This window comes from Lactuca saligna, chromosome 2 (genome assembly GCF_052625555.1).
Source record: "Lactuca saligna cultivar CGN05327 chromosome 2, ASM5262555v1, whole genome shotgun sequence".
In the NCBI taxonomy this organism is placed as follows: domain Eukaryota; kingdom Viridiplantae; phylum Streptophyta; class Magnoliopsida; order Asterales; family Asteraceae; genus Lactuca; species Lactuca saligna.
Genome location: NC_136418.1, coordinates 182,390,794 through 182,462,882, shown reverse-complemented (window position 1 = coordinate 182,462,882; position 72,089 = coordinate 182,390,794). Strand labels below are relative to the sequence as shown.

The following is a 72,089-nucleotide window of genomic DNA, read 5'->3' as shown; positions in this document are numbered from 1 at the left end:
TTCTCTATATCCTGCTCTCATGCTTTCAGCTGATGATATCCTGACCTTAGGTCGATCTTCGAGAAATAGCTCGAACCTTGTAGTTGATCGGATAGTTCATCAATCCTCGGCAACGGATATCTATTCTTTATTGTTGCCTTATTCAGCTTTTGGTATTCGATGCACATTCTCATGCTTCCATCTTTCTTCTTCACGAATAACACCGGAGCTCCCCAGGGTGATGAACTAGGTCTAATGAAACCTTTTTCCAATAACTCCTGAAGTTGCATCATCAGCTCCTTCATCTCCGTCGGTGCTAATCGATAAGGTGCTTTTGCAATTGGCGTTGTTCCTGGTAACAAGTCAATTCGGAATTCCACTTGTCGATCAAGCAGTAATCCAGGAATATCTTCGGGAAATACTTCCGGATAATCACACACCACAGGAATACTCTGCATCACCTTCTTCTCCTTCTTAGCATCAATCACGAATGCTAAATATGATGTACATCCCTTGGTCAAACACTTTCTGGCTTTCATTAGGGAAATGATTCCAGAATTCACTCGGCGTTTGTCCCCATACACCATAAGCGATTCCTTCCCAGGCGGGTTCACTTTAACTATCTTCTTCTTGCACAATATCTCGACATCATTGGCACTAAGCCAATCCATTCCCAAAACGATGTCGAAACCGTTAAGTTCGATAGGCAATAATTCTTCGTGAAACTTATTCCCATTTAAATCAATTATGATGTTTTTCATGCGATAGCAAACAGGTACAAACTTGCCACTAGCAACTTCGACTAATAAAGCATTATCTAGTCTATCAACGGGAAATGCTAGTTTTCTACCAAATTCATGCAATATAAAGGAGTAGTTGGCTCCAGAATCAAATAAAATTTGGGCAGGCAAATTGTTAACGAGAAAGGTACCTGAAGCGACATCAGCTTCATCTTTAGCAGCTTCCAGTGTCATCTGGAATGCTCTCGCCTTTGGCTTTGGCGGAATGTTGGGTCTAGCTGCCTCCTTCTTCTTCGGGCAGTCCCTCGACATGTGTCCCTCCTCACCACAACCATAACAAACTTTCTTAGTGAGGGTACATTCATTGGCATAGTGACCTGGCTTTCCACACTTGTAGCATGTGGTCACTACCTCACACTTTCCATGATGCTTCTTCTTACATTTGTCGCACCATTTCGCTTCGCCCCCACTTCCCCTCGAACCAGACTTTGAGAACTTTTTTTTCTTATTGGACCCTGAAGTTCCATCGAACTTCCTCTTTTCACCAACTTCTATCCTTTCCAGACCTTTTTCCTTCTGCTGGGCCTCCACATTCTTAGCTGCACGAACAACCGTTTTCAGAGTAGTTGCCATCTTGACTGTCGGGCCAAAGTCGGCAGGCAGTCCATTAGCAAACCTCTCAATCTTGGAGAGTTCCGTTGGCACTAGGTACGGAAATAATGTCATTTTCTCAGTGAATGCCATAGCATAGTCGTCTACGCTCATCCTCCCCTTCTTCAAGTTTTGGAACTCATTGTTCAGATCAATTAGATCTATCTCTGAACAATATTGCACCCTTAACTGTTCCAAGAGTTCTTCCCATGACATTTTCAGGGCTTTCCCTTGTGGCATAGTATCTGCCAACAACTTTCACCAACTTAATACGCCGGTCTTCAGTTGTCTGACTGCGAAGACAGTCTTCTGTTTGTTGCTACAGTCGCAACTTTCAAATACCATCTCCATTTCGGAGATCCAATCCATTATTTCAACTGGCTTTGGGCTCCCAGAAAGACTTGGAGGCTTGGCGCCCAAGAAATTCTTGTACATTCGCCCATCGTTGTTGTTTCTCCTTTCCGGATTGTTCCTTCGTTCTTATTGAGTCCCAACTTGACTCAAAATACGACTATTGTTCCCTTCCTCCGACTGCTCGGGAATCAATTCTGGTTCCTCAATAGGTATGACAGGTTCGTCCCTATTATTATGCAACATTTGTCGCATCTCCTCCCTTTGTTCGGCTAACATAGCCCGAATCATGGCTTGTACTCCAGCCATGGTGATTTGTTCTGGTGCTGCTGCTACAACAGGTATTTGCTCAATCACTAGCGGTTGATTCCTGTTTTCATCCGCGTTTCCAACGCCACTCCTCGTACTCACCATTTTTTTGATCTACACACCGAACAAGGTGAAATTTAGATCTTCATTCATGATAGATTTTCAAATCATCCTTATCACTCTGAAACGATTACATGCTAGTTCTATGATCGTATACATACGCTTAGAATCCTAAACACATAAACCTTCAGATCCGGTTGGCAACAAACCGTAGATCCGAACAAATAATATCATATATGGCAACATATAACATTTAGCACATAAAAGCATTTTAGGCAACGTTCCTAAAATAAACTAGTGCTTGTGTCTAAAATCCAACAGACACACATCTCAAATTCCACTTAGCATTCTAAGTTTAAGTTTAGAAATCCTACAAATTCCTAGTTCGCTTAAACTAATGCTCTGATACCAACTGTGACATCCCCAAAATCTAGGCCAGAAAAGACCGATTTTCATTTATGCTTTTAAAATAAATTCAGAGTAAATCCTTTAGATTTGAAAGAGTTGCGGAATTTGTTCCCAAAACAAAACATGATAAAATAATATTTATCAAAGCATTTCATCAAGAGATGCATTTTCATTAAATAATTAAAACTCGGGGTGTCATGTTCCGATACAGACCATTGAGCATAAACAATAACATTACAAGTCATTCAACAAATATATACATATACAGACTTGTAAACAAAACAACTTGATGGTTCGTCCATCTTACGCCCTTGCGCCACTTCCTGTAATACAAATAAAACTGAGTGGGTCAGGCTTGGGAGCCTGGTGAGCATATAGGGTTTTCAACCCACAATAAATAAATTATATTTAATTTCACCAACCAATCACTATCCCGATTACCCATTCCCGTTATCCTCACTTTACGTCCCTAAAACAACATCTATCTCAAGGGACCTAATCTAGGATTTTCATCGGGACGGACATTACAGCCAAGGGGTTTCCTCAACAATAGATATCCTAAGGCAACCATGAGGGGGATAGAGTACACCGGTGAACACATCATTCACAACACCTACATGTTATGAACCTGCTAGCGTTCCACGAGATTGTCTAGAAGGAGTCTGTGGTCGTTATCCATACTCCGCTGAATAACTAGGTTAACAACAACAACAACATTGAGGCCTCTCATCTGTTTATTACACACCAACTATCTACCCATGTTCTACCCAACATATTAGTAGATTAAATATACATTTTTATACATAGTTTAAAACCTGTATATCATTTTCATTCAATATATATTCCACATAACAGATGAGGCATACCCACATAACACGTATTTCATAGAAAACAAATCGGATCTATGAGATTAAAGAGAGTGAATATACATTCACGTACATAACAACAAAACTATACACATAACACGTATTTCGTAAAAAATACTTCATAATTATGCGTTAGAAGAAAGTAACTACACACTCACTTGATCAGAAGATGATCGGACAACACTACGGCTTGTAGAAGTAGTAATCCTCAGCAGATCTGGAAGATCTCTACAAAAATCGAACTTCTCGCGGGCAGAGCTTCGGCTCGGAAATCGCACTTCTCGGGATCTTCGGGATCTCGGGACTTGCTTCGGGACTCGGGAATATTACCGGGGCTTCGGGGTGGCTTCGGGGGTAAAAACGCAAAGCTTCGGCACAAAAACGAGAGGAAATTAGCAATTAAACCCGGACCCCTCGCATCCTATTTATAGGAGGCTGGAACCCCCTCGTACGCGGGGCGTACAGTCTCCGAAATGCGTCACTGCATGCGTCATCCGAAGTGTCGACACTCTGGCTGTACACGGGGCGTACTCGAGTATGCGGGGCGTACCTCAGATCAGATTTGTGACTTGCCTTCGGATAATACCGAAATTAAATAATTAAATTTAATTATTAATTATTTAATAAACTTCGAAAATTCATATCTTCTTCATAAGAACTCCGTTTTCGACGTTCTTTATATCCACGCGAAGGTGAGACTACGCTCTACAACTTTTATTTAGACTCCGTCAGCTAATTTTGACTTTATTTTTATTATTTATTTTTAATAGGTCAGGACAGAAAATTTCGTTATAAATTCATAAGTTCTTCGTTTGACGTCCGTTCTCGCCTAGCTTTTTATCGCTTTGATACTAACAACGAGATCTTCGATTCTCGTTTAGATCACTAAGGCTAAATATCGCTCTAACGTATATTTCACTTTTTACGTTAATCAGCGTTGCCGGTTCTGTCGTGAAACTTCGGCAGATCATAACTTCCTCGTTATAACTCGGATTTCGGCATTCTTTATATCTTCGGAAACCTTGTTTCAACTACTACAACATTATCTAAAGATATCAAGTTTATTTTACACTTATATTTTGACGCTTATTTTTATTCTTAATTAATCAAACCACATAATTAAGCAATTAAGCACAAAACACATAATACTCAAATAATACACTTCTATTATTTCAAAACGGGTTACAAAGGTTAACCTAGACTATCACATTGCTAAAAATGGCAAGCCCAGAAACACAGGCGTTACATACCGCTTGAAAGAGACCGAAGGGGTTGCGAGCATCCAGATATGCTTGGCTGTTATATATTGTATGATATGTGGTATTTTGGGGAAACTCACTAACCTTTATGCTTACGGTTTTTAGTTTATGTTTCAGGTACACCCAGCTCGAAAGAGAAGGGCTCAACCTGATCACACCGCATCCACCTATGATTTTTCATATCACGTGATTTTGGGATTTCGTACTGTGATAATATGTTATTATTATATTTTCTCGACTATTTTTATATGATTATAGTATGACTGAAATGAATTTAAAAGTAAAAAATTTTATTTGAATTTTTGGGATGTTACATATTCTGTTTGAGTCTTCGAACATGGAACACCCTAGGGATGAGTTTTGGAACCGAAAAACCGGACCGGAACCGGAACCCGACCGGAACCGGAACCGGTATAACCGGAAAATGCTTAAACGGTCCGGGTATTGGGTTTCAAAATTACTCTTATCCGGGTTCCGGGTATTTCGGGTATGGGTCTAACGGGTCCGGTTATTCCGGGTTTTTTAACCGGATTTGTTAAAAAAACCGGAACCGGGTTAAATGGACCGGGTCCGGGTTTAGTGGGCCAAAGAACCAATTAAAATGTAGACCCGGTATAGATTTGGAACCGGAATGTGATAAGTTTTTTCCCCCGTGCCCTCCAAGTTCGTAAACGTCAGAAGCAAATAAAAAAAAAAGTCATCGAGTTCACGATTTATCGCTCACAGAAGATCATTAGCTAAAGTCATCAATTTTCATCAAGTTCTTCAATCGATTTTCATCCAGTTCTTCATTCAATTTTCATCCAGTTCTTCAGTTCTTCAATTGATTGTTTATCGCCCAAGCCTCAGTCAAAAAAGCCGATACTATTCATCAGTTCATCATTCAAGTCGACAATCATCAAATCAATTTCCTACAATCATTCCCAATTGAACTTCAAATCAATCTCCTACAATCAATTAAAGGCCAATGGTGGACAATTGGGTAGATAACAATGAAGCTACACAAGTAAGTTGTCAAATTACAATGCATACTGGATTATATTTATTGCATCTGCCAATTGACTTTTACTATTGATTATATTTATTGCAGTTTCATCCATCATCGGTGACCTGATTTTTTTTTTCTTTTTTTCTTTTCTATGTGCGTGTGTGTAGATTATGCATATGGGTTACCAATCTAATGTTTCGTTTTAACCATCAATGTCGGGGTTAGGGTTGAAATTCTTAATCTTACTTTTCAACATATAAAAGATCTTTTATCTTTTTGGAGATGTTAAGGAGCGATGAAGAAACTGCTCTTTTATAAAATTTTATTTCGGCAACACGTGTCAAATAGCAATATACTATATGAAATGAGAAACTGTAAATTTTTAACTGTCGCTCAATAAGAAGATCATGACTTCTGCTCTTTATGCAAACAAGAATAACATAAAGACAAATGATCGATATTCATATTTTTTTTGTTGATTATAAATACATCTCGATATGACCATACATAGAAGTTGCATGCTTGGGAACTTTTGAGCACTGATTGTGATTTGTTTTCTTTTTATGACATATCATATGGTCAAATATTTAAACATGTTTACCTTTTTGTCATCTTTTGTTACATTACCTTTTAATAAGTTTCTTGCTAAATGCTAAGTTGTTAACCATTGCTTGTTAAGTTTAAAAACTTATTACAAAGCAGTAAATTACTTTTCTAAGATAATGATAGTGACTTTATATGGTTTTTGGTGCGTGAATCAAAGTCAGAGACTGCATAATAGACTTTGAATTGGTCGAAGACAGAATGCATCACGAATCACCATGGATGGATCACTCTTACTTTTTGTGTTATTGTAATTAAGTTGTGTTATTGTATTTTAATTGTGTTTTTATTGTTATTTATTGTAGTTTGATGATGACGAGGTGTTTGTTGACAACACTCAACAAGAAATCAATGAGGAACCAACACAAAAGAGAAAAAGAGTAGGCAAAACAAGGTCCGATTGTTGGAAATCATTTGAGAAGATTTTTATTGATGGAGTTCGGCATGGAAAGTGCAAATGGTGCGAGAGGGCTCTCAAAGCCGACGGGAATAATACCGGTACGTCTAGCTTAAATAAGCATGCAAAGAATTGTAAAAAAAACCCCGAGAATTTGAAAAACCAACAAACATTACAATTTAAAAAAGAACCAACCGGGGAGGGTAGTGTTAGCACTTGGAAACATGACGACAAACGAATTAAAAAGGCTATGTTGAATTTATTTGTAGTGGGTGGTCTACCTTTTAAATTTGTAGAAAATGAGGCCTTTATTGAATACACAAACGCACTAAACGGGAAGGTGATTGTACCTTGTCGAACAACAATTTCAAAAAAAGTGTCACTTTATTATCAAGAAGAAAGAAATAAGTTGGTAACATTCTTATGTAATCCACTTAACACGATTCATTTGACCACCGATTGTTGGACAAGTCCGAGTAAAAGGGTGCATTATATTGTCATTACCGCACACTTTATTGATGATAATTGGGAGATGCACAAAAGGATAATCAACTTTAAAGAATTAGATAGTCAACGGGGGGAAGATATCGGAAAAGAAGTGTTGAAATGTATTCAAGGGTGGGGTATTAAAAATGTCATGACTTGTAGGGTTGATAATGCAAGTTCTAATGACAAAGCAATAGAGTTTCTAAAAAACAAATTACCAAACTTGTACAATGAAGGAAAACACTTTCACATTAGGTGTATGGCACACATTATCAATCTAATTGTGAGAGACGGGATGAATAAAAATGACGAGAGTGTTAAATGTTTGCAAGACGCCGTAAGATATATTAGAAAGTCCACACAACGGATTGCTCTATTTAAAAAGTGCATGAAAGCCGTCGGGGTGGAATCAACCAAATTTTTGTGCAACGATTGTCCCACTCGTTGGAACTCAACTTACGACTTATTGAAGATCGCGGTGGATTTAGAAAAAGCTTTCTATGAGTATGAAATGGAAGGTAATTTTTTTTTCTGCATTCTTGCTGAATTTTTAGCTCTATTTAAATTGTCATATCTACTTCGTTATGAGTCCGTTTGGGCTGATTTTTTTTTAAATTATAGTTCATTGTTTGGCAATAGTTATAGACTTTGGAAACACCTAATTTGCATGTGTTTTGAGTAAGTTACAGCCCTCCAAAAATGATATATCAAAGCTGTTTTGAATATGTTAACAGCATTATTTTATAATTTTTCGTTAACTTTAAGCTATCATATCTACTTCGTTATGAGTCCGTTTGGGCTGATTTTTTTTTTAAAATTATAGTTCATTGTTTGGCAATAGTTATAGACTTTGGAAACACCTAATTTGCATGTGTTTTGAGTAAGTTACAGCCCTCCAAAAATGATATATCAAAGCTGTTTTGAATATGTTAACAGCATTATTTTAGAATTTTTCGTTAACTTTAAGCTGTCATATCTACTACGTTATGAGTCCGTTTGGGCTGATTTTTTTTTTAAATTATAGTTCATTGTTTGGCAATAATTATAGACTTTGGAAACACCTAATTTGCATGTGTTTTGAGTAAGTTACAGCCCTCCAAAATAATATATTAATTTTTCTTTTGTAACATTTTTTTGATAGATCGTTCCTTTGCACGAGATGTGGTAACCCCCGTGAGTGAAGATTTTGTAACTTTTCGAGCAATGGTCTCCTTTCTTGAGAAGTTCAAGGTGAAAACAGAATTGGTGTCGACGACTTCAAAACCATTGGTAAATCGGTTTTTTGGAGAAGTATGTGGCATTTACAAACATATACGGGTTTGGTCAAAAAACAAACGATTTTATTCAATTGGGAAGGATATGATAGACAAATATGAGAAGTATTGGGGAGATTTTGAAATTTTGAATGACTACATGTACTTTGCGACTATCTTGGATCCGCGAATGAAGACAGAATTTCTTAGACATGCTTTTGAAACATTGATCAAGTACAAGATGCCGGAAAATAAACCCCTTTCCGAATTAGATATTACTGCGAAGACTAAGTCTTTAATCAAGGATATTGAATCGAGATTTGAGAACTTTTTTAATTGTTACAATACCAACTCTAATGTACCATTTGAAACCGGTGGTAGTCAAGATGCTGTGCATATTGATGATGATGACGACTTTGTGGGTGACTATTTTGCTCAATCGGTGAATTCATCGGCTTCAAAGGAAACGAAATTAACACGATACTTGAACGAAGGACAAACCCAAGGCGTTAAGGACTTTGATATATTGGTTTGGTGGAAAAATAACGCATCTCGTTACCTAATTCTGTCGCGGATGGCAAAAGGTATAATTTTAATTACTTATATTTTTTTATTATAATGTAGTATAATTTAACATTATATGTTTATGTTATTAGATCTTTTGGGCATTCAAATATCTACCGTGGCTTCCGAGTCCGCTTTTAGTACAAGCGGTCGCATAATTGATAGTTACCGAGCAAACTTGTCCGCACCTATAATAGAGGCTTTGGTTTGCACCCAAGATTGGGTGAGGAAATCAAAGAAGCCAATTGTTGACAACATCGATGATATTCTTAAAGATGATGACATAGCTAAAGGTAGCAAACAAATTCATTTTATTATCTAATAACAAAACATTGGTTATATGCTAACTTTCATATTAATTTTTTTTATGATATGTATTAGAGTTGGAAGACGCCATACGCACCCAAAATGGAAATGGAAAAAGGCCGATAGATATTAACGAGTAGTTATACTATTTTTGTTTTTTTTTTTGTTTTTTTTTGTCGATAAATGATTATTGGTTTGTAAGTGTTTGTTTTGGTTGATTAATGTTTTTGAACTTTAGTCAATGTTTGTTTATGTTATAACAATCTATACTTCACTTTCAAAGTTATATCTATCCTTTAGTTTCACGATTTCAATCTTTCTGATTTGACAGAAAAAATTACCCATCTAGTATATTTCTCAATTTCTTCCCACTAAATAGATGTCTATTTATTTGTTTTATGTTGTTGCATGTATATTATTATGCTATTATCTAGCGTGGAAATCATTTATTCTTTCCAAATAATACATAGCTTTCATGTACAACCAACATGGCCTATTGGTGATGATTTAGAATTTAAGCACCTTAAATTGAAGTTGCTTTAGGCTTGAATCTTAAATGCTTCTGGCCGATGATCCACCGGTCAAAAAAAAAAAAACACTCGCACGGATGCTTAAATTAAAATTGTGCAACAGCTTATTAATTACTTCTCAAACATTGCGGCCAAGATATTATTAGTTGAAGATTTAAGAAGACATTTTCAAGACAATCTTTTAATATCATATGTGTCATAAAAATAATGGGTCAGCTACTCAACTTATCAAATAAGGCAGTAAGGCTGCATCAATAAACCACTGACATTAGGTACTATGAAAATTAAATTATACATAATCATATTATACGATTCGGCTATATGGTACAATTAAATTATACATAATCATGTTATACGATTTGTGGTCAATAATATTATACTATCTTGAGATTGTTTACTAAGGCACGTAGGTAAGTTACCTAAGGTAACTGTGATATGATCTAAATGTCAATTTTTTTTAAACCAATATTGTTATATCTATTTATTTATTTATTTTTAAATAAATCAATGTCGTCAATAACCTAATAATTTAAATGTAATTTTTTGTTTGTTCATTTTTTTATAACGGTTGAAAGATTATGGGTAATAAAAAAAAAATCCGGGTTTTCTGGTTCTAAACCCATTTGACCCGGTTCTATTTTACCCACTTTCCTATTTCCGGGTTTTTCGGTTCTAGACCCACTTTACCCGGAACCAAACCCGGAACCGAACCGGACCCGGTTCCTATATACCGGTCCGGTTTCCGGTTCTTAAAAATATCGTTAAACGGTTCCGGGTTTTCCGGGTCCGGGTCCATGGGGTCCGGGTTTGGACCCACTTTCATCCCTAGAACACCCATCAGTGGTGGTCGTCAGTCTTCATCTTCCCCACTGCCATGACTTTGGATTAAAATTGCAACCAAAATTCGTATGGAATCGCAAAGGGCCCGAAGATCTTAATCATTTTGTATGGAATCGCAAATGGTGTTTTGAGTTTTGGGTTTCAAGCATAGCATTTAGTGTTTATACAAGCATTGCAATGGGTGTTTCGAGTTTTGGATTTCAAGCAGATTTCAAGCATAGCATTTAGTGTGTGTTTTCTTGAGAGAGAGAGAGAGAGAGAGAGAGAGAGAGAGAGAGAGAGAGAGAGAGAGAGAGAGAGAGAGAGAGAGAGAGAGAGAGAGAGAGAGAGAGCTCTTTTGTTATTTAATTATTATTAAAATAAATTAAAATAAATAAATAAATATTTATTAATTTTGTCTAGTTTAAATTCCAAATCATTTGGCAAAAAGTACGAACTAAAAAATGGAATTGAAATCCTAACCAACAAAAATACTATAAACGTTTGAGGTAAAAGATTTATTTTCTAAGTTTATCTGTTATTCTGCCCTGAATGTTTTTTTTTCAGACCCTCTTGTGTAAAATTTTAATTACAAATTTACCCAATAAACCAGATTTTAACCGTCTCCTCCAATCGCAAATACCACTTCGATCACAATTCTCCCGCTGGAAACCAGAGAAAAGGTGATCAACCCAGTCTGAGATCGGAGAAACAAAATACTGTTTTTGCATTCAAAATCGAATGAACATTTATATATACACGATGATGGAATCGACACATTCTTCCAAGAACCGTCGTAACTTTATAATCCGACGACGCGCCTCCTCGAACCACCACCACAACCAAGTCCCTTGTCGTTTGCCGCCGTTTTACACCCTTTATATTTCCCCGAAGCGACGATCAATCTTCCATCAGATTATCAACTACTGGGTATCTGTTCATCTATAACCACATAACTTTTTTTCACCAAAATGGCGCCCAGGAAGAACAAGAACAAGATCCACGATGAAGGTGAACCCTCTGCCGCTGCAAACAAAAGGAGGAGGATTGAACTTCTGAATAGTACGACTGGTGTGCCGTTTACAAACCCTATCACTCAATTCCCATCAATTCATCTTCTCCATCAACACTCCCGCAATTCTCCACGAACCACCGCCGCAATCGACACCGATCTGCAACTGTCTCCTCCAGAACCAATTCCTCCGGACGAAAGTGCGACTGCTGATGATCATCTTCTGTCTTCTTTAGTAGGACAACAAAACTTCCTTATCGGTTACCATGTAAACACCTTTCTCTTTTACATATATCTAAGTTGATTTTTTTTGTCAATCTATCACTTATGGGATATTCGTATTCATGAAGATCAACCAGAGGATGCTAAGCGTGGAGGAATTCTGGCGGAGAAACTTTGCGGAAGAAGTGAAAAAGAGGAAGGAGATTGAAGAAAAGATAAAAGTGAAAGACGAACAGGCTGTTCGATTTAGACAAATGTACCATTTCTATGAGGAAAGGGCGTTTCTCTTGGAGGATATGCTTCAGCGGAAGGTCGCCGGTGAGGGGTGCAGCACTGCCGCCACCGCCGCCGTTGCAGAGGAGCAAGTTGAATCTTGTTTTGTTGATCTGAACAGCGTCCCAAGAAAGGATATGGCATGCAGGAACTGCCGGAGTCGGCCTGCAACCATGTTGTGGCTTCCATGCCGGCATTTGTGCGTATGTCTGGTGTGTGAGAGAAGGGTTAAGATATGTCCGATATGCGGTGTTCAGAAAACAGAAAGTTTAATGATTAATTTGCCTCCACCCTGAGAGAGAAGACGGTTTCTCTCCTATTAAAAATTAAAAATTAAAAATTAAAAATTAAAAATATGTACTAAATATCGTACCACTTATTATTTTACACTTTTTAAATGAATTATGATATTTAACTATTTTAAATGAACTAAATATTAAATGTTTCTTATTTAAACGGTATTTTTTTAGACTTTTTTTTTCTTTAAATAAGAAAGGTTTGGACACTTTAACGAAAACAAATAAATTCAAAAACAAAATATATTTTCTTGCAATGTTTTGTAAAACTTGAAAAACTGGGGATATATTTAATTGGAACTTTTAGATGTATTTTTGGCCAATGATTTTGGGTGGAAATGTGATGTACATGGTTGTAATATTGAAAAGCAAATGCATTGATGGGTATTATTTTTGTTTTTGCCACATCTGTTAGTTATGAACCCAACTTTTACATCGCACATATATTCATTACATTCCACCATATCCCATTTCCCGACAACACCTAAATGATGTCCAAATTGTTCTTTATTTAAATATAATACAGCTCATCAACAACATTATCATCAAAGGTGGTTCAAGACATCATATAATTTATGAACAAATTGTTTGAATAGAATGAACTTCCAACCAAACAAAGCTTATGACCAGTTTTTAAGCTATAATTCAGCTGAAAAATGAGCATCAATTCATCTTGTTCATTAATATTACACTTAGGTGGGGTGACAAAGTAAGATTGAACATGGGTAGTTCCAAGTTTTGTGTACAATTAAATATAATTCTGTAAGTTTGTTCACAGCAAACTGTTTTTCTGATTTCAAAAGCACTATCACGCATTAATGCAACAAATGCTTCAACATGCTATAAAAAGTTTGTTTTGATAAATAACTATATAACGTTGTAACATAGTCGTGCATACTATTGTCCAAATTCATCCGGTATTATAACCATCAACTAAAATTAACGTAACTTATGACAAATAGTTCAATAAAAACCAAGTTTGTATATATGTTGTTATGTCCGTATATCTAGAAATAAAAGTTACCATAATAACATTACTGAACGAGTTAGTAATTAACTTATGACTAGAATAATTCCAGAAAAACCAAGTTTGCATTTGATATTCTGGAAATAGTTTTATTATAACATTTCTGAATAAAAAATATGAAATTTATTAGTATGCGACTAGATCAAGAGATGTAAAAGATCTTTGTCTCAAGGTAATGGCAGATTGATCAGGAAACTTTCAGTTTTCTTAGCACCACAAATGGGGCAGATCTTAACCCTCCTCTCACACACCAAACACACGCACAAGTGCCGGCATGGAAGCCACAGCATAGTTGCACGCCGACTCCGGCAGTTCCTGCAAGCCATGTCCGTTTTAGACGCACTGCTCGGATCAACAAAAATTGATTCAACTTCTTCCTCACGAACAGCAGCAGCCGGGGTGCTGCATCCCTCTGCCACCCTACGCTGCAGCATTTCTTCCAACCGGAACGTCCTTTCCTCATAGAAATGGTACAGTTGTCTTAACCGATCCACCACTTCTTCTTTCTGTTTTAGTTTTGCTTCGATCTCCTGTCTCTTTTTAACTTCTTCTCCAAAGTTTCTCCGCCAGAATTCCTCCACGCTCAGTCGCATCTGGTTGATCTGCATCAACATGAAAACGCATGCATAAGTAAATGATTAACAACAAAACCAATTAACTGCAAAAGAGAAAAGTTATTTACATGATAGCCGATAAGGAAGTTTTGTGGTGGTAATAAAGAATTGAAATGATCTTCGTCTACAGCCGCTTCTTCGTCCTGATGTGTTGCTGATGGTGGAGAGAGGTTCAGATCGGTGTGGATAACGGTGGTTTGTGGTGGCGGAGTGCGTTGTTGTTGCAGAAGATCAAGGGATGGAAATTGGGAGATTGGGTTCGTAAAAGGCACCCCGGTTGTAGTATTCATAAGTTCAATTCTTCTCCGTTTGTTTGCAGCGGCAGCGCAGTGGGCATCATCGTTAATTTTCTTCTTGTTCTTCCGGGGCGCCATGTTGCAAACAGAAAAGTTATGTGGAACGAGGAAATAGATGAAATGAACAGACACGCAGACGATAACTTTATGAAACTTTGGTGGTGGCATTGGGGATAATAAAGGATGTGAAACGGCGGCAAATGACGTGTAAGGCGACGGTGGTGGTGGTTCAAGGAGACGCGTCGGATTAGCAAGTCACGACGGTTCTTAACAGTTGTGTCGATTCCATGATCACTTTGTGTAACAATCACAAACTTGATGAGTAGAATAGTGTATTTTTCGTCTGATTTGAGAAAAAAAAACAACACATTTTTTGTCAGGTTTTCCGGCAGGCGTAATACGATAAAGTGGGTGTATGGGGTGGTTTTGTCATCGGAGAAGAAAGTGCTTTGGTAAAAGTCATTGTGAAATCGATAAGAAAATAAAATTCTTTATTATTTTCTCAAAATTGTTCAAGTCGATAGAACTGTTCCTGTGTTCCATACTTCTACTATATAATATTAAGTAAGTTTTGGGTAATATACAATCTAAATTTCGTAAATTTGATATCATTGATTTTATGATTGGCTTACCTATGGTTTTGATTTATTTTTGTCAAGATCAATGGCGGCAAGGTTCATGATGGCTCGTGTTTCCCTCTCTAAAATCCATCATCTTTCTCAAGAAACACATTTTTTGCCGCAAGGTTCACAACGACTCTAACCTCAAGATCCGACCTATATATACCTCTTTCCTTCATCTGTCAATTTCAATATCTTTTATGCGTCGATCTATTTCCCTGTCTTTCCCCTCTGTTTCTCTCGTTTGATTTGCAGGTGGGTAACTTAAATTATGAAGACGAGCCAATGCATATCCTCTGTTTCTCTCCTTTGATCATGAAGACCATGGAGCTCTTCTTTTTATCTTGTTTGATTTGCAGGTGTGTATCAGGTGAGATGATGGGGGGTTTGATTTCTGATGAAGATGAACCAGTACATACCCAGAATCCAAAAGAACATTGATTTCAAGATCAACCATTTTAGTTGAAAAACCGATGCATCAAAAGCTTTATTCAGCTTTGAATCAAGTTAGAACCTTGCCCTAATCCCTAATTACAATTCATCTATGTCCTCCATGGTATCGCCTTTTGGTTGTCAAACTCACAAGTGGGTGCCCAAATTTGGTAAACGTTAATGTGAAGAAGTGTTGTGGAGTCACCGATTATGGTGTTGGTGGTTTAAGGGTTAGTTAGGACTCATGAGTGTAAAGATGCCACTAGTGATGATGGGGTGGAGAACCCTCCTGCCGCCAGCCAAAGTGGCAGTGCTAGTAATGACTCATCAATGTAACACTCCAAATCAGGTACACCATCGAAACCCTTGAAAGTGAATTAATTGGCAAAAATGGTCCCTCTCGTACGCTGGGAATACCTAAGGGTACGCTTAGCGTACTATGGGAGAAGGATCGTGAAGAAGCCTTGCGTACGTGGGGCGTACGTAAGGGTAAGTCGGGTGTACACAACAGAGGGCCAAAACCCTAAATCTCGGACTTGACCCCTTTTAAACACCTTTTAGCCTCTTGGACAAAACCCTATCAGTCTCTTTAGCCTCATTTCATCCACCTTCAGCTGAGATATTGTGTGAGAGGGTTTTAAGCTTAAGGAGTGGGTTTTTGTGGCTATTTTAGAGTTCATTCAAGAAGAAGGAATTGCTAAGCAAGCTTGGTGTGGTTTGGTGTTTCAAGAATCTGCATCTAGGTCACTTTGCAAAGCTTCTGAAGGTATAAAGCTTTGACCTTGCCATATTATTCAATTGATTTAGCTAGGGTTTTCTAGTTCTGTCCCTTTGGTTGATTTTGGGCCTCCTCTTGTGATTTAAGCAACTCCATAGGATGGAAACGACAGATCTGAGGCCCCTTGGTCCTTTTGCAACATAAAAATGGAGTCTTGGTGGCCGTTTTGACCTCATGCATGGGTTAAGAACCTTAGAAAGGTCTTAATGGGGGTGTTGGGAACAGATGAAGCATGCAAAGGTATAAAGTTTCAAACTTTATGCCCTAGGTCGTCTTAATAAGCATAGATCTGACCTTTGGAAGTAAAAGAATCGAGTATTAAGCACTTAATGGAAAAAGTGCTTAATTTGTTAGTACGTTGGGCGTAAGCCACTGTACGCTGTGCGTAAGTCCCAGAGCCCCGGTACGTTGCGCGTACCAGGGTGGTATGCTAAGAATACGCATCACAGGTGGGCTTGGATCTATTTTGGGCCTTTGAGCTGTTGTGCCTCATTTGGTTATTAGACTTGGTTGCATTCTGCGAATAGTGGGCCATTTTATATGTATTTGGCCATTGGAGTTTGGTAATGTCTTATTGGGCCAAGAGGCCCATTAATGATTTTTGGACATGGAATTTGGGTCCATTAACAAAGAAAAGATAATTGGCCCATTAATTTAAGCATGCTCAGGTGGGAGTAGTACCGGGATGGGTGACCCCATGGGAAGTCCTTGTGCTGAAAGCCCAAAGCGGATAATATTGTGATACATGCTAGAGGGGGTGTTATAGATGGTATCAGAGCCTTGGTTTGAGGGATTTGGGCACATCCTCGGTGTGTGTCAGGACTCAAACTAAGTAAATGGTAAAAATGTTTTCAAAAATAACATAAATGGTTTTAAAAGAATTGAAAAGATGAGAGTGCAACGTGCACGATCTTTCGAGCCAAGTAAGTAGTTCCCTAATATGTTAACCATGTTATACTGATATTTGAGCTTTGTTGATTATATGGAACTTGCTATGTGTATGCTTTTAAAATTGTACACAATTAGGAGCTTATAGCCTCAGAATGATTGATTTGACATTATTTCCTATTCTTTGTCTGGTTGTGGTCCTAAGGTAGAATTTGTTATTCTAAAGTCTATTCAATCCTTTTCTGTATATAATTTGCATGCATAAAGGCAAACTGTTATGATTGATTAGATCAATATGAGTAGAGCAAATCTTAGGATAGCCTGAGATTTGATGTATGCGGTAGTTTGTGAGATATGGCTAGTTTTAGGATGGATTGAAGTAAGAAGGTAGAGCATTGGGGAAAGGTACAGATAGGTGTGGAAGGTAGTATTGGGCTCGTACTACTGAAAGCACAAGACCTGTACCTGAACCAATGTTAGACCTGACAACCTCAAGGCAGACCGGTGTGGGGAAGTCCCTTTTATGGAAATCCTGATCGTTGTGATTTATGACATTGCAGTTCAGCATGGTGGTGACATGATTTGCAGTAGGGGGATCAGGATCGGGATTTGGATCCGGGGATGGATCAGGCGACACTACCGGAGACATTGATGAGAGGCTGCGCGAGCTTATTGCAGCCGAGGTTACTAGGGGCATCCTTGATGCTACCCCAGTCATTTTTGGGACGGTCAAGGAGGGTATGATAGAGATTATGGAGGAGAGACTCGGGACATTCAGGGAAAGATTGTTGTGGGTCAGGTTGGGTCTTGAATTCCTTCATTATTAGCCGACGCTGGGTGGCGGATATTGAGAACGCCCATCGCACGAGTTCTTTCCTGGATGTGGCAAATGTGGGATTTGCTTCTTGTATGCTAAGGGACGGGGCCTGAGATTGGTAGGGCGAGGTTACCTTCCAGGTAGGAGCAGTCGGTGTGGCTCAGATGACATGGGCCGAGTTCGTTCAATGATTTGATTTGGAGTTTGCACCAGCCATTATGGTGCAACGACTTGCGAGAGAGTTTCATGACCTGCAGCAGACCACCGAGATTGCGGCGGAGATCACTGCCAAGTTTTGGGAGCGAGCTTTGTTGATCCCACAGTACACTACCAATGAGGACATGTGAAGGACGAGATATCATTCCATGATGAGGGAGGATATCTGGGAGTTTGTGAGCTTTACAATGTGAAAAACCCTGAATGAAATGGTAGAGAAGACCCGAGAACGGGAGATGGAGTTGGACTTCCACACAAAGCGGAAGTCGGAGCAGGCTCAGATAGTAGGGGTCAGCAGGGTCGGGGCCGGTGTGCCAAGTGCAGTAGGGTGCACATTGGAGCTTGTCGTGTCTCGGGCTCGGGATGCTATGCATGTGGCCAACAGGGCCACTTGAGCAGGGACTGCCCCACGAGGAGCTTGATTTATTTTTACTGCAACCAGACCGGCCATAAGCGGGTCAACTGTTCAAGGTTGCAGGGAGGAGGAGGAGCGGCGGCAGCGCCTGCGCCCGCCACGTTGAGGATTACCGATGGCCGCCCTACCAAGGCGAATGTCCTAGCGGTGAAGAGTCGTGATTTTCAGTTGACCACCGAGGAGGCTCGGGCAGCGCCAGACGTTGTGGCTAGTACATATCTTTTATTCTCTGCTACTTATGATTTGTATGACTTATGTGTATATTATGCTTGTATAGGGACCTTCTTGGTCAATGGTATGCCGGCGCATGTTTTGTTTGATTCGGGTGCTACCCGATCGTTCGTGTTTCTTGCACTTAGCAAGAAGTTCCGAGGCGCACCTGGAACTCTGGATTCCCACTCGAGGTAGAGATTACAGATGACCGCACCGTTGGCACTGCAATGGTATATCGGGATTGTGTCCTGAATGTGCTTGGTGAAAGGTTTCGTATCGACCTAGTCCCGATACTGTTGCGGGGGTTAAAGGTGATTGTTGGGATGGATTGGTTGGGGGCCAACAGGGCCATGATTGATTGCGAGCACCAGTTAGTGAGGGTTCGAATCCCAAGTGGGGGAGAACTGGTCATACATGGTAAGAGGGCCTCGCAGGGGCCAACTCTCTGTTCGGCTGCGAAGGCTAGGAGATTTCTGCAGCAGGGTTGTACGAGATTTTTGGCTTATATCTTGGATACGAGGGTAGAGACCACGACGGATGTGAGTAATGTGCCGGTTGTACAGGACTTTCGGGATGTTTTCCCCGAAGAGCATCAGGCGGGTTCTCCTCGGTGTCAGGATCACGACACAACTAGCGAAGGCCCTCCAAGTAGAGCTCACCCAAATGAAGGAGAGAGGAAACATTTGTTTCCATGAACGTCTTCACAAAAGCTTGCATGCCCTGAGTCAGTTCCACCACAGTACTTGACTCCTACAGATCGAATTCCTGGAGGCCACCTGTTCCTACACCGCCTGCCTGCCTACCTCCCTCCACACCAGCTGCGACAAACGACAACTTCATATGTCGGACCCCAATTGAGAACTTATAACTCTCAATGACCCGATCAACTACCCGAACAATACCCTCCCAGAGAAACCACACCATATCCCCCTCCACAGTCTGCCTCTTGGATTCCCTAATAGCCAGTTGTCCAACCTGCTCCTTCACCTGCTCCTCCAATAATCCTTTCTCCTCCACCAGAGTATCCACTCTCTTCAAAAAACGCTCTACTGACCCATCCAAACTTGTAACTTGTTCCTCCACGTATGCTTTCTCACCAGCCAAAAGATCATAACACTCTTTAAATTTGCGCTTGTCATCCTCCAGCCCCGACACTCTCTCCCTTAGCTCATCCTGCTTGGCCCAAATAGAGGCAAGCTCCGCTAAATCTGAATTAACTTGACGGAGTCATCGAGTCGCAACCACTAAGAAAGGAGTAACTTGATTTGCTGCATAGTGTAGAATTTTGTACATATGAGAGTTAGAGAGGAACTTCAAGGCTTCGATAGTAGCAGGAGGGAATGTGTGGCATCCCCATTCATATGCAAATGGATGTTGCATTAGTAGGGACTCACGAGTGATCCCCCACTCAAGGACTAAGATTTCAGAGCCTGTCACATGCAAAGAAGAGGAACCTGCAACAGTGTCGTTTTTCATTGAAGGTGAAGCAGAGTCAGCATCGATTCTGGTGTCCGACGTAGCCATCATTTACTGATAACAAGTGCAAGACGAATGCGATAAGAAGCAAAGAAGATGAAGAGACAGTTGAAGAGTATGATAATGAAGAAAAGTAAACTGACCTCGATTAGGGAAGTTATAAATAAGAGGCAGGAAATTTGAATGGTCGCAATGATAAAACCGTATGCGCAGGTGACTCCGTTACATCAGTGGACATCAGATTCATCTCCACCAAACACGTGCCTGGATTTAAACAATAACAACCTATCTACCCAATAATAACGTTGACATTTGCTAGCCTAGGGGATTTATTAACGTATCCCTCTAGGAATACCTTAAAGATAACATGATAGTTATCTAAAGAACGACCTATCTAACGGCCGCTACCCAACATAAGTGTTAGGCCCAAGCCTTTGTCCTCATGGCCTCGTACTTAGGCCCCAACGTTCAAACGGTAAGGTCAACCTCAGAACAAGAGACTCGGGTCTATAACAAGCCAAAACAATACTAACACCTCCCCAGAGCAACAAGTGTAGCGCTCAGAGTGCTGCTCTTCGGTGGTCCTTCACCAATAGCAGATAATCGCTAGTGGTGCACAATCCGCCAATAAGACGCATCCACATCCTGACGGTCTAGACAAGACAAAAAGTATTGTCAGGGACATGCTCCCACGACGACAGGTATAAAAGAGATCATTCTTCTCCAGAAGAAATGATCGTCTCTCTCTATCTCAAACTAAACCCTAATTCTCTCATACAACTACTAACTAGACCGTCGGAGTCGCGTTCTGGGACCCCCTCCCGGACGATGACTAAAGGTGAGTCTTTTTTTGTTGTGATTCACAAGCTTAACTCAGGTGAAACCACCACTGATGGTGTTAAGCTCGTACCCATATCACAACAACAATGTTTCAGAATAGTGGTAAAATTGGCAAATACTCAAATGTTGGTTCAATTAACTATATTCTCAAGAATTAGAATCATGTAATCATTATTGTGATCATCCCAATAAAAAGTCTAAGCATGTTTAATATACAAAAAGAAAATCCGAAATAACCAAAATTGAACACACCGAATTCTTGGAATATTAATTTTTTACATAAACCCTACAAGTACATTGAGATGTAAAACTATTTGTACACTAGAAGAATTTAATCCTATGGCGACGACAGAAGTCGTTGTTGCAAGTACCCCTAACTTTGACAAAAAAATATATATATATTGATCGGAAAATCTATGCGAACGATATGTTGTCGCCATAGCTTCGACGGGAATGAAAATCAGGTTCACGGCTTTCTAAAAGCCTATACCGACGACATTTCATCGGTATAGATTTGGCCTATCCCGACGACAAGTTGTCAGCAAAAGCAATTAATAAAACTTTTTTTTTGAAAATAATTCCCGACGATACATGTGCCGACGACTTGTCGCCGGCATAGTGGGTACCTATCCGGACGATACCTATCACGACGACAATTTCCACCTATTGCGACAAGGCTATGCCGACGACATTGAGCCAATAACATGTCGCCTGTATAGGTTATGCCTACGACTTGTTATCGGGACAGGGTCAAAATGTGTCGCCGTCATAGGGTTAAATTGTAGTGATAGGCAGTCGGAAAAGGTGCCCCTCTCCAATGGGGGTTGGGGGTTTAAATCCGGCTTGTAGTTTATGATTGTGTTAATTAAGGGTTGTTTAATGAAAGATAAACTACTTGTGCCAACATTTTTAAGTTGATATTGTTGATTTAAAATATTGTTTCCAAAAATTCATAATATTAAATTCTACACAATTAGCTAGGCTAAGATATATTTTTCGTTGTTTGATTAAATATTTTGTTTACACATAAACTTGGTATCATTTATTATAAACCGTTTTGTCTTGAATATTAAATATATAGGTCTCATAAAATATAAGTCTTGCTATACTGTGAACAAATTAATTAATGTGAACAATAATAGTCTTTAAGAATTACATGTGATGTCAATTGTCAAGTTATTAATTTGTTAATAAGCACATTACGTACATTGATTCGATCATAGATCTTTGATCATCTTATAGGAAAGGCCTTGGACGACAAGACACTGTATGGTCCTTTAACCGGTGGAGGAGGCCCAAAAATCTCCCAAAACCGCAGCGTCTCATCCCCACCAGCCGACACCAATGTGAGTCCATCCGGGTTCTGAGCCAGCTGCAACACTCGCGATGAGTGGCTTGATAACTCCCCTGCTTTAACCATTGAAGGGTACCTCCATAGTGACAGCGTGTTCTTACGTTCATCATTTGTGCTGAACCCATGCCCACTTACTATCTCCTTATAATGTCTGTTCCATTCCAGCCCACAAATCTGCACATTAATTACTTTCCATGCATAAGAACCTTCCATGCATGCACAATGTAGAACTATATATTATTGGAAAGTGAAATGAAGAAATTAAAGAGTACTAGTGCATATACCTGTGCTTCTGTGTTGACACTAGTGATACAAGTCCCTTGTTGAGTGTTCCATAACTTAATGCAGCCATCGTCTGTGCCACCACCGGAGGCTAAGACTTGAAAGTTGTAAGGGCACCAAGCAAGAGCCTTGACTGCAGCCACATGGTTAGTGAAGCGGTGGACAAACCGGGCTGAGTTCATCCGTGATGCTTCCCAGATGTACACCACGTTATCATCACCACCACTAGCCAGTAAGTTCCCAGTCATTGACCATTTCAGCCCACACACTCGACTCCTATGCGCCTTTACTTCTGATACCAAACTGTTTCTCACCCTCGCTGCCAACCAAAATGCAATCTTTTTATTTTCAATCATATAATTTAATCTCGTATTTGCTATAAAATTATAAGAGTGTATTTTTTTTATTGGAAATCGAGGAATTGATATATAAAACAAAAAATCGACAAATACCATCATGGTTCAAGATAGCTTTGTTGCCGCCTGATGTTAAAATGTGGCCATTCCATGAAGTTGCTCTCACCATCGCGTGGTGACCTTCTAGTCTTCTGATCTGTGCAATATAAATGTAAGATTCTAAACTCAAAAGTCAAAACAATAAACAACCAAATTATAGCTTTGTACTTTTATTTGTTTTTTTTTTAGAATCTATTCAATTATATCAATGAAAATTGTTTTGTATTTTAATGATATTTTGCTATAATTGGTAGCCTTTTCAAAATGTAACGGTGTAATAAGAAATTTTGAAAATAAAATGTTTTTATAAACAAATAATTGAAAATATGTTGCTATTTTTATATTTAGCCCTATTTTCGATGTATAAAATAAGTGCAACAAATACTTGGCTACAATTTTATAATTTCTTTATAAAGGATTCACCTTTCTAAATATTATATTAACCTAGAGAATCAGTAGAGTAATTGTAAGTTGCAAGTAAAAGAGGGAAAGAGAGAATCGTACGAGTTTGCAAGTTTCGGCGTCCCAGAGCTGAATCTTGGAGCTTGAATGACCAACGGCGAGTGTTTTGCCGTCATGAGACCATGAAACGCTAGACGGATGATCATTCAAGGCGTTAGGTTTAAATATATGATGAAGCCCTTCATTCGCAGCGTTCCAGAGGTACAATCTTCGACCCAATGCAATCGCAAGAATGTTGTTCTTCCCCCAATCCATTATGTTCATGTAGAAATCATCCCTTAGATCTGGTGCATCCAGTATTCTTGATTCTTTCTGAACATAAAAACAACACAGTTGATGATGATCTTGAAAGAAAATTTCGTAAGCTATAAACAGAGATCGATCACCTTGGGAAGTTTTCTTTGTTGGTTTGAGGTGTTATTGTTGAAATTTTCTTCATCGCTACGACGGATTTCATCAATGTATCGGATTGATTTTCTACTTGATTTCGGGCTTCCTCTGAAAACAAGCATTCTGAAGGGTCTTCCTTCGCTATCCAACGTCAGATTCCCCTCCATTATTCTTCGGTATTCCGCCTGTTCCACAGAAAATTAATCAAAAACATGAAAAACCCTTTCAAGCACACTAAAAATCTGGAATGCCCATGTTCAAATTTCGAATCAATACTAAGAAGAACCCTCAAAATCCAGATTACCCGTTGACGAATTCCAATTTAAAATAGCATAAATTTGAAGCAAAAACCAATAAGGAAGACACAAACATGAAATATCTTGAAGAAATTTCAGAACAAAAAACTGGAACGGAAAAAAGACCAACACTAAAATTGCATCTGGTAGAAAAATTGGTTCTGTTGGTCAACAGGGTGTAGGCTTGATCAAGATCCATCAAACTCCTGTTGGGTATGAAACGATCGCCCTAAATTAACAACACCCAGAAATAAAAACCCCAATTAGCTTATCAAGAAGTGTTCGAAGTAATTGAGAAAGAATATTGAGGGCAGGTGGTTTACCGGAAAATCATATTCGACGGGGCTGTTATGGAGGCGAGTTGGAGAGTACCAATCCGATTGTAATTTCCAATCCCTTAAAGGGTCTGAATTCAATTCCAATTCCATCATTTCCGTATGATGGATGGAATTTGGGATCGGAAGAACATGAGAGTAGGAAGAAAGATCCTGTTGGTTGCTCATGAAATTGGCGCCAAAACTGGTTTGTAAAACAGAGTGTTTCACCTCGTGGGAAACTCCTGGTAGCCTTTATTTAGTTAAATCGGGGTGAAATTACTTCTTACACCTATAATTGTGTATGTATGTATATCCCCCAAAATAACTAGTATTATACATTTTTTTTTTGGGCAAAATACATAATAACACACGTTTTTATAAGTGATAATGACTTAAAAAAATAACCAATTATATATTTTATATATGTTTGGCATTTAACTTTTTTTTATGTACTGTTAACCCTTAAACTTGTTTTTTTTTTTTAATTTAAAACACACGATTATTACCTGCAGGGTCAGTCATAATGATACAAATACCCAGAACGAGCAGCAAAAAAATGTCTTTAGGTCATAACATATGATGAATTAAATTATATAAACTACAGTTTTTTTTAAACCATGATAAGTTTCATAAATTTGCTTTGTTCATGTGGAAGTATAAATATTTAGAGTAACAATGCAACCATTACAAATAATGGAATAGAATAATGGAATTGGATATGAATCATTACAGTATGTTCTGATATTATGGTTAAAAACATATAAAAATATTAATAATTAATAAAGAAAATAAGTCATCCTACCTAATGGAGCAAAGATGAATCGAGAGTCACATTGAACAGGAAAGAGTTCATGAGAGTACCCCCCCCCCCCCCCCCCCCCCCGGGGACGAAAAGGTTATTTTACTTTATATTCATTCACAAGTCACAATTAAACAAAAAAATAATTAGATAGCAATGTAATTTTACTTCATTGGATGGATAGTGATAAACACTAGTCTTAGACTAAGCATCATTGCCCCAACAATAGTTGCAAACAAAGGTAGAAGCAAAAAAACACAAAAGCTACAGTGCCCACAATACCTGGTGAAGGAAGGACAATTTGGTCAATTAACAACATTAATATGTTTCTGATGGGTTTTTGGTCATAAGACATCCTATGTGCTCATACAAACCCTAATGCTTGGATCTAGGTTTCTCTATTGTACATGCTTTTAATCCAAGACTATAAACCCTAATTCTAGCATACATATAATCATATTAACATGAGAATAAGTTTATAGTGTTACCTCGATTGTTATGTAGCAATAACAATCACAAATCTCCTTGTATTGACTTTGGAATGCTTAGAGTCACAAGTGTCACTCCTCTAATGGCTTACAAACACCATAAGCAAATGGAGAAGGTATAAAGAGAGAAGTGAGAGGTTAGAATTCGTATCTAGGACCTCTTGGGAAGGGATACACGAATTCATGGCCCTAGGGGTGTTTATATAGGTGTAGAGATAGGGTTTCAGTCATTATCCTTATCTAGTTGATTATCCATTAAGCAACCAATAAGATAATCCTTGAATCCTTATCATACTCTAATTCTAAGGGATTTACACCTCAAATCCGTTCACCATATATATAAGATAATTCTTACCTTATTTTGTAACTATCACATAATTACAAATCAGCCCCTCTAGTTTAATTAATTACATTTGATCACAAAACTAATTCTTAATTAATTATTGACCAATATTAATTAAACAAATATGATTTCTCCTTTAATATATTATTCTTATAACATATTAATAAATCATATTATCCTCTCTCTCTTTATTCATTTCTCCAATCAAGTTGCTTTGGTGAAGGCAACCCAAAAGGACCATGCACCATCGGGTCAAGTACATACCAAAATGGTTATGGACTTAGACACTAATCCAACAGTCTCCCACTTGGATAAGTCTAACAACTATTCTGCGTATGACTTCAGATCCTGATCTGCAATCGTAGCTTTCCAAAGCCGCTGTCAACTCTGATCATATCAGATACGCGTGTCCTTAGATAAGGGATCATATATTCCTCCATTCTAGATATCGTATGAGATATGATTTCTAATCATTCTCTTTGTACTATATCTCGATTTCCGATTTATGACGACAGACTAACTGAACAAATCAAATTAGCCTCAGCCCGGCCGAGCATTTACGTATGTCATCACTAAACCATCGAGGGGCCCAAAGATATCGCTTTTATCCTACTTTGGATAAAAGGAACGGATAAACTTTGATACAATGCTCGCTTGCACTCACTCACTGAATTACACACAACAATATGTTTTATAACACCAAGTTACTGGTGCGTTTACATATTATCAATGTGCAACCAATTCACAAGATACAACTCACACATCTCGGTTTCAAGAATATAAGATGTTATCGTCTCACTAATCACTCGTAATACAATTCATGGAGTGATCCAAGTGAGCGTGGGTTTAATCCAATACTCAAATCATATTCATAAGCACTCATGAACGTTGCAGCAAACATTTGCTTATGTCTAATACTTTTCTAGACAATCCACACACCAATTCATGACAGTCTTCATTCATATCTACTTCCAACATATGAACGACTGTGGCCCGTTCGAATAATTCGATTATTCTTAATAAACTCAATTATTCTGGAAGTCAAAACATGCAAAGTGAAACACAAGAATAATACTAATCCCATATGGCCTCAAACCTTTGAGTATAAACAAAACACGTTTTATTTATCACCATATCGATTACTCATTATTTGTCGTTTCGGGTAATCAACTTCTTACTTGAATTATTACACTTGTCCCATGCTCCTAGCATGCACACAATGTTTACCTATGGTTCTTACTTTTGTGAAATAGACAAACTGAACACATTTCCAATCATTCTCATTTTACAACTCCAAATCCATTTTCTTAAGTGTAAGAATATCAAATTCTTGCTACTTATAGAATATGCTAGATTCTAACACTTTATGCAACGATCCTTTCGTAATGTCACTGCACCAAAGTCACAAAGACTATTGCCAATGATATTACAAAGTCCTCTATCGGAGATTGTTACAAGACAATCCCTTAGATATGATGTCTCTCTCTCAAAGTACATTCCTTTGAACATCCTTTTGCATAAAGGTTTCTAAGCTAGTCATAGATTTTCAATATTTACTTCCCAATATGGACACGCTTCCATATTTTCCATATGACAACTAATTTCTTAATAGAATCTTATCTATTCGTAATGATGTCGATATTGTCCATCCAATATGGAAACATTTCCATTATTTCCAATACTATACTTCCAACTACTCACAAGTGACCAATCCTCGTCAAACTTTGGATTGTCCTTTGATAGTTGTTTAATTATTTTAGTCAAAACCGATTCTAGTCCCTTTTCCCTCTAAATGCACTAGACATTTGGAAAATCTTAGAATGGTCAAACATTAAATCATTTGCAATCGATCCTATACTCGAAGCGTATGGGACATGATGCATAATGTTTTATTTGCTATGTTCTCAAAATTCGAATTGTGAAGAGGAATGCCGTAATCATAATTGAAATTTTAAGAACACACTATGTACCCTTGACTAAATTTATTAACATTCCACAACCTAATCCTTTAGATTTGAAATGAAGAATAATATTCTCTCCCTTAATTATAGCAAAACAACCTTTCAACTCTTACAACTTTGCAAAGTATGACTCTTGTTTTCTATAATTAATATTGCCAACTATGCAATACGTGCCTTAATAATCATACAATCATAACATTTATGCTCCCACTATCATGATGATTATTATAAAACATAACACTTATGCTCCCACTAGCTTCGACATGTATTTATAAACATCTTAACTTTCAGAAAAACAATACTTATTGAATTTCTTAAGTTCATGTTTCTAATACTTAGTGCTTTGATAATCTTTTATCAAGGCTTCTTGAACTTGTACACCTTTGCCTTTGATAGTTGATATGTGTGTCGAAACAATTAAGACTAATTTCCAAACCTCACAATTCAAATTATGGAAAGGGATACCGTAACCATGATTGAATTCGAGAATGAAATTTTACAATCACTATCTTTTAAATTTTTTCTTAGTGAAAGCATTTCCTCACAATCATTTTTCATGAAGGAGGAAATCTTATGACACTTAGATTTAAACGGTGTATGTGTTCCTATCCATGTGAATTTGTTAAAACTAAAGTTTACGACAAATTCAAACTCATATGGATCGAACTTCCTTAATCTTGATTTCTTGCCTTATGGTAGCACAGCTGCCCACCACGTCTTCCAAGTAGTTAAGCAGCTCACCTTTTCCTATCAATGTACTTTCCATTGATCAAGGTCCTTGCCTTTTATGCATTCAAATGAGAACTCATAGAACTCACATGCATAATTAACTCGATTGGATTGGCACAGAAACAAAATAATGTCTTCACGATAGGTTGTAAACCTCAACTCGTGTGCTCGTGATGATCAATAAGGTTTATTTGATTTGTTCTTGAAACCTTTCAAGACCATTAAGACTCCCACTGACTCCTTGACATATAAGATTCTCTTGTCAATAAACATTTGTTGACAACCAAATATTCAAGAGTTAGTGTAGCTTTTATTAAAACACTTCATAAATTGGTACTAGTTGGCCTTTGTCTTATTCAAGACATCACAACTTCCCACATTTGATGAATGTTATAAACCTTTAATACTTTTCACTCATTGTCACAATCTTAACTTTAAGACTTGTTATGGAACGAAGTATGATAGACTTCTTGATTTAACCATTTCTTCAATCCTTGACTCCTCTTCTTAAACATACAATTGTACTAAGACTCACTTAGAGGATCATTTGAGATATGGTTCTTAATCATTAAGACCTATCATAAAGCATAAAAGCTACTCTCCCTTCTTCTTAGAATGGAGAAACTTTTGTCTTTCTGCCTACATGATTCTTCTTATTCGTTCTACTATTGATCTAAACCCTTTAATCAATTTAGAATTACACTTAATCTAGTAAGTATAATCATATTTACTAAGCCTTTTAGTAAATCATGACGAATATCTTTGTTATTCTTATGGTGAACTTGATCAACACACAACTTTGTGTACTCGATCTCCTAGTCCTTCACTTGACACATTGTCAACGAATTTGTCTAATTTCCAAATATGAAATTTCTCATTCATCATGCAACCAAGTTGCGTGATTCCAAATTTCTATCCAATTGAAACTTTGGGTGATGAGAAACTCTCCCTATTTGGTAAATTCTTGACACTTCCATAATAACATTACTAAGAATCATATCCATTCGTTGTAGAAATATTCGAACATCAATTTTTCATAACGATTTCATTGCAAGGAAGTAAATAAATAAATAAATAAGTCAAAATTTATTTTATTTATAAAAGCAGCGGAAAAATTTGTCCTTACAATGCAAAATCCATTGAAAACTATGTAAAAGAAAATTTCTAACAACTCTATCATAACTATCTAAGCTCAAAATCCAATCTTCAAGTTCATGCGATCGAGATCCATCACTTGTGATTAGATTCATCTTGCTCTCTTATCAAGCTTCCCTTCTTTTTCACCGATCCTTCAAAACATTCAAATGAAATCTTATCACATCATGTATTAAGAATCAATGAATAGGAACTTAATGGAGTTAGATAGTGGATTCTTACCTAAAGCGTAGTCATACTTTTGACTCTCCCATCTCTTAGATCTCTTAGGTAAATAGGGCAACTTCATCTCCAATGCCCCTTCTCTTGGCAATAAAAGCAAATTGACTCTTTTGGAACAACACATGGAACTACTTCAGACATCGCCTTTCTCTTATGATCAAACTTTTCGATCATTGCATGTCTTTCATTGCCATTGTCTATATCCATAGAGGTCTTGAAGGCAGATTCACCAATCAAATTGCTTTTCTATTGCGCCAAACCATTGTTGGTTCAGCAGCAACAAGCATATAGGTGAGATCTATAAGGGTCACGTCGTAGCTCATCATATAGTACTCTCTTGCGAACTTACTATATGAGTTGGGAAGTGACTGAAGAACCCAATCAACAGCCATTTCCTCACAGACAACGGATCCCAACAGTGTGACTTCATCCCTAGGACGTGTGCACACACCGACTTTCCTTCTTTATGTTCACTTGCCAAAAGGGCTTGAGTGATCTTGAACTTTTCAAGCCTTTGAACTTGTGGGTTAGGGAGAATAATTGGAGGAGGAGGAGGAAGTGAAGCATGATTTCTTGTTCCTCGATCGAATCGTGGAATATCATCTTCATGTGGAATGCTTGTTCCACGGGATTTGAGAAGACCATAGTTGTCGAACTTTGACATCGGGAGAAAAACGAATTCAAGTTAGTTGATTGATTGAGTCCTTGGTAAATCACCCAAATGAAATTCCAAGGCTAGGACCCAACACAATATCCTACAACTCGGGAGAGGGATGCCGTAACCCAAATTGCAGAACATTTGAAGGTAAGTGAATGACGATTCACTAGTTTCCACCATGTAAAAAAACGAAAAAGAAACTTAAGTTTTAAATCTATGAAAACTCCTAGATCCTTTGAGATTCATTGAACATTTCAATGGCATATTTAAATCTCGATATGCCCCTCTTGTTTGTGACTGGGATGCCGAGGATCACAAAGCGGGTGTGAATAACCATGCAAACTACATGGTGCCCTCACATGTTACAATCACCTATTCGATGTGCCGATAAACCACACACGCTCCACCGAACTATGACAAACATTGAGTCACCCTTTGCTACCTTTGCTTAGAACCATTTAGTGTGCCGGTAAACCACACACACTCCACTAACATCTTCGCAAGGGCACAAAGTGTAATTTCATGGAATTGCATCAATTCACTTTGCCTAAGTAACTAAGATTGGGAATTTGAAAAACATTTAGTTACTTTGTATTTCATTATACTTATAATGGAAGGTTTCGTCCTATCCTACCCGTTCGGCTAATGACCCTCCACTAGTCAAGAGTGCGGTGGGTAAGAGTGGATACCCATTTAATCGCCATTTTATAGGCAATTTCCTTAAACACCCCTTATAGACCAGCTTCGTGAATGAGGCCTACTAACGGTAAGACTGACTTTTACTCATACATATATATAATGTTAGACTTTTAATCTTATATATAGTATAGGGTGTATTTTATACTTTTAAAAATACTATATGGTTAACTTTAACAATTACACTTTTAATTCAATTAAAAGGTTAACCTAAACTTTTATGGATTTATTAAACCTCTTTTAATTATACTCCTTAATTAATTAATAAAACCATAAGGGTGTGATTTGAACTTTTCAAAACATTACTAGAGTTTTAGAATTTAACATTTCTAATTAAACCTTTTAATCAACTTTTAAATTCCAAAACTTGAGGGCAAGTTTTGAAATATTTCAAACATTAGGGTTTTAACTATTTAAATTTCAAAACAACAAAACTTTTGGGGTTCAAATTTAAACTATAAAACCTAAAGGGATAAATTGAAACTATTTCACAAGATAATTCAAATCTAAATTACAAATAATCAAACTTTATCTAATAAAACAAGTGATTATCTAAATTTTGACAATTATCTTCTATTTAGGTAAGGATAATCACATAATAATGAAAAAATTCGGATTTTATCATAAAAACGAGTTTATGGTAATTATCCAAAACCAAAACAGGAAGAAAATCGCGAAACCGAGCTGTCAGACACTTTGACTCGTCGAGTCCAGCTGACTCGGCGAGTTCACCAAGTGACTCGGCGAGTCAAACCTTCAAAACTCAAAAAATCGATTTTCAGTGCTTATTACGATTAAATATGCATCAATACAATTGAAACCAATCAAGGCTCTGATACCACTGATGGGTTTTTGGTCATAAGACATCCTATGTGCTCATACAAACCCTAATGCTTGGATCTAGGTTTCTCTATTGTACATGCTTTTAATCCAAGACTATAAACCCTAATTCTAGCATACATATAATCATATTAACATGAGAATAAGTTTATAGTGTTACCTCGATTGTTATGTAGCAATAACAATCACAAATCTCCTTGTATTGACTTTGGAATGCTTAGAGTCACAAGTGTCACTCCTCTAATGGCTTACAAACACCATAAGCAAATGGAGAAGGTATAAAGAGAGAAGTGAGAGGTTAGAATTCGTATCTAGGACCTCTTGGGAAGGGATACACGAATTCATGGCCCTAGGGGTGTTTATATAGGTGTAGAGATAGGGTTTCAGTCATTATCCTTATCTAGTTGATTATTCATTAAGCAACCAATAAGATAATCCTTGAATCCTTATCATACTCTAATTCTAAGGGATTTACACCTCAAATTCGTTCACCATATATATAAGATAATTCTTACCTTATTTTGTAACTATCACATAATTACAAATCAGCCCCTCTAGTTTAATTAATTATATTTGATCACAAAACTAATTCTTAATTAATTATTGACCAATATTAATTAAACAAATATGATTTCTCCTTTAATATATTATTCTTATAACATATTAATAAATCATATTATCCTCTCTCTCTTTATTCATTTCTCCAATCAAGTTGCTTTGGTGAAGGCAACCCAAAAGGGCCATGCACCATCGGGTCAAGTACATACCAAAATGGTTATGGACTTAGACACTAATCCAACAGTTTCTTCACTCACATATGGAATAAGAATTAGAAATTACCCCAAATGTCATCCAACTTTATGAGAACCTCATTGGCTTGCGATGCGTGCTTGGCTTCTTGCATTCTCAGTACGTCTCACATTTGCTTGTTGGTCAACGATGTGAACTTGGACACTAGGCCGAATTTCAATATAGTATAAAAAAAATTAGACCCCATCAAAAAATGGACCCTGTTCCTATGCCTAGTTTGCTCATGCTCATTATCTGGCCTGATTACCTGCAATAGCAGGTAAGACCAATTTTGGGGTTTTGAGTTCCACCTCCGGCGGCATTTCCAGGGGACAGAAGCTCCGACGACATCTTCGGTCGTCTTCTTCAACGACATTTTCGATTTTTTTTGTTTCAATCTTCTCCATCGTTAAATCACATAAAAATAACTTCAAAAAATGTTTCTTTAATCTTGTTTCTTCTCTTTCGTATCATGTATGCCCCAATTCAAGATGTTCAGATAAAAAGGAAACCACATTTCATATGCAACGCTAGGGTTCTTGTAAACCCTACAAATAAAAAGGTAAAGTTCCCGATAATTTCAAAAAGCAACAACAACAACAACGACAATCAAATAAGAAAGTGTATAAATAATATACAAAGATAACAAGAACTTCAACTCTATAAGTTTTTCAAAACCACTACGTTTATTTTGTAGCTTTCTATTGTGAAACATCGATCAAATAAGAAAGTGTATAAATAATATACAAAGATATCAATGACCAAATAAGAAAGGGTATATATATATATATATATATATATATATATATATATAGAGAGAGAGAGAGAGAGAGAAAGAAAGAGATTTATTAATGACATGTTTTAATCTAAGTACATCGTTTCTATTTATAAATGGGGTTAGCTAAATAAAGACCTTTAATTACTAAAAAAAACAACATATACTAAAAAACACCATTTAATGATTAAAAATACATTTTAAATACCTTTAATAAATCTTATTATTAGATAATGATTAAGTAGTATTTTTTTTAAAACTATGCATTTTTTTAAAATACTTTATCTAATAAAAGAAATTTATGACCCCCCAGTGGTAAGTCTCCAATGACTATGATGGGAGCAGGTAGAAGACTAACTTACTCTAATGTATATTGTGACAGTGATATCATAAATTGATTATTTATAATAGATGTTTGTTTTTTATAAAAGTTAATTCACGGTTAATAGCTGGATCAGATTTAAATTTAATGAACATTAAATTACACAGTTCTCAAACATATTAGAATTTCCAAAGTTATACTATTTTCGAGATTTTACATTGAAATGGGGTGTGGTTTTAGTAAAATGAGGTTTAACTTTAAAATAGGATGTTTATTTAGTAGCACCATTTATAAAGTTGCAATACTATGAATACAATTAATACAAAGAAAGTGAAAGATAAAGAAAACACTTTGGGGTTGGTGTCCATTAAACGTACTAAAAAGCTATTCCATGAAAATTGTCGTATTGATTGAGGACGTGATGGAAGATATATCATTTAAGAGTAAATTATAGTTTTGGTCCCATATTTGGCACTAATAAATTTTCAAAATTTATGCTACTCGTTCTCATGGATATTGTTGCAAAAATAGGAAATTGACTTAGGAAGGTAACAAACTATTACATTTGTTCTCATTTGGTTATTTTTTTAGTACCATATTTACCATTCAACTTGTAGGTGTCAAAAAATACCATTATTACCGGTTATTGAAGGTTTCCAGCAACTAGGTAATCTCCAACGACTCTCCGATCATCTTCTCCGGCAAACATTTCTTTTCCGTCGATTTCAAATCTTTTACTGAAATGATTTAAACCAAAAAACATACATATTAGAAATCGACTAACACATCTTGAACTTGTTTCTTCTATGGATAACCTTCAAACCATTTCAAAAATAAAAAAAGAATCTATCATGCCATGGATGAAGCTTCATCTAAAAACCCATAAACGAAATCAAAGGCTTTTCTCTTCGACTTACACACACAAATCGATTTGCACAATGTCAAGGATTTCATAAACAAACGATTTATGTTGGTTGTTGCTCGACTGAAAAGGGGGTTTAGGGTTGTATCAGGTGGTGGTTTGAGGTATTTGACAGGTGGTATAAGGTGGAGGTTCGGTGATGGTGGTTTGAAGAATGAGTTGGCTCAAGTCATCGAGTGTGAAAAATGTAAAAAGGAGGTGGTGTTTGGCTCATTTTAAAGTGGAAGGCAACAGGTGGTTCTTGTTTTGATGTCATATGGACAGAGATGGAGGTGATGGGTGACTAGGAAGATGATGAACAGGCAAACAAATTTGGGTTATCAGATCTGACATACACACATACATGCTTGTGTTTTTACATCCATGAGAATCAAGACCAACCTCCTTTCTTCCATGAATGAACCTTCATCAGCTTTGAGTTCAAGTTCTTCAAAAAAAAACATCAATTTTTGCCAGAAAATTCATACAGTCGTCGAAAAATTCATATTTTTGCTGGAAAGTTCATGTAGCCACAAGAAATTTCATATATTGGCTGGAAAATTTAACTTGATCGGATAAACCTACAATAGTCGGTCATAATGGTTTTTATGAACATCACAAACAAGTTGAATGGTAAATATAGTACAAACAAAGGGAACAAATAAGAACAAATGCAATAGTTTGTTACCCCCCCCCCCCCCCCCCCTCCCTCTATCATTTTCCCTGCAAAAATCCTGGTGTGTCCTTTACCCTATTGTTCGTTAAACCCTCTCCATTAAACGTTTGTAAAATGGTAATTATGTAATTTTTGATTGTCTCTAAATTTATATTTTTCAATTTAATTTTAAATAATATATTAATGTTAATTTGTTATTAAATAACTATTGATTATGAATTATTAAGATATTTGTTACAAAATATAAAGTTGTTCGAGTTGAAGTGAAACCACTTTTATAAGAGGTTGGGTATTAGCTTTTTTTTATAGCTACAAAGTCATATATTAGGCATATTCTAGCAAAACGCTAGAATAAAAAAAAATCCACCAATTACAACGAGTTTAAAGCCAAGCATTCCAAGATACATCCGATTTGGAAGCTTTACATTTAAGCCAAGAAAAAGAACATAGAAAAATAGAGTCAAAAATGGAACTTTTTTAAATTTGTAGAGATCATTGCAAAATTTTGCATAGCACGCCTGAAAGATAAACGACATTACACTAATGTGGACGATCTTAGTTTGTGTATTTCACCATTGATGCCATTAAAAACCCCTACATGTTGATGATGTCTAGTGATGGATTGGGTGAGGGTGCAATTCTCACTAGGTTTGAGAAAATATGTTTTTCGACAAGAGAATATATGTTTCCATGTTTTCATTGAAGAATGTATTTTTTAATAAAATTATCCAATACATGAAGTACATAGAAAGCCGTTTTTTAGTGTTTATGAGCATCACATACTTTTATGAATTTCCTTATAGATGGTCTTGGATAAAATACAGTAGCGAGTCTAGAGCTCAAAATCACATGGTTTCCTAATTGAGTTCAATCGGGCCGGTTCAATAGAAAAATAAGGTTCAACCGAAAAAAACAACCAATTAGATATGTAGAAAATTGGTAGTGAAAGGACCGAACCTAGGTCGGTCATTCCTTAATTTTTTATTTTTTATTTTTATTAAAATCATTTTATACTTGGAGTATGTCGGTTTAAACCATGTATTGTCAAGCTTATAGTGTGGAAGCATGAAATGAGAAATAGTTATTTATAATGAAAACACATCACCACTTTTTTTTTGGAGTCGATATGTGACTCTTTCATACCACAAAATATCATATGATTTTTATTATTTTTAATTTATGCTTTTTTTCATCCAAACAAATACATTAAGGTAGGTCCCTTAAAATATGTACTAAATATGTTTATATATAACTTGTAAAAAATTTAAATTTAGGTGGATCAAGTGACCTACCTTGGCATATATCAGCCTTACCACTTACAACATAAGTGTCATGTTATCCTTAAGTATGGCATCATGATTCAATTATTTCTGGTTGATGAGATATGTTAAGTTTATTGCACGACATGTTTGGATTTTTTGGAAATCATGCAGTACATTGTAGAGTGTTTCCGAGATTCAAGTACTACCAAAATAGGGTTGAGGACTTTCTTTTTTATGTATTTAGGTATGATAGTTTTCTGCCAAAAAATAAACTTTTTGACTGACTTGTTAGAAAGAATGTCAACACTTACACCAATTAAAGTTTTGGTTTTTGGATGGAGAGGGAGGGATGCGTAGATCTAATAAGGATTTGCTCTCTCGTAGGCTTGAGAAATGAGATTTCACTGTGGGATGGACTGTTTTAAAAGTTGTTTCATGCAAGTGAAAAAGTATGAGAAAACATATATGGAAAACCAACACGTGTATATATCATTCATGTTTGATACATTTGGTTTCCTTGAGTCAGATGGTGTGGAGCTCCTTAACGGAGTCCAACCGGTTATCCATATTAATATTATGATCCCAAGTTTTATGAATGTGATATTTAAAGAATTAGTTTTGTCATCGAGAAAAGGTTAATGACACAACTTATTACATGTTTACCTTACCCCTCGATGTAAAAAATATAAGTTGATATTTATGTGAAAGTGAAAACACAGAGAACAGGAGAAACATTTTTCTCAAAGACAATTTCATGTTTAATAATGTAATAAAACCATGAACTCTCAACTTTATGCTTATGTGGTTTGTGGCGTATGCAGTTTAAGTTTTTAATGAGGGTCTTTTTTATAAAAGGTCATCATATATCAGGTTGTGTACGTCAGGCCATAGAATTTTGTATCCTATATTTGTTATTTTGTCAGTCACTATTAGTAACCCCCGGTTTAATTTAGTTTGCCATATGTGAGTGATTGTTAGGACTTATTTCACTATGGCTATATTTATACATTTATGGTATGGTATTTTGATGGTTTGTTTAAGTATATGGATGTAAATTGCGTCAATATTTTGAAGTTATTCTTTCCATACAAGAATGCTTTCAAATTTGATCTAAGAATGTTCTCAATAACTTTCTAGTTGCTTTGAGTGGTTTAAATCCTTGGGGACTTTTCATATAAATCTGAGTACCAATTGATGAAGCTCAATATCAACTGAGCCATTTAAATAAGTTGTGACAACATCCCTTAAAATTTAAAAAGCAAATCAAGTCCTTTTATTGCAGAGACTGATAAGATTAATAACAAGTCATTTGCATTTGGTCAACCAAAAAGAGACATCAAATCAACAAAAGTGACTGTAATTGTAATTTGTAATATAACAATTAATATCAAGATCCCACATAATTAACCCTTGAAACGCACAACCTAACTTATTCAACATTGTACCCTACAACACCCACAATTACCACAAAAATGAAATATAGATTTAATAACCACAATATATAATATAATATGATTATAACCCTTGAATTGAATTCACCTGTAAAGGGGAAGGGGCTGATGGAATGTATGATTTACAGTTGTTGTGATATGTTTTAGCGATGAAGAATCTTGGTCTCATTTATCTTGTTCCCCCTGAACGCTGAAAGAGAGAAGAATGACCTTGTTGCTGAAAAGCAAAATCACGACACAAATATTGGAATTTATAAAAGAAAATAAATAATTAAAAGTAGGGTCTTTTATTATTACTATTGTTATTTTTACCTTTGGATTCGTCGGTATCATCCTCTCCTTCTGGGCTTGACCAATGAGTTAAATGTGATTGTGAATCAGGTTTAGTGGTTTTTCTAGCAAACTTCAAAAGTCGCTTTAATCCTCTGGGTGCGTCCTTTTGGTAGACTAGGGTGGGAGGGTGGGAGTCATTACCCCACTCGGATTCATTGCTTTCCTCAAGCATCATCTGAGATAAAGAATGGCGAACACGTGGCAGCACTGGGCTTTCCTTGTACGGAACAATCTCATTTTCACGATTCTCTGCGTAAATTTCTACTTTGGCTTCTTCTGTCACTGTCACATTCACACCAGACAGTTCTTGTATTTCTACCCCTAAATCACCATCACATGACAACTTGTCTGATTGCTCACATTCAATCACCTCGGGTTCCACAAAATTAGTTTTTGGAGTTTCACTTTGATCACTACTTTCCATCATATCATGATTTATAATCATTATATCAACATTCCTTGTAGTCGGATTTTCGAAGGTTCTTGAAGCTTCCACAGGCTGTGATAGTGATGCTACTCCACGTGTCTTTATAACACCACCAGCACCAGCACTAGGGCCAACCCTAGAGCCCTTACGAAGGAAAGGCTTTGTTTCAAGTACTGGAACCACACTGTTTTTTTTAGTATAAAAACTAGGTTTCGTACTAGTGTCTGTGTCTTCTTTAGGAGTCTCAACTTTGGTTCTTCTTCTTGTTGTCTTTCTGTTTTCAATCGATGTGGGATGTTTCTTCTCATTCGTAGCTTTAATTTTTGTGTTTGTGTTACCATCTGGTTTTGTTGACTTGAGACTACTTGTCTTCAATCGTGGCTGTAAATTTTCAGCTTTTGATGATGCAGGAGATTGAGGTTTTCGATTAGTTGCAGGTTGTGGTGACTTTCGTGTAGTAGGCAAAGAAGATGAATTTAATGTAGATTTCTTGATTGCAGAAGGTTTCATGGTGGTTTTGGAATTTATCAACTGGGATTGGACTGTGTTCTTTTGAGTTTTTTGGGGTTCATTTTGATGTCTTCCATTACATTTAGCACCACTCACATTCCTACTGGAGCTTTTCTCAACTCTCTTTCTAGCACCTTGTTTTTGGACCTTTTCTTCCTTTTTTTTATTATCATGATCCTCATAAACTTCGTCTTTCTGCTCCTTTGAAATCTTTATTTTGCTATCATCACTTGTCACATTTTGATCATCAAATCCCTTTTCTTGACTCCATTCATCATCTCTTTCAGGTTGTTCAAATTTGTAAACTTCCTCACCCAACTCCTCATATGGTGTTCCATTTTCAGGACAAGTTTCAGTATTGGAATTATTATTAATATTATTATCATTATTATCAGTCTCTGTTTTGTCATCTTGACCTATACTTTTGGGGCTGCTTAAAGTAGTCCCTTTTTCACCCATTCCTGAACTCCATCTTCTAAGTACAGCTTTGTTTGCACTCTTTGTTGTCTTCTGAACATGTACTACACCTTGGTCTCTCTGTTTGCTTTCAAACAGACTGATTTTATCTTGTACACTCATTCTCAATACATTGTTGTTAACAGGTCTGTGTGAATCTTCTTCCTCTTCCTCTTCATCATCTCCTAGGGGCGTTGTTGACTTTTCCCTACCTGGAAAATAGTTGAGACTCTTGATACTTAATGCAGCTGTTCTTCGAGAGCCAGATCGCCCTATCTGGATTCTTCTCATTGGAGATGCTGATCTTTTAGGCATTGAAGATCTTGTAACACCACGACTTCTTTCAGCATCCGGTTGATCTTCCTCCTCCTCCTCACTTGAATCCTCATCTTCTATTGAGCTCAATTCAACAGATTTCTGCAATGAGTCCCTGAAACATGTACATGCAGAAAATACTAAATAGTGATCTTGATGGATCAAATTATCATACATGAATCTAAGAAAAAGAAAGTTACCTTAGATCCTTGGCTCCAAAATGAAGAGCAAAGTTTCCCAAGTTAGAAATGTCCTTGAGTGAGTATTTTGAACTAATAGCCTTGTTTAACACAGCAGCTAGTTCCTCTTTCAATGCTGTCAATCTTAAATCAACTGCTACCAGAATTTCACTCCTATCAGAAGAAACCACAACATATGTTGATAAGAAAAAGCATAACATAAGGAAATAAAGGACACTAAAAAGAAACATACTTATCAGATGATGAGATTATAAAATTTCTGGTCCCCTCTAGTTGAGAGATTTCTTTTCCAATGCTAAGGACGTCTGGCAAACCAATAATTTGTAGAAATCTAACAAATTAAAATAAACTAAAGTGAGAAGAAAGAGAATGAAAGCTTTTCAGAACTTTGGAAACTGGAATTGAGATACATATAACAATATGGACCTTGTCAGTGTGGCTATTGTAAACCAGCAGGCATCATTTATGTTGTCAGGTGGTAAAATCTTGAACTTTGTGTTGGAGTCTTTGGAGGACAAATTTCTTGTTTCAGGTGAATGTAACAACAGTTGTTCCAAGGGTCCAGATGCTAAATTCTCTTCTTTGTTGCTACTCCATACACTTACCTCATACCTACCATAAGAGCAAAAGGGGATGGATGGACTTTCATTTTAGTAAAAAAGTGAAGTACACCAAATTTTAACATGGCTGATATGAAACATTGAAATGTGAGAAATTCAAAATGTTGATATTTCACTTCAGTTTCTAAGTTATAGTCCAGAAGGAAGATCAATTCAAGAGCTGCTAGCATCAGCCCATTCAAGAGGAAACAGTAAAAAAGTAATCGATAAACAGGAGAAAAACAATTATCTGTAAATGAAAATTCAAAGGGAAATAACCTGTTCTGGCTTGGAAATGTGTGAAATTCAACATAATCAAGTGTTGCATCAAGATTTATTCCGCCCTCCATCTCTACCAACCTGAAACAATGTAGCAAAACCCTAAGTTAACTCAATTTCCTCCTACAGTTTGTTAAATACCCCAGCACATGCTCATGTCGTACAAAAAAAGAAAAACAGATAAGCATCCTTTTCATTTTCAACTTTCAAATAGTCAATTTTACTCTAAAGTCACCCGTAACAGAACTCACCGACTTATATAAAACAATCAGGCAAAGCATCATCAACCTTATCGTGAAAATCATCACAATCTTTGAAAATTCAATGATGGAATTATGAGCTAACAAAATTCCATAGTGATAATGCAATAGACATACAACCTACCGTTGACGATAAGATCTAGCCAAGCAAATTCCCTAAACTTCAGCAACAAAATTCGCAGCTCAAAACGACACTGAGAAGGAAATTTTACCACAATTCCCCGGAAAACCCCAAATCAATCGTCAGTGTATTTCAAATCTGTGAATGCACTATTCAAACACACAGTAAGGTATACAAGTGTGTATAATGTATATAGAGTTGAAGTGGAGACGATCAAAAGTGATCAAAGAAGTTGTTTTCACATCATAAATGCGAAATTGAATTGGATACTGTGGTTTTTCCTTCCAGTTTGGTTTACGCTGCGAGAGAGAGACAGAGCAGTGGGCACACATTGGGTTTACACGTAGTGGAATGATTGTGATACTATTAAATTAATTAATAAGCATTTATAAATCCTAAGAGGCTACGACTCTACGGCGCGTGGTATCACCTTCCTTTGAATGAATATAGCAAAAATAGCTTTTTTTTTGTTTTTTTTAAATGAGCATTTTGTAGAGAAAAGCCATAGATCAGAGTAATTACGTCCATCTTAGAGTTGGTATACGGTTAGTGAGATGTGACGTAAATGTATTTTGGAATCTAACGGTATATATTTCAGACCGTTGTTGTGAATTTAAGATTGACATCGTATCGTTTGGACATTCTAAAATATATATTTTGTATATCATGAACTGTATATTCTGGACACATTTCAGAATCTTTGCACTACGGGATATGTTTTCCTTTCCTTCACTTACAAACTAAGAATTCAAAATCGCTTTTGCCAACATTTGAAAAAGAGTTCATCGGATAAGTGTATGAGTTACCATATGGTTCATATTTATTTGACGTGTGTAATGTATCGAGCTAAATACCACACGGAAATGGTGCCTCATCTACGTGGTCCACCTTAATGGGAAATACCAAACCAAATGATGGTCGTGTTACCCCTTTGGAATTGAATAATTAATAATGAATTTGTCATTATCAATATCACTTTGCATTTTCAAACACATCATGTCATTACAGACAATTATTGGTATTTCATGGTGTAATTCTAAGGTTGTTTGGGCAACGTGCAAGTTACCAAGAAGCCTACTAACTACTCTTACAAAGAAATTATGGGAAATGAAACTTAGGCATACTAAGAATATACGCTTCAAACTTGTTCTTCGAATTCTATACGCTTCAGACTTGTTCTTCGAATTCTAGAGATGTTTTTCATATTTTAGACTTGCATTTTACACATATAAACATAAAAGCTAAGTAGATAAACATATCAAACTAACTTGGTTTGTAGGATTTATGTTTTTCTTCGAAGAAATACTTGATGGAGATGGTGCAAGAGGTTTGGAATCTAATATTTTTTAGATTTTCTAGAATGAAATTTTGGTATTAGTTTTGGGTCCCTTTTATATAGGATCCAACCACATAAATAGGTTTGACCCATTTTTAAGAAAATTTCGGTATTAGTAAAAAATCAACATTACATAATGGTTAGTTTTCTTAATATAACATATTTATGGCCTCTTTTCTTTCTAAATTAATAATCGTAAAAAAGAATTATTGTGCATAGGTTGTCCCGAATGTTATAAGTGTATCATACAAAATAATTTAAAACTCACATTTTAACACTATGGCTAAAAAAGTTAGAAAGATTACATACAAAGAATAAAACTCACATTTTAAACTTAATTTTATCAAAAGTTGGATTCGAATGAGTAGTTTTGTTTTTAAGCAAATTTAGTTAAAGATTTTATTTCATCATAATAAATTTTGGTGGTTGTGAAGATTTATTCATTTCATAAAGGTTTTCCGTAGAATTAACTTTGAGAATGGTAGGAAAAAACTTGAATGCATCATAATTCAATTGGAATGGCTAATGACTTATATATATATATATATATATATATATATATATATATATATATATATATATATATATATATATATATATATATATATATATATATATATATATATATATATATATATATATATTGAAGAATATTGAATTTCGTTTACAAAAGAAATAAAATCCGAATAATAAAATTATTTTCATAATTAAACGGCCATAATTTGTGATTAACATTATGATTAATACATTTTTCCTCATTAATTGTGACGGTTACTTAATTATTTTTCTTATTAATTTAATTAAATCTGAAAACTAAAAATGATTGATTATAACTCGTTCATATTTTTCTCATAATAAATTATCAACGACATATATATTCATAAACTTTGTTCATCTACAAATTGAATTCAAGAACAAATAAAAATTTTACTTGTAAAATTGTCGTTGATTGTAAGGATTGTCTTTAAAAAATGTTTGTTTTGAAATATTCTAAAACTTTTTTTTTCTTTATTTACAAGGTCTAAAAGTTAGATTACATCATTACAGTGAAACTTGAAATATATATATATATATATATATATATATATATATATATATATATATACCTAAAAATATTTATAAAAAAAACATATATAAATATATAAAAATATGTTTATACATTATGTAAAAAATTTTTGAAGAAATTTATAAAAAAAATCTCATTATTTTGGGAAAATTTAACATTTTGGTCTTATGACTGTTGAAAATGTTAAAGAGCTAAAATAAAGAAAATTACCAATTTCTTGGCTTTTCTATTAAAAAAAAACAAAAAAAATCAATACTTAATCGTTGATTTTTCCAAAATAATTGGTCTGTTTTAGAAATTTCTCTAAATTAAATCAAAACTAAAACAAATTTAGTAAACTAAGTATGTATAAACTTTAACTTGAAATAACAAATATACCAAGTAAAAGTTCAATATCATATTTCATGTATAAATAAAAAGATATGTAAATAAAAAGAAAAGACTCCAAATCTAAAGCAACACCATCTATAACATTATTTCTGTTGTAAAAATAGGGATGGGTTTGAGATGGTTTACCTTTACCCGATTTTCTACACTCAAAATGAAACTTAATTTGAGATGCACTTGCACCAAATTAAACCTAAAACAAAACAAAAAAAAATAACAAAAGTTACTACTAGAATAAAAAGTGAATAAATAAACATATAACTTTTATCACATGGAACATGATTCTAACAAAGTGAACGCTAGGGCAACTACTTAAATGCTTAAGTTAATACCATAACATAATCCCCAAACGAATTTATTAAAAAAATAATTGAAAATGTCAAAGAGGGAACATGGGTGGTTGGGCAAGGGTCAAGGTGAAGGCCCACCAGGCATCAGCTCAGGCCACACACTTTCACAGCCCATGTTGCTCCTTAGCTGTAACTCTGACACCTCCACATTTTCTATCTCTTTTATTGTGTTTTTACCAAATTGAACTCACAACCCCACCACCACCCAACACCACCACCACCACCGTAGGTGGTGGTGGGTCAGGTGGGTCAAAACCTTCGACGTTAAAAGCATATTATATGATACAAATAACCAAACCTAAGCCCCCACCTTATAATGATGCACACAGAATTTAACCATTATCAACTCCCACCACCAAACACATGTAAACAAAAAACATCCAGTTTTTTTACCAATCATTTCAATATCACACAACATATTATATAATATAATATAATATATCATTAACTACAAGTGAAAAAAAAAAAACGTTTTAATTTCAATTAGACCACACATGTATCAAACCAAGCCTATTCCCAGTATATATCTCACTACGATCTTCATCATAGAAAAGAGCAGTAATATCCTCCAGAGCTTCTGTAGTCCTTGAAGCTTCAATCCTTCTACTCCTTAATCTACACTTGCATCTTCTTCTATCACTATCACTATCACTGCAACTGCATTCATCCATCACAACATTATTCAATGCCTTGATTTTAGCCAGACATTTCCCAGTCAGAATATTGCTGATATTTATGGAACCTGCTGTAAATAATAATAAGTAATGATCTGAAAGTGAGAAACTGAAAGTAGAATAACAAATAACAATAACAAGAAGTTATTATTTACCGTTTGCTTCAGTTAATGGATCGTCTGAATCGGCTTTGCAATATGAAATGATGAGATCCTGATCACTTGTGATGTAAATGTTGTTGGTGTTGCAGTCTGGATGCCATAACAAATGATCTTCAAATGAAGTCACAAGTTCCCCTCTGAAATTCCAGACTGCAACTGTTCGGTTTCTGAATGTCAGGAATAACTGATTCTCATACAGAAAGATGAATGCTGATGGAGTCATGAATTCTGTCCTGCTAACTTCTATTAGCTCAGAAGTTCTTACCTATTTTCACATTGAAACATAGATAGATAGGTTTAGAATCTCAATCTTCTAAATGGAAGATTTCATAAACACCTAAATGGAAATCAGGACAAAACACTTACATCAAGAATCTGTAGATTCTCATTCTCTTGCTTTACAAGAAGCTTTTCATTGAACTGTTCGATGAAATCCACCTTCTTATGTCGATGAAGAAGATGATTGAAAGATTTTAGAACACTTCCATCTTCAATAGAGAGGATCTTTAATGGGACATGGCCACTGGATTTGTTAAATATCAACAACATGATTCCAGGACTGTTTCCAAACAAAAAATTAAGAAGTTAGAAAACGGATGACATTCACCATTCATATATATTTTTTTTTTGGGAAAAAGGGAGGGATCTTTACCTTATTTTGATCTCTTGTACATTTTTATCTGATATGGAATACAACATCATATAGTTTTTTAGGTCAAACACCTTGTAAATGCTGACAAAATTTACAAAACAATGGATGAACATCGGACATAATAACCTGTAAGTAAGAATATTATTTTTTTTTTTTAAAAAAAAACAAGATTTTACCTATCTTGTGCTGAGAACGTGAGTACCTTCCCATTTACATCATCAAACTCCACAAATCCAGGCCATTTCAAAGATTCTGATTCAAAAAGAGCAAAACCAGCATCCGGTTGACCTCTCCTTATGTATCTAACAACATTACAAACAACATTATAAGCATGATATATATATATATATATATATATATATATATATATATATATATATAAACTTCAAGTAAAGAAGATTTTGGAAAGATTATAGATACATACTCAATCCTTGTCGTTCTACATTTCAAGGAACTAAAGCTGTCTGAAGCATACACTGAAACTGTAATGAGTGAATCATTGTTCTTATTGTAGAAAAGGCTTCTTATAACCTCATCAGGAGTAATATTCAGAAAGCATATTCTCTTGTTAGTGTCTGCATCAAATAAGTAGAGTAGAGCATGTCTTTCAGATATTTTTTTTAATGTAAGAAGTTCATTTGTATCTGATTTATCTTTCATGACTATACCTCGGTTGAATGCTGCACAAACTCCTGATTGTGCAAGAGCAAATACTATATCATGAGCAGCTACAATCTCAATAATCTTTGACCTCTTCTTAAGAAATGGCAAAACTGTAGGACAGTGTCCCTTGGGATCATGGGTGTCATACTCCTCCTGAAGCAATTATCAATCAGATAAAAAGATTGTGGATACTGATATGCTGTTATCTTTAAGTACGAAGCCCATAATCGATACATAATAGAGCTTATTATCGGAATGTTAGAAAGTATTTTGGATTCAATACATGTAGCTTACACCAACAAAAAATGCTAATACAAGATTAAAAGTAGGGTTCGAACAAGCTAATCTACACATGAAACCACTAATTTTAGATATTCCTTTAAACCAACTTAAATTCATTCTTAAGTTGAGTGGGAAGCTTCACTTCTAGAATTCTAATTAACTATCCTCTTGACACGTTGTGCAGTATAATCGATATAGGGGTGCAAACAAATCGAAAAAAGCATAACTTAAAACAAAACGACTAATAAATGATATATAAACCTAGAAATAACCTGTAATCGAATATTTCTGAACCTCTCCTGAGCATCACACATGGTAAACGCACGTCCCCTTTTCGAACATATCTCTCTCCTCTGAAGCTTCTTAACGCTATTAACAAACCCATCAACACCTCCACGCGGCCGCTTCCTCGCAACCACCCGCCGACCACTAGACGGACGTGGATTCGCCGTTATCCTCCTGCCATCCATCACTGTCACCCGTACAATCACTCGGATAAAACCCCTCAAACTATTAAATATATATGTCTTTGTGTGTGTCACTAGCCCACTCCCAATCAATAAGTAAGCGCAAAAAGGATTCAAGCTTTTTGTAAAAACCCTAAATCTCAGGACACAAGACAAATCGGAGGGTTTTTGTATTGCGCGAGATCCTGAGCAATTAACATTAACATGCTCGAATAAAACAAATTGGGAAAGTAAAATTCAAATTTCTTCACGCCAATTCGTTTACTCTCTGCTTTAATTACATATATTTTGATTTCTTTCAAACTTTTGTCTAAGAGTTTCAAACAGGGGAAAGTGGTGGAATGTATGTCGATTTTGTTTCGCTTGGCGTCCGACTTTTATCTAACCGTGAGCTTTTTGAGTGAGGAATTGCCATTCACACCCCTGTTGATTAATAAACTTTAAGTTCAGTCCCTTGCATTTAAAAACGTTAATACAAAATTAAAATAAGAGAGAAATACAAATTCGGCTTAATTTCCTATTAAAAGGGTGTTAAAGAGGACTTATTTGAAATAAGAAGTTTTTTTTCAATCAAATAGCCTCATCTGTTGCTTTGCTCGCCACTATGTATTGTGATTTATTCATAGATAGAATCAGTCACATCTTCTGTTTGAAACTTTTCCAGGTTGCCGCTCCTCAATTTAGGGTAAACACACAGCCTGACTGAGAACGAAAATTATCTCTATCTATTTGAAAACTAGCGTCACTATACCCAGTTACTCTCATCGTATCACTGTCACCAAGCACAATGACCCCAGTCCTTAGTTATTTGCAGATACTTGAGAATATTCTTAAATGCTATCCAATGAGCTCTACCTGGATTTCCCTGATCACGACTGACCATGCTCAAATCAAAAGTCACATCAAGGCGAGTACATGTCATAGCATACATGATAGATCTAACAGCAGAAGTATATGGAACTATACTCATTTATGTTATCTCTACATTGGTACTCGGGCTGTGAGTCTTACTCAATTTGGTATTACTCTATTTAGACAGTTCTCTTTTCTTGGAATTTTCCAAACTTGGTTGTCATACATGGACTTGATCTCACAGTCCATCACCTATTTCCATTTGGAAGCCTTAGGGATTGTCATTGCTTCCTTGTAGTTAGAAGGTTCATCCAAATTTACCAGTGTACTATCACTGATAAACTTATCACCATCTATGGTAATATGGAAACCATAGAACTCAGGTGGCATTCTAACTTTACTGGAACGTCTAAGAGGTAATGATTCTTCAACTGGTTCAACTGGAATTTCTTCCTCAAGTTGAACCCTAGCATCTTTAAAGGTTCCTTCATCGTTTGACTCTTGAATCTCTTCAAGATCAATGGTACTCACTGTAGTGGTGTTGATTATGATAGCATGTGCGGAATAAGAAAGATCTAGTGAATCATCATACAAATCATGAATACATGGAGTAAATAAATCTTTTAAGCTCTCATTAGTTGAATTAGAAATAGTACAAAATGGGTTTGCTAGTTTCTCTCTCTAAAACTTAATGGGATGTCAGGTCGACCAAGCAAATTACACCATTTGTTTGCAAATAAAACGTAATATAATGGTAAAAAGGGGTATCGATCATCGGGAAAATTGTTGTAACAATAACCAATGCAATCTAAAAGAACTATTTAAATAAACTAACTAGCTACAATTAAACTAAAAGGGGGTGTTACGATTGCTTGAAAACTAAAAGACTTGAATAACTAAAAACTTGCAATTAAGCAAGAAAGTGAGATGCTCGAATATTGGAGAAAATTGGTAAACCAAGGCAATTCAACACAATGAACATTTGTGTGTTTATCATTAGGATTTAACATGAAGCTTATCATTCATCCCAAATTGGTTATAGCAATCATAAAGCATGATATGCCAAGATCTCTCATAGGTAGTATAGAGGTTGGGGAAGCCCACAACACACCTTCTTAATCAAAATCAAAGATCCAATTGAAGCAATTGAAACCAAAAAGTTGATAAGCCTTAAGAATGAAGAAATCCCCAATTCCTAGAGGATGTCAATGCTTACACATCCATAAAGGAGTTATGATTCATAAACTAGAGATGATTTCTACCATCATAAAGCTCTTGTTCTAAGTAAATTCAATGATTCAATGCTAAACTAAAGAAATAAACCAACAATTGCTTATTAAAGTACCAAGCTCATGATCAAAGCACTAAAGAAGCATAGAAAATATGAACTAGAATCATAGACATAAGATAAATGATAAATAAGAATAAATCCTTCAAAAACCCACAAACATTCAGAGGTTTCAACCAAGTTCTACCAAAATAGAGAGTTTAGCCACTCATGGCAATAGAACAACAATCACAAAAGTCTAATTGCATAAAGAAACTACCAATATCATGGAAAGATGAAAAGAAATGAGTCTTGAGCTTCAAAATCACCTCCTCCAGGTCTCCAATGGTGTCAAATCGAGAATGTGGCTGATAGATCTGATCCCCCAAGGTTATGGTGTGTCAAATGACCAAAATGCCCAAACTGGGCAGTTGCGCGGGTACTCATTCTTCCACTCGCGCAAGTGTTGTTGTAATGTTATTGGATCCTCATTCCTCCACTCCATTCTTCCACTACCAAAGATTCCTTTGGTCCCCTCCATATCCATGTGATTCAAATTAACCAATCATTTTTTAGCTTCAAATGTGGATGCTCCAAGCCTAAAATAGAAGTCCAATATACATCTTCACAAGCCCACTTCATCCAAGCATTTAGCTTTTTAAGCCCAAATCTTATTTGGTGGATCCGACAAGCTCAATAATGCATCGGAAAAGCCCACTAAGTCAAACTCTAATCAAACCGCAACCATAATGAGCTCCAAATACTGCAAAATTCCTCATGCAAAATAAAAAGTCCCCGGTATGATCCATAATACAGAAAATTAATAAAATACAATGCAATAATGATAAAGAGAGCTAAAAGACTAAAACAAAGTAATAAAAATAAGGAAATGAAATAAGTTATCAAATTACCCCAAACTTAAACCTAACTTGTCCTTAAGTTAGAACAATACTAAAATGAGCTCGGGATGAGCTAAAATAAAAAGGAAAAAGAAATATACCATAGAACTTGGTCAACATCAGCCAAAATAGTCAGAATTAGTCCTTCATGGACCCTACACATCTTCAAAATGTCCCCCGCTCTAGAGCCATAAACCACATTCTCGACCACTAGATGGGCGAATAGATCACTACTGGATGTAGTCGCGGTGTGCAAGACAAAGGAAACGGAGATGCGCCCAGTGGGAGCACTTTAAATCACCAATGCAGATCATAATTCATGAAGGAAATGCGCCTCTTCACACATGATGATTCCTACATTTGTCAGGCTAAAGGGTATAATACAAAATAGGGTTTTGCAGGACGGTCTCCGGGCAAACATCCGGTTTCAGAGGCTTCTCCCTTGTACTATCCTTTACACTCTACTGTCTCATCGTCAGGGCCTTTTCTCACCAAAAATCAAAAATAAAATAAAATAATAAAAATTCTACTTAACCTAAATCTAAACCTAACAACTCAAATTCTTCAATCTTGAACTTATGTTATTTGGATTTCAACCTCTTTTGTTGCTTGGCATTCAGCTTTCTCATCGTTTTTTTCTAAGAAGTCTTAAACTTGGAGTCTTGTTCTTCTTTTGTGTTGCTCTTTTTCTTAATTTTTCTTCTTTGTGTTTTGTTGCTTTTCTTAAATCATCTTTTATTGTCTCTTATTGTCTTCACTTTTTCCAAATTTTCTTCAATTTTTGTGTTTTCTTCTTGTCTTTCTTATTTGAAGGTCTAAGGAATTTCACCATGTAACATAAGACTCCAATAATGAAAATGGAGTAATAGATAGAGGCTAACATGAATACCTAATGATCATTGACAATGTGTCAGGATCTACTAAAAGGGTGGGGTATGACTAAAAAATGGGTGTTATCGAAAAACTTGGTCCCAAAATATGTGAATTGGGGGACCCACTTCAAACTTCATCAAGCACCTCAATGCAAGGTGTGATAAACAAAATCTATCTAACTATCTACTCTATACCCCTAGAAAAATGATGACCTATCTTAAAAAGGTGGTGAGAATCTAACTAAGTAAGGCTCGGACGAGACTCGGGAGTACTAAGGGATACTCCCCCCAAAATCAAGATGCAAGTCTTCAATATCTTCAATGTCTTCAAAATACCTTACTCAGCTAATCTTTGCTCGCACACATTGGCATGACCAACCACATCCCTCCGCACCTAGACCCAATCAAGCTACCTGCATCTGACCCCTACACAAGCAGTCTCAAAGTGGTCTGTGAGGCTTAAGACGTGTCCTATTTATCTAATACAAGGAATTCCATATCAAGACCGGGACCAATCTATGATTCAATACTTATGACTCGGTGCTATGGTACCTGTAGGGATGAGAAGACAAGAGAGAGCAAAAATGCATGAACTTAAACTAGATTGCATCTAAAAAGTATGAAAATTAGAAAAGAAAAATAATAAAATATGTAATATTTTTGAATTTTTTTTTATGCAATTTTTTTTATGAATGACCTAAATGACTTACTCTAAATGCAACTATATACAACCTAAATGCAATAAAAATAAAAGACAAAGAATACCTCACCTCAGGCTTAAAATTAAGCATTCTCCTCAATACTTAGGATGAGAGTAAGGAAGGATCGTACCTCGATCAAGGTGGAGGAGGCCCGCGAGGAATACACAATGATGTATGGGTAGAATTCTTGGCCGCCTAAATACACACGGGTAAAAGCTTGGTCGCATAAAGGAAGCACATGCAATGACTCAAAATTTTCTTATGAAGTGGCATATTTACGCGGGTACCCTCGCAAACTTTGCACGGGTGATGGCTGGGCAACTCAAATAAAGAATTAGCATCATTGGTCTTGCAAAGAATAGGAAGGATTTGGTCTTGGTCGTGCGAAAATCTGTGAGCGTGGAAGGTAGTCACACAAGTAGGTTGCGAGGGTGGTAGTCGGTCATGCAAACATTTGCGCAGATGAGGAACCGGTCGTGTGTAGCAATCAGATTGCATCCCATGTGGGAGTAATTTAGAACTCGGAATTTGCGTGGCTAGGGGTCGGTCGCGCAACGGCTTCCCGGTGTAACAACCCAATTTTTACAAAGAAAATTTTCATTTTTCAATAATCAAACCATTTGCATAAACCATAAAATTCCAAAAACATCTGTTTTCAAATTCAAGTTCATTACATCACTATCTTCTTTTAAACCATCAGAGTGTCCCGAAACACATTAATAAAGGAGAGATAGAGTGCATGCCGCGTCATCACGCCTTGTCCTTGCCCTTGGGCTCAGATGTACCTGAAACAAATTAACAAACGCTAAGCTTGAAAGCTTAGTGAGTTCCCCAGAGCACACCCACACACAATCACATATAGCAATATCATACTAGCTAAATAGCTATCCAAGACACATAAACCATATATGAAAATCACATAAGGAAGCCTTGGAAACCCTCCAAGATCTTACTCTGAGTGCCATGGGAACCCCCACATGGTCTTAGTCCAGTGCCTCGGGAACTCCCTCGAGGTGTTTAACCTAAGATGCCAAGGAAACCCTCCAGGGTCTTACACCTAAGTGCCTCGGGAACCCCTTGAGGTCTTACACACAAACATAATCACATAGAACACCAGATCACAAAATGTCTAGCACATGTATCATTATCGCGGAATGGGTTGGCCTTGGTGCCTTAGACCCGTTGGTATTGTGAGGATACTCACCTCAATCTGCTGAATACAAACACTACCCTCCTAACAGTTCGTAATCCCCCGAGCTGGACAATAATAATGGTATTATAATTAATATTAGAAGTTTAAATTAACGAGGGGAAACCAACCTCCAAACCCCTCCCTAAGGCCTAAATACCCTTTTCTTACTAATGGGCCCCAAAGTCCAAGTCCAATATACTTAATGGGCCTCTTGGCCCAATAAGGCCCAACCATTGCATCCATGGTCCATACAGATGAAGAAGTCCATAATTCATAAAATACAACCAAGCCCTATACCCAAATGAGGCCCACAGGCTTAAAGGCCCAAAACAGATTAAGGCTCAATTGTTGCTACGTACGCCCAGTGTACCATCTTGGTACGCGTAGCGTACTGAGGGTTTGGGGCTACACACGTATCATCTTGGTACGCGCAGCGTACTGAGGGTTTGGGGCTACACGCCGCGTACAACTGGTTACACCCAACGTACACCCAGTTTAAGCACTTTCTCCATTAAGTGCTTAATGCTTGGTTTCCTCACGACCAAAAGTCTGATCTATGTCTATTAAAACGTCCTAAGGCATAAAGTTGCCAACTTTATGCCCTTACATGCCTCAAAACCGTCCAATACTTCCATTAAGACCTTTTCAAGGTTCTTAATCCATGCATGAGGCCTAACCATCCATCAAGATCCCATTTTTACGCTTCTAAATGACCAAGGGACCTTAGTGTTGGATTAGTGTCTAAGTCCATAACTATTTTGGTATGTACTTGACCCGATGGTGCATGGTCCTTTTGGGTTGCCTTCACCAAAGCAACTTGATAGGATGATTTATGGAGAGTAAGGATTAAATATGATTTATTAATGTATTATGAGAATAATATATTAAAGGAGAAATCATATTGTTTAATTAATATTAGTCAATAATTAATTGGTAATTAGTTTTGTGCTAAAAGAGATTAATTAAACTTAAGGGACTGGAATTGTAATTATAAGATAATTGCAATTTGGGCCATGGATTGCCTTGTATTAAGGGATGGACGAATTCTAATGGGAAACCCATAAGGAAATCGTCCATGGGCTTAATTAAAGGAGTTTATGGGTTGCTTAGGGCTTAAGCATCCAAATTAGGGTTTCCTTGTTAGATAACCCTAATAGCCCAACTATATAAAGACCCCTTAAGGCTCAAAAACGTGGCTTATGTTCTTGTAAGGGTTTACACACGTTTTTGGCAGCCTCCAACCTCTCTCCTCTTCATCCTCTTGCTTATGGTGTTTGTGAACCATTAAAGGAGTGACACTTGTGACTCTAAGCCTTCCAAAGTCAATACAATGAGGAATTGGGATTGTTATTGCTACATAACAATCAAGGTAACACTATAAACTTATTCTCATGTTAATATGATTAGATGTATGCTAGAATTAGGGTTTATAGTCTTGGATTCAAAGCATGTACAATAGAGAAACCTAGATCCAAGCATTAGGGTTTGTATGAGCACATAGGATGTCTTATGACTAAAACCCATCAGTGGTATCAGAGCCTTTATTGGTTTCTATTGTATTGATGCATATTTGATCGTAATAAGCACTGAAAATCGATTTTTTTTTTAGTTTTGAAGGTTTGACTCGCCGAGTCACTTGGTGAACTCGCCGAGTCACTTGGTGAACTCGCCGAGTCAGCTGATCTCGACGAGTCCAAGCCCGACTCGACGAGTCAAAGTGTCTGACAGCTCGTTTTCGCGATTTTCTTCCTGTTTTGGTTTTGGATAATTACCATAAACTCGTTTTTGTGATAAAATCCGAATTTTTTCATTATTATGTGATTATCCTTACCTAAATAGAAGATAATTGTCAAAATTTAGATAATCACTTGTTTTATTAGATAAAGTTTGATTATTTGTAATTTAGATTTGAATTATCTTGTGAAATAGTTTCAATTTATCCCTTTAGGTTTTATAGTTTAAATTTGAACCCCAAAAGTTTTGTTGTTTTGAAATTTAAATAGTTAAAACCCTAATGTTTTGAAAAAGGTTTCAAAACTTGCCCTCAAGTTTTGAATTTAAATTTTGATTGAATAGTTTAATTTTGATGCATATTTAAATTCTAAACCCTTATGGTTTGAAAGGTTTCAAAACTTGCCCTCAAGTTTTGGAATTTAAAGGTTAATTAGAAATGTTAAATTCTAAAACTCTAGTAATGTTTTGAAAAGTTCAAATCACCCATTTATGGTTTTATTAATTAATTAAGGAGTATAATTAAAAGAGGTTTAATAAATCCATAAAAGTTTAGGTTAACAATTTAATTGAATTAAAAGTGTAATTATTAAAGTTAACCACATAGTATTTTAAAAGTATAAAATACACCCTATACTATATATAAGATTAAAAGTCTAACATTATATATGTATGAGTAAAAGTAAGTCTTACCGTTAGTAGGCCTCATTCACGAAGCTGGTCTATAAGGGGTGTTTAAGGAAATTGCCTATAAAATAGCGATTGAATGGGTATCCACTCTTACCCACCGCACTCTTGACTAGTGGAGGGTCGTTAGCCGAACGGGTAGGATAGGACGAAACCTTCCATTATAAGTATAATGAAATACCAAGTAACTAATTGTTTTTTAAATTCCCAATCTTAGTTACTTAGGCAAAGTGAATTGATGCAATTCCATGAAATTACACTTTGTGCCCTTGCGAAGACGTTAGTGGAGCGTGTGTGGTTTACCGGCACACTAAATGGTTCTAAGAAAAGGTAGCAAAGGGTGACTCAATGTTTGTCATAGTTCGGTGGAGCGTGTGTGGTTTACCGGCACATCGAATAGGTGATTGTAACATGTGAGGGCACCATGTAGTTTGCATGGTTATTCACACCCGCTTTGTGATCCTCGGCATCCCAGTCGCAAACAAGAGGGGCATATCGAGATTTAAACATGCCATTGAAATGTTCAATGAATCTCAAAGGATCTAGGAGTTTTCATAGATTTAAAACTTAAATTATTTTTCGTTTTTCATGGTGGAAACTAGTGAATCGTCATTCACTTACCTTCAAATGTTCTGCAATTTGGGTTACGGCATCCCTCTCCCGAGTTGTAGGATATTGTGTTGGGTCCTAGCCTTGGAATTTCATTTGGGTGATTTACCAAGGACTCAATCAATCAACTAACTTGAATTCGTTTTTCTCCCGATGTCAAAGTTCGACAACTATGGTCTTCTCAAATCCCGTGGAACAAGCATTCCACATGAAGATGATATTCCACGATTCGATTGAGGAACAAGAAATCATGCTTCACTTCCTCCTCCTCCTCCAATTATTCTCCCTAACCCACAAGTTCAAAGGCTTGAAAAGTTCAAGATCACTCAAGCCCTTTTGGCAAGTGAACATAAAGAAGGAAAGTCGGTGTGTGCACACGTCCTAGGGATGAAGTCACACTGTTGGGATCCGTTGTCTGTGAAGAAATGGCTGTTGATTGGGTTCTTCAGTCACTTCCGAACTCATGTAGTGAGTTCGCAAGAGAGTACTATATGATAGACCACGACGTGACCCTTATAGATCTCACCTACATGCTTATTGCTGCTGAACCAACAATGGTTTGGCGCAATAGAAAAGCAAAGTTGATTGGTGAATCTGCCTTCAAGACCTCTATGGATATAGACAATGGCAATGAAAGACATGCAATGATCGAAAAGTTTGATCATAAGAGAAAGGCGATGTCTGAAGTAGTTCCATGTGTTGTTCCAAAAGAGTCAATTTGCTTTTATTGCCAAGAGAAGGGGCATTGGAGATGAAGTTGCCCTATTTACCTAAGAGATCTAAGAGATGGGAGAGTCAAAAGTATGACTACGCTTTAGGTAAGAATCCACTATCTAACTCCATTAAGTTCCTATTCATTGATTCTTAATACATGATGTGATAAGATTGCATTTAAATGTTTTGAAGGATCGGTGAAAAGAAAGGAAGCTTGATAAGAGAGCAAGATGAATCTAATCACAAGAGATGGATCTCGATCTCATGGACTTGAAGATTGGATTTTGAGCTTAGATAGTTATGATAGAGTTGTTAGAAATTTTCTTTTACATAGTTTTCAATAGATTTTGCATTGTAAGGACAAATGTTTTTCCGCTGCTTTTATAAATAAAATAAATTTTGTTTGACTTATTTGTTTGTTTACTTCCTTGCAATGAAATTGTTATGAAAATTGATGTTTGCATATTTCTACAACGAATGGATATGATTCTTAGATATGTTATTTATGGAAGTGTCAAGAATTTACCAAACAGGGAGAGTTTCTCATCGCCCAAGTTTCAATTGGACCGAAACTTGGAATCATGCAACTTGGTTGCACGATGAATGAGAAATTACGTATTTGGAAATTAGACTAACTCATTGACAAAGTGTCAAGTGAAAGGACTAGGAGATCGAGTACACAAAGTTGTGTGTTGATCGAGTTTACCATAAGAGTAACAAAGATATTCGTCATGATTTGCTAAAGGCTTAGTAAATATGATTACACTTACAAGATTAAGTGTAATTTTGAATTGATTAAAGGGTTTAGATCAATAGCAAAACGAATAAGAAGAATCAAGTAGGCAGAAAGATAAGAGTTTCTCCATTCTAAGAAGAAGGGAGAGTAGCTTTTATGCTTTATGATAGGTCTTAATGATTAAGAACCATATCTCAATTGATCCTCTAAGTGAGTCTTGGTACAATTGTATAATCAAAGATTGAAGAAATGGTCAAATCAAGAAGTCAATCATACTTCGTTCCAAAACAAGTCTTAAAGTCAAGATTGTGACATTGAGTGAATAGTATTAAGAAGGTTTATAACATTCATCAATTGTGGAAAGTTGTGATGTCGTGGATAAGACAGAGACCAACTAAGACCAATTTATGAAATGTTTTGATAAAAGCTACACTAACTCTTGAATATTTGGTTGTCAACAAATATTTATTTACAAGAGAATCTTATATGTCAAGGAGTCAGTGGGAGTCTTAATGGTCTTGAAAGGTTTCAAGAACAAATCAAATAAACCTTATTGATCATCACTAGCACACGAGTTGAGGTTTACAACCTATCGTGAAGACATTATTTTGTTTCTGTGCCAATCCAATCGAGTTAATTATGCATGTGAGTCCTATGAGTTCTCATTTGAATGCATAAAAGGCAAGGACCTTGATCAATGGAAAGTACATTGATAGGAAAAGGTGAGCTGCTTAACTACTTGGAAGACGTGGTGGGCAGCTGTGCAACCATAAGGCAAGAAATCAAGATTAAGGAAGTTCGATCCATATGAGTTTGAATTTGTCGTAAACTTTAGTTTTAACAAATTCACATGGATAGGAACACATACACCGTTTAAATCTAAGTGTCATAAGATTTCCTCCTTCATGAAAATGACTGTGAGGAAATGCTTTCACTAAGAAAGATTTTAAAAGATAGTGATTGTAAAATTGCATTCTCGAATTCAATCATGGTTACGGTATCCCTTTCCATAATTTGAATTGTGAAGTTTGGCAATTAGTCTTAATTGTTTAGACACACATATCAACTATCAAAGGCAAAGGTGTACAAGTTCAAGAAGCCTTGATAAAAGATTGTCAAAGCACTAAGTATTAGAAACATGAACTTAAGAAATTCAATAAGTATTGTTTTTTCTGAAAGTTAAGATGTTTATGAATACATGTCGAAGCTAGTGGGAGCATAAGTGTTATGTTTTATAATAATCATCATGATAGTGGGAGCATAAATGTTATGATTGTATGATTATTAAGGCACGTATTGCATAGTTGGCAATATTAATTATAGAAAACAAGAGTCATACTTTGCAAAGTTATAAGAGTTGAAAAGTTGTTTTGCTATAATTAAGGGAGAGAATATTATGCTTCATTTCAAATCTAAAGGATTAGGTTGTGGAATGTTAATAGATTTAGTCAAGGGTACATAGTGTGTTCTTAAAATTTCGATTATGATTACGGCATTCCTCTTCACAATTCGAATTTTGAGAACATAGCAAATAAAACATTATGCATCATGTCCCATACGCTTCGAGTATAGGATCGATTGCAAATGATTTAATGTTTTACCATTCTAAAATTTTCCAAATGTCTAGCGCATTTAGAGGGAAAAGGGACTAGAATCGGTTTTGACTAAAATAATTAAACAACTATCAAAGGACAATCCAAAGTTCGACGAGGATTGGTCGCTTGTGAGTAGTTGGAAGTATAGTATTGGAAATTATGGAAATGTTTCCATATTGGATGGACAATATCGACATCATTACGAATAGATAAGATTCTATTAAGAAATTAGTTGTCATATGGAAAATATGGAAGCGTGTCCATATTGGGAAGTAAATATTGAAAATCTATGTCTAGATTAGAAACCTTTATGCAAAAGGATGTTCAAAAGAATGTACTTTGAGTGAGAGACATCGTATCTAAGGAATTGTCTTGTAACAATCTCCGATAGAGGACTTTGTAATATCATTGGCAATAGTCTTTGTGACCTTGGTGCAGTGACATTACGTAAGGATCGTTGCATAAAGTGTTAGAATCTAGCATATTCTATAAGTAGCGAGAATTTGATATTCTTACACTTAAGAAAATGGATTTGGAGTTGTAAAATGAGAATGATTGGAAATGTGTTCAATTTGTCTATTTCACAAAAGTAAGAACCATAGGTAAACATTGTGTGCATGCTAGGAGCATGGGACAAGTGTAATAATTCAAGTAAGAAGTTGATTACCCGAAACGACAAATAATGAGTAATCGATATGGTGATAAATAAAACGTGTTTTGTTTATACTCAAAGGTTTGAGGCCATATGGGATTAGTATTATTCTTTTTTTTTTTTTTTTTTTTTTTTTTTGGAAAGGGAACTTCCCTAACGAGGGTTTCCGGGCCAGCTTTCGCGCACCGACTAATCCCCCGCTGCAAACATAAAGCTTTGCCTCATGCCCTGGAGTCACTGCAGGCGAACCTCCATGGCCACAAGGGCTGAGTAGTGCCAGGATTTGAACATGGGTCAATAGGTTATCCACCATATCTTCCACATGCCTTACCAAGTCACCACAACACAAGTGGTTGGATTAGTATTATTCTTGTGTTTCACCTTGCATGTTTTGACTTCCAAAATAATTGAGTTTATTAAGAATAATCGAATTATTCAAACGGGTCACAGTCGTTCATATGTTGGAAGTAGATATGAATGAAGACTGTCGCGAATTGGTGTGTGGATTGTCTAGAAGAGTATTAGACATAAGCAAATGTTTGATGCAACGTTCATGAGTGCTTATGAATATGATTTGAGCATTGGATTAAACCCACGATCACTTGGATCACTCCATGAATTGTATTACGAGTGATTAGTGAGACGATAACATCTTATATTCTTGAAACCGACATGTGTGAGTTGTATCTTGCGAATCGGTTGCACATTGATAATATGTAAACGCACCAGTAACTTGGTGTTATAAAACATATTGTTGTGTGTAATTCGGTGAGTGAGTGCAAGCGAGCATTGTATCAAAGTTTATCCATTCCTTTTATCCAAAGTAGGATAAAAGCGATATCTTTGGGCCCCTCGATGGTTTAGTGATGACATACGTAAATGCTCGGCCGGGCTAGGGCTAATTTGATTTGTTCAATTAGTCTGTCGTCATAAATCAAAAATCGAGAAGTCGTACAAAGAGAATGATTAGAAATCATATCTCAGACGATATCAAGAATGGAGGAATATATGATCCCTTATCTAAGGACACGCGTATCTGATAGGATCAGAGTTGACAGCGGCTTTGGAAAGCTACGATTGCAGATCGGGATCTGAAGTCATACGCAGAATAGTTGTTAGACTTATCCAAGTGGGAGACTGTTGGATTAGTGTCTAAGTCCATAACTATTTTGGTATGTACTTGACCCGATGGTGCATGGTCCTTTTGGGTTGCCTTCACCAAAGCAACTTGATAGGATGATTCATGGAGAGTAAGGATTAAATATGATTTATTAATATATTATGGGAATAATATATTAAAGGAGAAATCATATTGTTTAATTAATATTAGTCAATAATTAATTGGTAATTAGTTTTGTGACTAAAAGAGATTAATTAAACTTAAGGGACTGGAATTGTAATTATAGGATAATTGCAATTTGGGCCATGGATTGCCTTGTATTAAGGGATGGACGAATTCTAATGGGAAACCCATAAGGAAATCGTCCATGGGCTTAATAAAAGGAGTCTATGGGTTGCTTAGGGCTTAAGCATCCAAATTAGGGTTTCCTTGTTAGATAACCCTAATAGGCCAACTATATAAAGACCCCTTAAGGCTCAAAAACGTGGCTAATGTTCTTGTAAGGGTTTACACACGTTTTTGGCAGCCTCCAACCTCTCTCCTCTTCATCCTGTTGCTTATGGTGTTTGTGAGCCATTAGAGGAGTGACACTTGTGACTCTAAGCCTTCCAAAGTCAATTCAAGGAGGAATTGGGATTGTTATTGCTACATAACAATCAAGGTAACACTATAAACTTATTCTCATGATAATATGATTACTTGTATGCTAGTATTAGGGTTTATAGTCTTGGATTCAAAGCATGTACAATAGAGAAACCTAGATCCAAGCATTAGGGTTTGTATAAGCACATAGGATGTCTTATGACCAAAACCCATCACTTAGATCTGTCATCCTCATCTTATGGAGTTGCTTAACTCACCAAAAGAGGTCCAAAACCAACCAAATGGGCAAAACTAGAAAACCCTAGATAGATCTAAGGATTTAGATGGAAAGGTGCAAGCTTTTACCTCCAGAAGCTTTGTAAGGTGAGTTTGGTGTAGGATCTTGAAGCACCTATACAATCCAAGCTTGCTTTACCACTTCTTCTTCTTGCAGTGATTGCTAAAAGGTCACAAATGCACTTTTTTAAGCTCAATAATGATCTCAAAAGATTCTCAAGGGTACAAGGACGCTCTAAGGATATGGAGGCTCTCTGGGGTTAAGTCCAAGGGACTTAAGATCATTTAAATAGGCCTCATGTCCGAAGATTAGGGTTTTGTCTCTCTGACGCGTACGCCCGTCGTACCCTTACGTACACCCAGCGTACATGAGGCTCCTCCACGATCAATCATGCAGAGTACGCTAAGTGTACACCTAGGTACGCCCAGCGTACTCGAGGGACCAAATACGCTCATAAATGAATTCTTGAGGGTTTCCAAGACATACCAGATTAGGGTGTTACAACTCTCCCCCACTCAGATTAGACTTCATCCTCGAAGTCCGTAGCGGTGAACAGATTAGGGTAATGCTCCCGCATTTCCTCTTCCATCTCCCACATCCATTCGGAGCCCTTCCGGTGTTGCCATTGCATCTTTATTAACTTCACTTCTTTATTGTGCATACCGTTTGTCTTCCTATCTAAGATGGCGACCGGCTTCTCGACATAATTTAGACTCTTATCCACCTGAATGTCGTCCAAGGAAACAACTGAGATCTCTTCAGCAATATACTTTCGAAGCTACGACACATGGAAGGTATTGTGAATTTGACTAAGCTCCTCGGGCATCTCTAAACGATAGGCTACCTTGCCCACCCGGGCCGTGATCCTGAACGGGCCTATGAACCGAGGCCCCAACTCGCCTCTCTTGTGAAACCTGATAATCCCTTTCCAGAGCGACACTTTCAGTAAGACAAGATCCCCTACTTGAAACTCGAGAGTTGATCGTCGTTGATCAGCATAGTTCTATTGACGGCTCGGCGTGACTCGCAACCGGTCGCGTACCTGCTGAATCAGCCCGGTAGTCTTGAGCACTGCCTTAGTGCTCCCCATGACCTGATGCCCAACCTTTTCCCAACACACTCGGGTCCTGCACCTTCAACCATATAACATTTCGAATGGAGTTCGGTCAATATTGGCGTGATAACTATTATTTTACGAAAACTCTGCCAATGGGAGGTATGTGTCCCAGCTTCCTCCAAAATCCAACACGTATGCACTGAGCATGTCTTCCAATATCTGGATCATCCTTTCACTCTGACCGTCAGTCTGAGGGTGATATGCCATACTGAAATGTAGTTGGGTGCCTAATTCCTTATGGAACTTCTTCCAAAACCTAGAGGTAAACCAGACATCCTTATCGGAGACCACAGACGCGGGCACCCCGTGTGTAGCCAACACTTCACGAACATAAATGTCTGCCAATTTCTCTGTGGATATACTCTCAGAAATTGGAATGAAATTGGTACTCTTTGACAGTCGGTCCACGCCCATTGCCATCCCCGGAAGCTTTGTAATGAAGTCCATAGTGATATCCTCCCATTTTCACAATGGAATGTATAGTGGCTGAACCTTTCCATAAGGTTGCTGATGCTCGGCCTTGACCTTCCTGTAGGTCAAGCACCGCTCCACAAACCAGGCAATCTCCTACTTCATGTAGGGCCACCAATAACTCAGTCTCAAGTCTCTATACATTTTTGTAGTTCCCGGGTGAATAGAGAACTTGGACTTGTGAGCGTCTTCTAATAACTTTTGCCTCACTCCCCCTGCTATTGGTACCCACACTCGGACACACTGAGTCAAAAGGTCGCGGATATCCTTGACAAACAAAGGATATTGTCCCTGAATTTTCTATGTTTTCCAGTTTTCCCTCTTCACCCCCTCAACCTGAGCCCCCTTGATCATATCTAACAAAGACGAAATCACAGTCATCCTCATACAAATGTCCCTAATCGGGGACCCCGTTGTCTTGCGGCTCAAAGCATCGGCCGCCATGTTGGCCTGCTCTGGATGGTATAAGATCTCGCAATCATAATCCTTCAAAACATTCAGCCATCTCCTCTGCCGCATATTGAGGATTTACTGATCCATCTAATACTTGAGACTCTTGTGATCCATATAAATTGTGAATTGCACACCATACAAATAGTGCCTCCAGATCTTTAGGGCAAACACTACCATCCCCAACTCCAAGTCATGTGTGGGGTAATTCTCCTCGTGAGGCTTCAATTGCCTCAAGGCATAAGCAATCACATGCCCCCCTATGCATTAATACCACACCCAACCCTGAAATCGATGCATCACAGTACACCACTAAATCATCCAACCCCTCAGGTAGTACTAGAATCGGAGCCTTGTATAACCTCCGTCTCAGGTTTTCAAACACCATCTATTGATCCTCACGCCACCGAAAGGTCACATTCTTCTTGGTCAAGCAGGTCAATGGCACAACGATCTTGGAGAAATCCTGGATAAATCTCTGATAGTAGCCTGCTAAATACAAGAAACTACGAATTTCTGAGGCATTCATCGGTACCTCCCATCACATCACCGCCTCCACCTTGGCTGGGTCGACCGAAATTCCCTCCTGATTGATAACATGCCCCAAAAATTGTACTTCTTGTAGCCAGAAATCACATTTATAAAACTTCGCATAAAGTTTCTCCGCCCTTAGGGTCTCCAATACCTCCCTCAAATGCTGCTCGTGCTGCTCCCTGGTCTTATAGTAGACTAGGATATCATCAATAAAAACAATTACTGACTGATCCAACATCGGCCTACATACCCGGTTCATGAGATCCATGAATGCTTTCGGGGCATTGGTGAGCCCAAACAGCATCACCATAAACTCATAATGCCCATATCTAGTCCTGAAAGCCGTATTCAGTATGGGTGAGCATGGTGCGGTTCGGTGCGGTTTTTGTATAAAACCGCAACCGCAACCGCAAATTGCGGTTTTTTAAAACCAAAAACCAAAAATTGTGGTTTTGATTCGGTTCGGTTTTGCGGTTATTTTTGCGGTTTTGTGGTTAATTCGGTGCGGTTTCGGTTTTCAACCACAAAATGAGGTGGTGCGGTTTTCGGTTAAAAAGGTGCGGTTTTTCATGTTCGAAACATAAAATTTAATCCACTATCATTTATTTCAATATTTTCATTGCAAATAAATCACTATTTTGATCCATATTTATTCTTTCAATTTGCATTTTATTATGTTATATTGAATTCATTTCGTTCAAATAATCAGCAATATGTCTAACATTTACTAACCACCATTTACATTTTACACACCAAAAACTAAACAATAAAAATTGTAAGATGATAAATTTGATAAATTTCCACAATATCTAACTTTAACATACTAAATTCAAAACATTAAATAACAAAACATCTTAGTTTAACTTTCATCCAACCACAATTCAAACTTCATCAAAACAGTTAAATAGTACCAATTACAATTCAAACTTTCTCAAAAGTGTTAGACATGTTTCTATCACCAAAAAAAAAAAAAAACATAAATTACCATTAATCTTAATCTTCTTAAACATCCTTGGAAGAATTTTTATGGTCTACAAAAAATAATGAAAATATTAATATACAAAGTTATAAACCATCCGTTTCGTAGCTGCGCATTCCTTAGATAATTAGATTAGCTAATTTATTTTATTAGTTAAATATAACTATTATAAATATTTAAATAATATATTAAATTATGCGGTTTGCGGTTATTTCGGTTAATTGGGTGCGGTTATTAAACATAAAACCGAACCGCACCACAATTTTTCGGTTTTTCAAAATTAAAAACCGCACCATCGGTTTTCGTTTCGGTTTCTGTTATTCGGCTTCGGTTTTTACGGTTATTTCGGTTTTTTTGGGTTTCGGTTCGGGTTCTGCTCGCTCTTATTTCCAACAAGTTTATTACCTAGATGTGTACAAAAAAAAAAAAAGATAGCTACACAGATGTAAACATACCGAAAAATTTATTACGTTAATAATTCATATTCCCAAAGTTAAACACTATGACACCACATATGGACATGTTTGGTGTTTGTGGTAAGGGTTAGACCAAATATATTTTGGGTACAGGACAAAATGAAAAAGTGGCCTATTAAATACACAAATATAATTAAATGATTTATATATATATATATATATATATATATATATCCATTTATTTAATGCAAAATACTTATTCCAAAGTTTTTAAAAGAAAAATAATTAATAACAATATGAAGTTCAACATTGTAAACGCTTATGTGAAATTTGACGTTTAAATCCTACAGATGATTCGGGCTAGTATGCCGAGTAAGATCTTGACTAGGATTATGTTCAAGATATCCGAGGCTTTTTATATTTTTGTCTACCTCTTAAATCTAGGTATTTACACTATCAACAAAGACCCGGTAAAAATCGTAAGTACTAAAAGAAACGTGAAAAAAAAAAAAAAATACTCGGTCATCCTGATTTTTAGGATAAAGGGAGTCTCATCATCAAAAACCTAAGAGTAGAAGATAATGTCGAGGTTCTAGGGATTTAGCTGATAGACATTATGAATATTATGTATAAATTAACAGCTATCACAAACACACACAGACACATGAACACACTCATGTTTACTTACAATTAGCTACGACGCTTTCATCAAATTGTAGTCATTTGATTGGTCAATAAAAAAAAAGCAACAAAGGCAGCCCAGATATTTCCGGTGCTCGAGGTTTGCTGGAGATCTGAGTAAAGATTATGGGCTTTCCTCGTAATTCTGGTGTCTTATATCTTAATTTCTTGCACAACGCCACAACCTTTGCTAAATTGGTTGATATACACCTAGCACATTTTGTATCAAAATAATTTGGCCCCCACCTTGTTATTTTTCGTCAAAATCTCATCCTTCAGATCATCTCTCAAATAATTATGTCTACTTTGCATCCACGTCACTGGTTACGAATCCTCAAACAATTAGTTCACTACAAACAAAATAACGCTTCACAAGTGTTTGAAATGCATATTGCATCCACGCCACAGGTTACGAATCCTCAGACAATTAGTTCACTACAAACAAAATAACGCTGACACAAACTTTTAGTGGCATATTCTTTTATGTGTCACTATATCATGTTTTTAGAGACATTTTCTTTTTATGCCATTATACCATATGTTTTTAGTGGCACATTTTATATACCACTATAAAAATTTACATTTAATAATTTATATCACGTATTTTATAACGGTAAAAAAATTTGAATGCCATTAAAAATTAGATATGTTATATCAAAATTGGTTGTTAACGAATTTTAATAAAATCAAAAGAAAAGAAATTTAATATCACCTATCAACAAAATAATTTAAAATATCAATTTATGTCAAAAATTACTTAATGCATTTTTTTTTTTAATTTAACAAATTATTTTTATGCCATTGTAGATAGGGGTGAGCGTGGTGCGGTTATTAGCCAAAACCTCACCACTAACCGCAAATGCGGTTAATCCATTTTCAAAACCGCTTTGTGTAGTTATTTTTGCGGTGCTGTTAGGCGGTTATTTTTGCGGTGCGGTTTTGTTTTTTCCATGTTGCGGTTATTAACCATATGGATTTGGTGCAGTTATTTTGTGTGGTTTTTAGCCACAGTTTAGAGTTCAAACGGTTTTAAGAATTCAAACATATTACTTATAATAATTAAAAAAAAACATAATGTATAAGACAATTAACTTAAATCACAAACAATTAATATCTTAAAACGTCAAATCAATAGTAATTAACAATATATTTCTTAAAATTGTCTAAATTCACTATTTTTCAAAGTTAAATATAACAAAAAACCATACTTTTGTCTTCTACTATTTCATTCATCTTTCATTCATGAAACTTATCTTATTTTTAATATTTAATATATTAATAATTAATAAAAAAAAAGTTGTATATATATAATATATGCGGTGTGGTGCGGGTTTTTTGCGGTTTTTGAAGACTAATAACCGCACTGCACCGCAAATTAGCGGTTTTTGAAAAACAGAAACCCTCACCATCGGTTTTTATTGAGGATGCGGTTTATCGGTTGCGGTTTATGCGGTTTTTGTGGTTAATTTTAGTTGCGGTGCGGTTTTTGCTCACCCCTATATTCAGTATATCCTCCTCCCGAATCCTCATCTGATGATACCTAGACCAAAGAACAATCTTGGAGAACCAAGACGCACCCTGAAGCTGGTCGAATATGTCATCGATCATTGGCATGGGATAATGGTTCTTCACCGTCAGTTTGTTCAGTTGCCTATAATCAATGCACATCGTGTGCGATCCATCATTCTTTTTCACGAAAAGGATCGATGCTCCCCATGGAGAGCTGCTCGGATAGATAAACCCTTGGTCTAGTAGTTCCTGCAGCTACGTGAATAACTCCTGCATCTCAGGTGGTGCCAACCGATACAGTGCCTTGGCTATCGGAGTCACACCTGGAACTAAATCAACGCGAAACTCCACCTGCCTCTCCGGAGGCAGTCCTAGTAACTCTTCGGGAAAAACGTCGTGATAATCCATCTCCCTCATGTGGGACTCCAACTCCATCTCCCTCTCACGGGAGGAACCAAAAGCATAAATTGGAGTAGACATCTATAAAAGAAAGATAGTTTTAGTTAGATAAGAATAATCGTCAATATAAGACCCAAAATGAGATATTAAGACTAGGATCCAAGTAAATAATTCACAACTTAGAAAAAGGATACCGTTATCTATTTGTAAATTATATAAAGGTAGGTAAATGATGATTTACCAATCTCACCGTCGAAAAATGAAATTTGAATGAATTAGGTTTTTGATGAAATTCCTAGATCTTTTGAGATTCATTGAACTTTTTAGTGGCATGTTTAATCACTATTATGTTAATCCATTTGTGAGTGGGATACCGAGGATCACAAACAAGATGTGAATAATCATGCAAATTAGCTTGGTGCTCTCGATTTCATTTATCATCTCATTTTAATATGTCGGTTAACCACACATGCTAGATTAATCAATGATAATTTTCGAGACACCCATTTCCATTCTTTATTAGTCCCTATTAGTGTGTCGGTTAACCGCACATGCTCCATTGACGACTTATAAAGTGCAATGTGCAATTTTCATGGGTTAGCATACAAATTCACATTTTTCCTAAAGTAACTAAAATTGAGAATTTTATTAAAAAGATTTAGTTACTTTTTCATTATACTTATTAATGAGAATTATTTGCACTATCAAACCCGTTCGGCTAATGACCCTCTACCAATTAAAGAAGTTGTGGATAAGAGTGGACACTTATTCAACTGTCATTTTATAAGCAGTTACCTTATACCTCCCTTATAGATCGGCTTCATGAATGAGGCGTACTAGCGGTTCGACTAACTTAGTCTTATTCGTATAATAATAATTAAACATTTAATTCTACATATAGTATAAGGTGTATTTTTTAAACCTTTAAAAAAAATACTAGTTTATATTTTAAATTTTGAAAATTAAGCATTTAATTTAAATTTAAAAATAAACCAAATAATATTTGACATGAATTTTGAAGTCCAATTAATATCCAAATTAATTCTTTAAACACTTAAAAAAAATTAACCATATTAATCACCAAATAATTAATCAAGTCAAATATTTATCTTCTAATTTCTAGGCATTCATATTATCATGATATATTCAGTAAAATCAGATTTTGCAAGTCAATATAGCAAATAATTATCATATGAAATTAGATTAGGCAGATAAGGATCAGATTTTTCAGATCTGACCGAGCTAGCGTCGTGAGCAGTGAATTTTTGAAAAAAATAGTTTCTTTTGATTGATCAATTTACCAATGTGAAAATAAATGAAGGATAGCCGTAAGGCTCTGATACCACCAATGGAAAATGTAGATTACAAAAGTTCTATGCACTAAGCAGAAAACATTCAAATAGTTCATAATAAGATGACACATGATAAAAAAAAACTATTATTTTTTATTAGTATAGTGAGAAGTGAGATATATGCCTCCAAATAAGTTTTTTCTTTTTATATAAGTTTTAAAGGTACATTATTTATGCTTTTCACGATATATATATATATATATATATATATATATATATATATATATATATATATATATATATATATATATATATATATATATATATATATATATATTCTTAACTCTTAAATATTTTGTTAAATTAATAGGATTAGATTAGATTTTATAGGTTAATGATCAAATTATTGATATGCTTATTTAATAAAAAAAAAATTTAAAAAAATTAAATAAAAACTAAACGAATTTCAAATTTGAAGTCAGAAGCTATAACTATGGGAGTTAAATTAGGAACAATATTAATTAGAGAAACTAATATCTCGTATATAAATAGAATGATATTCTGTAATTGGCTATACTGTCAATATCGCGCTATACAGGTGCTATAGCAGCGCTATAGCGTTTTGCGGTGTTACTGAAACTGATATTTTGAAATAGCATTTACAAATAGCGGTGACGCTATTAGCGGCGCTATTGACCGCTATTTACCGCAAAACTCATCAGCGCTACAGTGACACTACACCTACTTTTACAATTTCGTACATATTGGGCTACTTTGACAAAGAAAAAAACAATTGTGTGTTATTTCAATATTAAATCTTTATTTTTTTTTTTAACTATTCCACTACACTTTTTGTCTTAATAAGTCCAAATAATAAATATAATTAATTACAAACTAAAAATCAACAAATGATAACTTCCATTTTCCCATCTGTTTCAGTACTTAGAAACAATGAACGACTTGAACTGTAATGACATTTGACACTTTTTAGTTTCCATATAACTATATTAGAATATTATATATATATAGATTATGTTATGTTTTTACATGATTTTTTATGATATTAATTTCATATAGTATTAATAATCTAATATATAAATTTTATATAAATATATAATATAAATTATACATAATATTAAAAAACCGTTATATCACTGCTATACCACCGCGATAACCGTGATTTAAAATAGCGGCATGTGACCGCTATTGAAATTTGGACTGCGATAACTGCTTAGGTAATTGGTAATGTAATTATTGAATTTAAAGATTATATAATTATTAAAGATTCTATAATTAAATGTAATTGTGTTTGAATTTTATTTGAAGAAGATGATGTTAGCAATCTAATTTAATAGTGAAAAATATAGGATTGAAATACAATCAAGGATCCTTATTGCTTCATTGGTGAATTAAGAATTCTTTTTTAATAATTTTTGAAGATGCGACAAATCTAGTCATGCAACGTCAACTATTCCATAGCAGTAGCCATACAATGTGTAATTATCAGCAATAACCTGTTGGTTACTTTCCTAAAGTTAAGAAATGTAATTTTTTACAAAAAGAAAATAT

The 72,089-nt window shown here is 36.0% G+C and overlaps 5 protein-coding genes and 1 long non-coding RNA gene across 9 annotated transcripts in view; 1 reads left to right on the top strand and 5 right to left on the bottom strand.

Moving 5' to 3' along the window:
- Positions 1–11,186: 11,186 nt before the first annotated feature.
- On the top strand, positions 11,187–12,443 carry LOC145029414 (uncharacterized). Its single transcript, XM_078977955.1, has 2 exons — positions 11,187–11,849; positions 11,932–12,443. The coding sequence occupies exons 1-2, from the start codon at positions 11,541–11,543 to the stop codon at positions 12,370–12,372; spliced, it is 750 nt and encodes a 249-aa protein (XP_078834081.1). The 5' UTR covers positions 11,187–11,540; the 3' UTR covers positions 12,373–12,443.
- A 994-nt stretch (positions 12,444–13,437) lies between these two features.
- On the bottom strand, positions 13,438–14,439 carry LOC145029413 (uncharacterized). Its single transcript, XM_078977954.1, has 2 exons — positions 14,082–14,439; positions 13,438–14,001 (listed from the first exon to the last, which is right to left on the bottom strand). The coding sequence occupies exons 1-2, from the start codon at positions 14,385–14,387 to the stop codon at positions 13,567–13,569; spliced, it is 741 nt and encodes a 246-aa protein (XP_078834080.1). The 5' UTR covers positions 14,388–14,439; the 3' UTR covers positions 13,438–13,566.
- Positions 14,440–22,204: 7,765 nt separating this feature from the next.
- On the bottom strand, positions 22,205–24,777 carry LOC145029412 (cell division cycle 20.5, cofactor of APC complex-like). The gene is made up of 7 exons (XM_078977953.1): positions 24,567–24,777; positions 24,374–24,472; positions 23,944–24,132; positions 23,600–23,869; positions 23,093–23,192; positions 22,643–22,959; positions 22,205–22,532 (listed from the first exon to the last, which is right to left on the bottom strand). Exons 1-7 carry the CDS (start codon positions 24,744–24,746, stop codon positions 22,236–22,238), a joined length of 1,452 nt encoding a protein of 483 aa, XP_078834079.1. The 5' UTR covers positions 24,747–24,777; the 3' UTR covers positions 22,205–22,235.
- A 13,740-nt stretch (positions 24,778–38,517) lies between these two features.
- LOC145028434 (uncharacterized) lies at positions 38,518–42,470 on the bottom strand. Of its 3 annotated transcripts, XR_013675999.1 has the most exons (8): positions 42,131–42,470; positions 41,747–41,827; positions 41,295–41,480; positions 41,101–41,199; positions 40,869–41,021; positions 38,940–40,783; positions 38,716–38,844; positions 38,518–38,622 (listed from the first exon to the last, which is right to left on the bottom strand). XR_013675999.1 is itself a non-coding variant. In XM_078977121.1 (7 exons), exons 2-7 carry the CDS (start codon positions 41,815–41,817, stop codon positions 38,771–38,773), a joined length of 2,427 nt encoding a protein of 808 aa, XP_078833247.1. In that variant the 5' UTR covers positions 41,818–41,827; positions 42,131–42,470; the 3' UTR covers positions 38,518–38,770. The 3 variants fall into 3 exon arrangements, 2 of the variants coding, with proteins under 2 accessions (XP_078833247.1, XP_078833248.1); XM_078977121.1 differs by having other exon boundaries at positions 38,518–38,844; XM_078977122.1 differs by lacking the exon at positions 42,131–42,470 and adding an exon at positions 41,998–42,119 and having other exon boundaries at positions 38,518–38,844.
- Positions 42,471–45,632: 3,162 nt separating this feature from the next.
- On the bottom strand, positions 45,633–48,520 carry LOC145028433 (uncharacterized). Of its 2 annotated transcripts, none has more exons than XM_078977119.1 (8): positions 47,971–48,520; positions 47,422–47,569; positions 47,178–47,328; positions 46,930–47,055; positions 46,754–46,834; positions 46,468–46,660; positions 46,096–46,366; positions 45,633–46,011 (listed from the first exon to the last, which is right to left on the bottom strand). In XM_078977119.1, the coding sequence occupies exons 1-8, from the start codon at positions 48,166–48,168 to the stop codon at positions 45,746–45,748; spliced, it is 1,434 nt and encodes a 477-aa protein (XP_078833245.1). In that variant the 5' UTR covers positions 48,169–48,520; the 3' UTR covers positions 45,633–45,745. The 2 variants fall into 2 exon arrangements, with proteins under 2 accessions (XP_078833245.1, XP_078833246.1); XM_078977120.1 differs by having other exon boundaries at positions 45,633–46,008; positions 47,971–48,519.
- Positions 48,521–68,469: 19,949 nt separating this feature from the next.
- Positions 68,470–72,089, bottom strand: part of LOC145028432 (uncharacterized) — a 6,639-nt gene continuing 3,019 nt past the window's right edge. The window contains exon 2 of the long non-coding RNA XR_013675998.1: positions 68,470–69,309. This is a non-coding gene — a long non-coding RNA (uncharacterized LOC145028432). The remainder of the gene's footprint in view (positions 69,310–72,089) is intronic.

Coding starts and splice junctions, on each gene's coding strand:
- LOC145029414 (XM_078977955.1), top strand. CDS start 11,541: ATGGCGCCCAGGAAGAACAAGAACAAGATCCACGATGAAGGTGAACCC. Junction 11,850..11,931: donor ACTTCCTTATCGGTTACCAT/GTAAACACCTTT, acceptor GTATTCATGAAG/ATCAACCAGAGGATGCTAAG.
- LOC145029413 (XM_078977954.1), bottom strand. CDS start 14,387: ATGGCGCCCCGGAAGAACAAGAAGAAAATTAACGATGATGCCCACTGC. Junction 14,002..14,081: donor ACTTCCTTATCGGCTATCAT/GTAAATAACTTT, acceptor ATGTTGATGCAG/ATCAACCAGATGCGACTGAG.
- LOC145029412 (XM_078977953.1), bottom strand. CDS start 24,746: ATGAGCAACCAACAGGATCTTTCTTCCTACTCTCATGTTCTTCCGATC. Junction 23,870..23,943: donor AACAAAGAAAACTTCCCAAG/GTGATCGATCTC, acceptor TTTTATGTTCAG/AAAGAATCAAGAATACTGGA. Junction 22,960..23,092: donor AGCTATCTTGAACCATGATG/GTATTTGTCGAT, acceptor TTTGGTTGGCAG/CGAGGGTGAGAAACAGTTTG.
- LOC145028434 (XM_078977121.1), bottom strand. CDS start 41,817: ATGGAGGGCGGAATAAATCTTGATGCAACACTTGATTATGTTGAATTT. Junction 41,481..41,746: donor ACATTTCCAAGCCAGAACAG/GTTATTTCCCTT, acceptor CTCTTATGGTAG/GTATGAGGTAAGTGTATGGA. Junction 38,845..38,939: donor TGATACCGACGAATCCAAAG/GTAAAAATAACA, acceptor TTTGCTTTTCAG/CAACAAGGTCATTCTTCTCT.
- LOC145028433 (XM_078977119.1), bottom strand. CDS start 48,168: ATGGATGGCAGGAGGATAACGGCGAATCCACGTCCGTCTAGTGGTCGG. Junction 47,570..47,970: donor TCAGAAATATTCGATTACAG/GTTATTTCTAGG, acceptor TAATTGCTTCAG/GAGGAGTATGACACCCATGA. Junction 47,056..47,177: donor TGTAGAACGACAAGGATTGA/GTATGTATCTAT, acceptor TAATGTTGTTAG/ATACATAAGGAGAGGTCAAC.